This window comes from Spinacia oleracea, chromosome 2 (assembly GCF_020520425.1).
Source record: "Spinacia oleracea cultivar Varoflay chromosome 2, BTI_SOV_V1, whole genome shotgun sequence".
In the NCBI taxonomy this organism is placed as follows: domain Eukaryota; kingdom Viridiplantae; phylum Streptophyta; class Magnoliopsida; order Caryophyllales; family Amaranthaceae; genus Spinacia; species Spinacia oleracea.
Window position 1 is genome coordinate 91,601,960 of NC_079488.1, and position 53,102 is coordinate 91,655,061.

The window sequence follows — 53,102 nt, forward strand, 5'->3', positions numbered from 1 at the left end:
GCGAGAATAGAGGAAGTGATGGTGGAGAGAGCGATGGAACCAGTAGTAGAGAAACTCCACAGGACCAATGTGAAGCAACAAAGTATGAATAAGACCATCTGTTCTCCAGAATGGCATCTCTTTAACAGCATCTAATCCCCAATAGGCAGCATAAAATAAGACCCCCATTAGCAGTATCTGATCATCCCTGTATTTAATTAATTTGTTATAAGTCACAACAATTAACAATAATGAACAAAGCCTAGAGCTTATACACTCTAGCTAGTAGATGCATTACCAGTTCCTTTCCCTGTCAACTTGCTCAAAATCGATGCTCCTGTCGACGATGAGGTTGTTTCCTTTGGCTGTTCGGTAACGAGAATAACTGATCCAGAGTTGGTTGTGAAGCATCCTCCATAGCATGAAGATCATTACCAACAGATAAGTAACATTCCTCTCCTCTGCTCCAACTACAAATAAGTATATGCTGTGAACCACAAAAGGTGCCACTATAATGTACTGCATTCAAACAAAACACAAACACAAAACACAAACACAAATGAGATGCACTAGTTAGTACGTAGTTGCATCAAACACACATATTGTTATATTATGAGCAGAAATGTATTACTGTTTTAAACTATTAATATCAAAATTATTCCTTTGATTATATTAAGTGTTGACCTATTTTGTTGCCCTCTTTATGGCCCAGTAAAGTTTGATTTCGACGGACCTACACAACAGATTCAACTAAGGACACATCCTTATTCGACAATGCCATAATTAACCAACTTGTTTTGGGCTATGGATGGATCAATGGGGTTCATTTTAGGTAGATCTAATCAAAGGGTCGGGTCAGGCTGGGATTCGGTCTTTTAGCCAAAATTAGTATTAGAGACGTAGACTAGTTGTATATTGTCCATGTACAATAAGAGCCCTTTTATCTTGACCTTAACGTTAACCTTGTTTAAAAATCATGTCTAGCTAATTCCTGTTGGAATTTAAAGATGGAAAAGTGCGATGAAAATCTGCCGGGTTTTTAAAAACCGGCAGGTTTCGAGCGCAAGTGGAAAATCGGAGTTAAAAAGGCTTTTTTTTGCATCGAAAATCGGTCGATTTTAAGAACGGAGTAGTTTATGAAGGTTTTTGTTTGAACTCGCGCCTGACCGGTTTTGAGAACGCTTCTTTGATTTTGTCCGGTTTTTTATTATCTCTTTGGATTCCTCTTTTGTAACCACCTTTTAATTATGGTTTATGGATAATTATCATTCTGATTATGGTGATTAAGTTGGTTCATTATTTCACTTGATTATGGGGGTTATCAACCCTTCATTATCATGAGCTTAATTGGTTGATTAATAACATCGGATTCCTTTGAGTCTTTTGATTTTTTTTGGGTTGTTTTGTCTCCTCCACTAATCCTATATATATTCTTCATTTTATGAGTTTGTGACATACAAGATATATATTGATCTCTTCCTCTCCCCTTTTCTTTTTTTTTTTGGATGGAAGACTTTTGGTTCATATATGATTAAGTCATGATTATTCATATCTCTTAAAATCTTTTCCTTCTTATTCTTTTGGGCATAAGTTTATGTGGCTCCATCTCATCACCCAAAAGTCACAATGTGAACCGTAGGGAACGAATCGGTGAATACAATTATGCACTTCGGTTGCTCCGAATCTCGTTTTCAAGACAGTGGTTTAGTTACCACGTGGGCAACTATTTTCTAAACACGTTCTTATTCTTATTCTAATATTTTGTCTTAAAAACCCAATTATTACAACAATTCCATCTATGTCACAAAAGATCTCTAAAATATAAAAACGTAACATATTTTACATGTTTTAGGGTAGTTTGGCCAATATTATACACTTTACAAAGTGTTGTGTGCCTAACATGTTAGGTACGGAGTATATGATTTTTTTCGCTACTCCATATTTCAACAGCGGGCACATGATATGCAATTCAATGCTCAATTCGTTTGTTTTATTAAAATGGAAACTTTAGTTGTGAAAGGCATAGGATAACATGGTATTTGATCCTTTACCAAGTTAGTTGAGAAGTAGTACTCCGTAATTGTGAATGAATTAATGATACTAGTACTATGTAGTAGTACTTTCAGCCACTCAAGTTTATCTAAGCCAAGTTAATCTGTTATCTTCATCTTAATTTCACGAATTTTATTTTTTTAAAAAAATCAAGTTAAGTGCAAATGGGATAAAAATGTACTCATATTTTGTTGTATTGATTACTTTTGTTTATGAACAATGTATCAATACGTTCTCTCTCTCCCTCCTCTCCCTCCTCTCCCTCTCTCAAACCCTAGCCTCTATTAGTGAATTTTGAAGGGGCTTCCATCGATTTTATCGGTGGAAAGCCCCGATCTTTTTATTTTGTTGTTCTCTTTCTAATTTTGTTTGAGTTTTAGGGTTTTAATAATACTTCCTCCTTGTGTGAGGAATTGTTCTCCCTCGAAAGAGGGTTTTTCTTCTCCTTTTAGGGAGAATTTTCTTAGGTTAGAGGATCCTAAATTTCTGGTGTACGGGGGAGAATATTATTTAATTTCGCAGGAGAAATTGATTCAGCGATGAAGATTTGTGCGGTGTCGCAGCAGATATCAGTTCTACATCTACAATCAATTGAATCTGATTTAATTCAATATCAAAATTACAACAGATCAAAAGACCCCCTCGTTGAAGGTTGTATCAAACAACGATGTGTTAGAGGGTATACAAGATGTTCGATGCGCGAGGATCGTAATTTTGCAGAAAACGAGTTTTATTTGATTCGATTTGTTATGTATTTGATAGATTCAGATTTCTTTTGTAGATGTCGTATGACTTTTTATTAATGAATTAATTTTATTTCAAAAAAAAAAAAAATTACTTTTGTTTGATTTGAAACGTACGAGTGGGGTCTACAATTCGTAAATGCATTAATACATCCGAAATAGGACCTGCAGTCCATCATAAGAAGAAAACCTAAGATGTGGCAACCTTTCCCTTTTTAGCAATTCTCATTACTTTCCTTATTAATTAGGTTTGCAGTTCATGTTAAATTGATCATACATGCACATGCATTTTGTTTCATTTTTGTCAGCATTCAAAATTGAAGGACCAGTAATTCTAATTTAACCTCCTTTAATTTTATTCAAGAAAAACAGTTTTTCTGAAGCAATCAAAGCAGTGAGGGGCATGAATCATCATCGATAATATATAAAATCCCGTCAAAAATATATGTATATATTATCGATAATTAAACGTCCATTTCGTACAATAAAAACTAAATTAATTCCACCTAGCTAGTTCACCCAGAATATATAACATCTAAAAACCAACAAAAATTTCCCTCTCTGTGATCTCTCAAATTTTCGTGTGTTTTCGAAAATATAATTAGAGCACTAATTATTCTATAATCAAGAGAATTTTTTTGTTAATTTAAAATTAAGATAATTTTATTAAAAAAATATGAGCGCGTTGGTCATCTTATCATGTGTCGAAGTTGAAGCAGGCAAAAGAATGTACAAGTTAATGCAACTAAAACGGACCTATATATTTGTTAATTATGAATAACTTAATTATCAAGAAATAATTTCCTATCGATCAAATAATACATATGTGATATATTCTTTAAAATAATTCATCTCATTTAACAACTAGGATAACTCACTATCTAGCTATATTCTTTAAAATGTTTGGGAAAAAAATTCATCTGATTTACGTATCTGAAGTACAATGGCTAGTGTGAGTCATACCAGAACGGAACACATAGATGTAGAGATATTGTAGAGGTTTTAGTTCCATAATATTATAAATTCATTACTTTTTGGGCATGACAGAAGTTCAAACATTTGATCAAGTATTAAGCCTTCCACGTACCTCCCCCCACAATAGCTCTCACAAATCATATCATAACCCCAATTTCCAGAAGTTGCCTAAATAAAACCCATATTCCATTGATAACACAATTTCTTACAAAACCCATCATTAGTCCAAGCAATCAATAAACAAACAAAAGGTCTTGTGCGCACTAGGTGTACAATAAATTTATTGTACACCAAGATAACTTTTACCTATTTTTTTGTAACTTTAATCTAGTTTTGATTAACTTTTATATTAGTAAAAAAAACGTTGATAGATAAGCATTTTAAAAAGGTTAAATGATTAATTTTATACATTATTAGTGATTTTGAAGAAACAATTTTTATTAAAATGAAAAAATTTATCATTAAAAAATGAATAACTTTTACCTATATAAGTTTAACTTTTAAACCTTTTGAGTTAACTTTTACTTTGGTGTACAATATTTATTGTACAACCATTGTAAATAAGAATTTGTGATAAACAAAATATACCAAACAATCAAAACATAAATTAACGACTACTACTAGCTACAGAGTATCATAAAACAACAGTAATGATAAATATAATTAGGGAATTTGTTATTTTAATTTTCAAAAAGTGGGATGAAGTCTACTCCTGTAGTCCATATATAGAAAGTCTAGCCACTTTTAATTATCACCTTTACTAACCTTAATCCAACTTACAATATATGTGATCATCAATCATTCTATAATCTTTAATCTTTAATCTTTAATCTTTAATCTTTAATCTTTAATCTTGTAGTAGTATGTAATGACATACATCGCGCAAATCATCCATGCACCAAAACATTATTAATTAGTATCCATAAAAATTTGAGGTTTATATATTAACATCATGGTAAGTGTCTCAGGCTCTTAGTAGGACTCACCCTAGCTAGAAGAGGTCGGGAGCGCGTACTTGATATTAATTACCAAGTATGCTTAATAATATAGACTAGGTTACGTACCATAATAATTAAGATTTAAGAGCTCTTGTATTAAATACATAGCTAGAGATAGAGAAGGAACCTTAAAGCTTCCAAGAGGCTCCCATGGCCAATGTGTTAGAATACCGGGTGTAGACGCCATAACCCTCTTGCTACTGCAGAAACCGAATGCTGTTACTACAAGGCAAACTGCTTCTATCAATTTGTGCACTTTATATAACCAAATTACATTATTAATGTTTAAAACGTACAAAACTACTGTTAGTAATTGAACGTGTCGATACGTGGTTGGCTAGAGAGGTGAACCAGCTTCATCATCCATCCCCTTCAGCACATTCAATGGGCAACACCAAATATGTGCATGGTTTTGATGACCTAGCTAAGAAGTGAAACCTGTTGAGGTGGGGTTTTTTGCCTAAATTTCTACGTAGTATATACTAATTTAATTTCCTATTTATTTCTTCTCAACAACCCACGTACTTGTGAGTTGTCACTAGACCTGGTTATCGGGCGGGGCGGGGCGGGACGGGTCAGGGTCGGTGCGGGTCAAAAGAGGGTCGGGTATTGAATGGGTCATTTTTAGCGGGTCAATGATGGGCGGGTCAAAAGCGGGTCACGGGTCAATAGCGGGTCATTAGTGGGCGGATCAATAAACGAGCAATGAAAAAATGAAAAACAAAAGAGTCATGTGCAAGTACAAGTAAATACGAAGCTATACGTACACGTAACTTTTTGTATCATTACTATTTTAATTTTCAAAATAATTGTAGTATAAGTTTGACTCTATAATGACCCTGTTCAATCGAGGTCCTGTCCAATAAGAGCCCTGCCCAATAAAAGCCCTATTAACTTGACCCTAACCCGGCCTATATCCATTGGACTACCCTGTCCAATAACCAGGTCTAGTTGTGACTATAGACACCCTTAAATGTCCAATTCAATTTGGAATTAAGCAATCAAAGATATTTTACATACATGACTCGATTATGATCAATCTCGCCCTAACGCGGCCCAATATTATTAATAATCGGCCTAACCCGGCCCGATATTATAACAATTAAAGTAACTGATCAATTAACTAATAATTAATGACCATAAATCTTAAAAGTAAAGTACGTGTGTACGTAAAGTTGTTCCAATTAAAACATCAATCAAAACGAAAGAATGAAATTGACCGACCTAATCACTAAATATATATAGTAGTTAAACTTACACAAATCAACAACTCTACCAAATAAAATTTACCAATTAAGCTAAGGCTAAACTTAAGAATCAAATCCCCTATTTGAATTTGTTTTCAAATTAAAAACTTAAACATTAATTTTGAATCCAAAATTTTATATTGGGCATATGGGTGCATAATTAAGCATAATCTAACTCAGTTTAAGACTTTAAGGAACACTTCAATTGATTCAAAGGTACGTAGTGTATAGTACGTTCTTCCTCCGTCCCATAATAATGTTCCACTTTCTATTTTTCATTGTTGTCACTGCTCATTTTATATTATTCTTATATCTAGTAACAAAATATTAATAATTATGGAGTACTCCATATAAAATTTTGACATATTCTGATCTTAAAGTATGAATCTAAATAGAATCAACATGAATACGTTTCTTCTTATATAGTAGGGAGAATTTAGAAGATTCTCTCTACAATTATGAATAATGTTAAAAATCTGAATTGGAATATCATTATGAAACGGATGGAGTATGTAGTTACACCACGCAAAATACACAATATATAGTTAGGGACTTTCTTAACTCGAAATAGTACAATTGAATGGTCTACAAGTCCCCAATATATCACGTACATCTATAGTAGTTATCAATTTAGGCATCACAGTGGAAGTAAAGTATTGCTAACACCATCTTTGTGTGTTATTGTATAATGAGACGAACATCAGCAGCAGAAAAAGGAAGCTCATCCATTAAATAAATGTTTATATATACTGTGCATTTTATTAGGGTTTTAATGTCTTACATGAAAATTGGGGAATGAACTGCATTTCTGTTTTAATTTATTTTTTTTATGAATAATACAAAAAATTGCATATGGTGTACGGTCTTATGTATAACACCAAGATTAGTTCCTAAGAGTTTATTATTGTGTAAATAGAAATTGTTAAGCTGACAAGATTCTGAATACAGTGTATGATTTTTCATTTCTTCTCCAACATCAATTATTTGTGTTTGAGAGACAATTGCTTAATGCATTTAGGTAAAACACGATTAGAAAATCCGTGGCATTACTCAATGAGAAAACAAAGTTCTACTCCCTCCGTTCCTTTAAGTTGTTCCCGTGTGAATTTTGGGTGGTTTTTAAGAAAACTGGAATTTTAGTTTGTATGGGTGTAAGTGTATTGATTTTTTTTTTGATGGAAAGTATAAGTGTATTGATTGGGTGTAAGAGAAATGATTGTGTGTAAGAGATTAGAATAAAAGAAGGAGAGAGAAAATAATAAATAAATAGTGGAAAGGGGAGATATTTTATTTATTTATTCATGAATCAGAAAATCTGATACAAGTGGGGACCAAGTCACATGCAAGTGGGGATTAACTTTGCATTTTTACACGATTTTGTTCCAAAAAACAGAATTCTCTCCAAACTTTCTAAAAACATAAAGTTTGGGGTGGAATTTTTCCCTCCAACTTTTTCCTCCAAGCTTTTACCCTAAAAAGGGAAGTTGAAACCCTTTATAAATAGGGTCATTTTCCCACAATTTTCCCTCATAAATGCTTCCCACCAAGAGTATAAAAAAATTTGCTCTACTTTAACATAAGATTTTCAGCCTCAATTCACTAGAGTTAAAAAAAAAAAAACAGGGGACATTAATGGCTTAAGATCAAGAAGAGGATGACTTACTCGATTTTTCTGATGATGAAGGAGACGGCACAAACACGAAATGTGACTCGGAGGATGATGAACCTGCTGTTGTGGTACAACACGCTGAAGATGAAGTAAATGCTCATGAATTTGGGGATTTTGAGCAGTACCAACCACTGTCAGATCTTAAAGAAGTTCCACAAGAAGTACCACATGAATTTGAAGTGGGACAACAGCAAACTCACACATCAGGTATATCAGATCAGACAGTTCCATTTATTTTTGATTTGAACATGCCACCACATGAAGTGTAACACCCCCGATTTACTAACTTTAAATAAATAAGAATATAAAAGACTTTATAATAAATTGCGGAAGCTTACACCTAAATCGGAGGTATCACCGCCACACTTGACCACATTGTCAAGTGCTAAGGCTTACAAAACTCAAACTATTACAACTCAATTACTAGGTGATCTATTTACAACCGTACAACTGTTATAAAAGACTAAACGGTAACACTTGAGCTCCTTTAACTTCTAAAGGCAGTCCTTCACGATCAATCTGCTACAATCATCTTGACTGCTCACCATAGAGGACAAATTCCAAAAGGATCGTCGCAGGGCCACCATAAGAAAAAGACATGCCGCAAACACACATAGCAAATAAACACACGTCAGCAAAAAGCTGAGTAATCACTTGTAATATAACAATATATAGTAATAGTTGCTCACTTAAATAATGTAGTACGAGACTACATCACACAAATCATCCCAAAGATATCATTAACTCAATACTCTATAGGTATTCTCTTCGACTAGACCTCAAATGTATTGATATGATCCTTTCCTCTACTAAACTTACTTAAACCAACATATACGTGCCTTGCTCTTTGTTCTACACCTAGCCTTGGACATAGGTAATTCGAATAAATAAACCAACAATTATAAAAACTTGAAACTCTCAATAGCTACTAAGAAAGACTCTATGAGTCAAAGCCACTTTTGGACCAAATCCCACTTTTGGGGATATAAAGAAAAATAATAAAGATTGTATCTTGCTCCTCTACTAATGGTTATCACCTCCTTACCAACATGCCAAGGACTAAGGTCTATAACATTGAGCCTCAAACCAAGAATATAACAATTTAATCTGCTCAATATAATCGATACCTATTTAGGGTTAACTAATATACTTCTTAATGGCACAAAAGTTCCCAAATATAATTGTGATCAGGTTGTTCACTACAATCTCTTTTAAGCAACTTCACTAATACCCAAACACAACTTTTGATCACTCACAAAATACAATACGATATAATCCTCAATATATGTACTCTATACTCATCCTTCATAGTCAAAGTATACTAATTACCTATATAAACTATAAAGCAATATAATGAAAAGCATGAGATTGCTATGTTACAGTAGCAACTTTAATAACACAATGAAAGCCATAGTCGAACAACACATTATTAATACAACTCTGATACTGTAGACAAACATCTTCAAAGAATAAGCGCGATTATGCATAATAATTAATACAGCGCGTTTTCTGTCAGGCGGCCTGACGGCCACGCGTCTGTCAGTCCGCTGACTCCCACGCGCGCGTGGGCTTCACGCGCCACATAAATACGAAACAGCGCGTTTTCTTTCTCTCTCTTCCTCCTTCCTCCTTCCTCCTTCCTCCTTCCTTCTTCACAACAGCGACATCCTTTCTCAAACCCTAATCTAATTTCGCGAAATTATTCAGCTTGCTCCGCCGCAATCGCCGCCAACAAATTTCAGATCCGACATGGGCGACGGCGGCTATGAACAATTTCAACCACCAATACCGATATTTCCGCCACAATCACCGCCGACAACTTTCAGATCAGACATGGCCGACGGCTTTCAACCACCACCACCATTATTTCCGCCACAATTTCAACAACCAACACAGATGTTTCCGCCACAATTTCAACCACCGAGTTTTCAACCTCGCCACCTTCAACATTCTCCTCGATTTGTAACACCACCGAATTTTCAACCTCGCCACCTTCAACATCCTCGATTTCTACCACCACCGATTTTTCAACCTCGCGACCGTCATCCTCCTCCTCGTTTTCAACCTCCTGCGCGATTTGATAACCCTAACCAAAGCGACCTTCATCCTCCTCCTCGATTTCAACCTCCTGCCCGTTTTGATAACCATTATCAAAGCGATCTTCATCCTCCTTCTCGATTTCAACCTTCTGCGCAATTTGATAACCCTAATCAAAGGGCTTTTACAACATTGCAGCAAGTAACTACTGAAACAAGTTCTGGAACAAAGGAAAACACATCTGAAACAAGTTCTGCAACAACAGGAGAAACAACATCAGCTTATTTTTCAGGTTTTAAAATTAATTTAATGAAGATAATTAACTAAGCGGCTAAAAAACTAAACAAATTGGTTAACTAATTGCTTTGAAAGAATCACTAACTGGTAAAAATAGTTAACTAATTGGATAATAAACTAAATAATATATAAAGGAACTTTTAATTTAAATAAATCACTGATTTCTTTAAGAACTTAACTAATTAATATCAATACTAAACTAATTTTTTTTAAAGCTACTTTTCAAATTTCATTTTTCACTAAGTTAAGCATTACCATCATTTAGGTAACCTTTTCCACCAAATAGTTAACTTTTTGAAGCAACTAGTTAACCTTTTCCACCAAATAGTTAACTTTTTGAAGCAATTAGTTAACTTTTATCATCAATTAGTTAACTTTTATCATCAATTAGTTAACTTGTACCATCAATTAGTTAAGTTGTTCCCTTAATTAGTTAACTTGTACCATCAATTAGTTAAGTTGTTCCCTTAATTAGTTAACTTTTATCATCAATTAGTTAACTTGTTCTCTCAATTAGTTCAATTGGTTAACTAATTTCCTGAATTATGTAACTAATTAGTTTCTTTTGTTAATTATTACTTTTGTTCATTTTACAGGTTCAAAAGATATTTGGAACGATTTAACAGAGGATGATATTAGAGGACCTTTGATTGGATATACTGGCACTGTAGATGAACTACATGAACTTTATGACAAACATTCAATACTTCTTGATTTTCAATAAGAAAAAACACATTAAGGAGAGATCAAAAAACGGGAGAGATAAAGGAAAGATACTTTTGTTGTTCAAAGGAAGGAAAGAGAAAGGAAAACACAAAGAACACAAAGAAAGAAGAAGCAATTGTATCAAGTGAGAGCAAACAGAAAGAGCAGTCAAAGAACGCAAGGCAGCAAAACCTTACTAGAACAGGGTGCAACGCATCTATACGATTGAAGTTACAAAAGGATGGAAAGTTTATAGTCTTTCATCATGTTATAGAACACAATCATGCCTTAACAAGAGAGTCACTGCAAAACTTTGAAAGGTACAAAACAAAATACAAGTAATTAGTTAACCATTAAATATATTTAGTTAGGCTTTGACATTAATTACTTAAGCGTTTAAATAATTTTGTTTTAATAATAAACTAGATAAAACAGTTACTTACCTTTTTCCATCAATTACTTAACTTTTTTCATAAATTAGTTAACCTTTTCCATGCATTAGTTAACTTTTTAAAACATTTAGTTAATGTTTTGCATCAATTAGTTTACTTTTTACCTCAATTACTTACTTCCTAAAACCATAAATTAACTTTTTCATCAATTAGTTAAACTTTTTCAATCAATTAGTTACGTTTTTGCATGAATTAGGTAACTTTTATTTTAATAATATATTAGTTATTTAACTTTTACAACAAATAGTTAACTTTTTGCATATATTAGTTAACTTTTTGCATATATTAGTTAACTTTTTACAACAATTAGTTAACGTTTTGCATCATTTCCAGATCACAAAGAAAAATTGATGAAGAAAAGGGAAAATTAATGAGTTGAAAAGTTTAACTAAATTGATATCCATTCATCAGTTACTTTTTCCATCAATTAGTTATCCTATTACATACATTAGTTAACTTTTTGAATCAATTAGTTAACTTTTGCAATGAATTAGATAAGTTTTTGCATGAACTAGTTAACTTTTGTTTTAATAATATATTAGTTACCTTTTTGCATGATTTAGTTAACTTTTTGCATGAATTAGTTAACTTTTTGCATCATTTTCAGATTCCTAACTAATACAGAATTCTGTTCTGACTTAACTATATAGTTTAAATTCTTAACTAATACATCATTCATCAAAAAAATTGCAGGTATTTCCTAATACAAGACATAGATTATGCTTATGGCACTTACAAAAGAATGTTGTGTCAAGATTTGGAGACTTAAAAGCTGACAATACATTCAAAGACACATTCAAGAAGTGCTTATATCGTTGTTACAATGAAGAAGAATTTGAAACCACTTGGTTTGACATGATTACTAAGTATAACCTTCAAGATCATGATTGGTTTACAAATCTCTATACAATAAAAGAAAAATGGTGTACAGCTTTGAACAAAGATTTTTTCTCAGCTGGAATATTGTCTTCAGAAAGGTAAATGCTTAAATAAAAGAAGTCCACTAATTTTTTTAATGCTAAACTAATTGCTCAGAATAATTCACTAATTGCTATGAATACTTCACTAATTACTATGAATACTTCACTAATTGCTTTGAATACTTCACAGTGTTTAACTAATTGTTTCATCTACTTAACTAATTCCTTTGCCTGCTTAACTAATTAATCAGAAAGATTAACTAATTAAACAAAATGTTTAACTAAATGTTTCACCTTCTTAACTAGTTCCTTTGTTTGCTTAACTAATTCATGTACCTGCTTAACTAATTAAATAAAATGTTTAACTAATTCAATCTTGTTACACAGGAGTGAGAGCACTAACAATGCTATTGGATTTAAAGGGAACAAATCAACTTCACTAACAGAATTCTTTCACATTTTTGGAGCAACAGTGGATCGTTGGAGATATCAAGAAGATCAAAATGAATATGATTGTGGAAATGCTTTGCCTAAATCTGATTTTCCAATGGTCGGAATGATAAAACATGCGGCAAATGTTTACACACTTACATTGTTTAGAGATTTTGAAAAAGAATTCAAGTATGCAATGGGTTGCATCTCAAATGTCAACTACATCAATGGAAATTTCTTTGGTTACAAAGTGCAACATGAATCTTGGCCTGAACATACTGCCCATTATGTAGCATTTGATCCAACAACAAATTCCATTAAATGCACTTGTAGGAACTTCGAAGAATCAGGTTAGTTAATGCTCTTAACTAATTGCATTTTTACATACACTATCAATTAGTGAACTTTTTCTATCAATTAGTGAACTTTTTCTATCAATTAGTTAGCTTTTTCCATGAATTAGTTATACTATTAAGTTACCTAGTTTTGTATTCACTTCAGTTAGTTTGTTGTACAATTAGTTAACTTTATTCATCAATTAGTTTACTTGTACCATCTATTAATTAATTTTTTCATCAATTAGTTAACTTTTTCTAACAATTAGTGAAATTTTACTATCAATTAGTTAGCCTTTTCCATGAATTAGTTATACTATTAACGTACCTAGTTTTGTATTCACTTCAGTTAGTTTGTTGTACAATTAATTAACTTTATTCATCAATTAGTTTACTTGTACCATCTACTAATTAATTTTTTCATCACTTAGTTAACTTTTTCTATCAATTAGTGAACTTTTTCTATCTATTAGTTAGCCTTTTCCATGAATTAGTTATACTATTAAGGTACCTAGTTTTGTATTCACTTCAGTTAGTTTGTTGTACAATTAGTTAACTTTATTCATCAATTAGTTAACTTTTTCTAACAATTAGTGAACTTTTACTATCAATTAGTTAACTTTTTTCATCAATTAGTTAATATTTGGATGTCACAATATGCAGGATGGCTATGTTTCCATGCAATACGAGTTCTACATATACATTCTATTGTCAACATTCCAGAGCAATACATTTCAAAAAGGTGGACAAAGTTTGCAAAAAGTGAAGTATGGAAGAGAATGGAACATAGAGAAGATAATAGAACAGAAAAGAGAAAAATTACTCCATGGCGTTATGAGATGGCAAGAAATTTGTACAACTTGGTTATTAAATGTCAAGGGAGTGATGCAGCTAAAAAGGTTTTTAATAACTATTATTTAACTAATACATAACAATAAATACTAAATACTTCAAGAGTCTAACTAGTTTGCTTTAAATCTTAACTAATAGGTGCTTAAAGAGGCTAATGCTCATGCTAACGAAAGCATAAATAAGGTTCTAGAAAAAGAAAAAGCAGCAGAAAAGGAGGCAGCACAAAAGGCACAAGACGATGTTGAAGCACAACAAACCACAATCAACATAGCACCGTCTACATCATCATCATCATCAAATGCACCACAAATAATAGTTGAAAATCCACCACTAGTGAAGACAAAAGGAAGAAGTAAAAGAAAAAAAGGATTCTTTGAGATAAGGACATCGTCAACAGCACCTACAGAATTTGGAACTTTTACACCAAAAGAACAACTTTTTTAGTGACATTGGATTGAATTTAGTGTTTATCAAATTAGTTAACTTGTACCAGCAATTAGTTAACTTGTTCCCTCAATTAGTTAACTTCTTCCCTCAATTATTTAATATTGTTAACCTTACAATACATTAGTTAACCTTTTCAATCAATTAGTTAACTTTTTTTCAGCAATTAATTAGTTTACCTTTTGCATCCATTAAGCTTTTAACAATAATTAGTTAACTTTTTCCATCTATTAGTTAATTTGTCCCATCAATTAGTTATCTTTTTCATCAATTAGTTATTGTTTTAACTTTTTATCAACTTTTTCTATCAAGTAGTTAATCAATTTAGGTAACTTTTTACTGCAATTAGTTAACTTTTTACTACAATTAGTTAACTTTTTACAGCAATTAGTTAACTTTTTATAGCAATTAGTTAACTTCTTCCCTCAATTATTTAATATTGTTAACCTTACACAATGCATTAGTTAACCTTTTCCATCAATTAGTTAACTTTTTTCAGCAATTAGTTAACTTTTTCTATCAATTAGTTAACTTTTTCCATCAATTAGTTACCTTTCTATAAAAATTATTTAACTTGTTCCCTCAATTAGTTAACTTTTTTCATCAATTAGTTATCTTGTTCCCTCAATTAGTTAACTAATTGATTTCATTTTCAAAAGTCAAGTTACTGTAATTATTGTTGACATCACAATATGCAGGATGACTATGTTTAACTAATATTGTTAACCTAAAATTAGTTAACTTTTTGCATCAATTAGTTGAATTTACCACTCTTTAGTTAACCTTTACCATCAATTAGTTAACCTTTTCCACCAAATAGTTAACTTTCAATTAGTTAACTATTTTCATTAATAAGTTTTAACTAATTGAATTTGATATTTCACTAATTGAATTTAATGCTTAACTAATATATTGAATTAGATTGACTGACTTATGAAATATACCAAGTAAATAATTCAAAATAAGCTCCCTCAATTAGTTAACGTTTTCCCTCAAATAGTTACCTTTTTGTAAAAATTAGTTAACTTTTATCATTAATTAGTTACCTTTTTCTAAAAATTAGTTAACTTTTATCATCAATAAGTTAACTTGTACCATCTATTAATTAACTTGTTCCCTCAATTAGTTAACTTTTTCATCAATTAGTTAAATTTTTCCATCAATTAGTTAACTTGTTCCCTCAATTAGTTTATAGTATTATTAGTTAACTTTTGCTATCAATTAGTTAACTTTTTCTATCAATTAGTGAACTTTTTCTATCAATTAGTTACCCTTTTCCATGAATTAGTTATTCTATTAAGGTACCTAGTTTTGTATTCACTTCAGTTAGTTTGTTGTACGATTAGTTAACTTTTTCTATCAATTAGTGAACTTTTTCTATGAATTAGTTAGCCTTTTCCATGAATTAGTTATTCTATTAAGGTACCTAGTTTTGTATTCACTTCAGTTAGTTTGTTGTACAATTAGTTAACTTTTTTCATCAATTAGTTAACTTGTACCATCAATTAGTTAACTTGTTCCCTTAATAAGTTAACAAATTGATTTTATTTTCAAAAGTTAAGTTACTATAATTATTCTTGATGTCACAATATGCAGGATGATTATGTTTAACTAATATTGTTAACCTAAAAGTAGTTAACTTTTTGCATCAATTAGTTAACCTTTACAATCTATAAGTTAACCTTTTCCATCAATTAGTTAACTAATTGAATTTGATATTTAACTAATTGAATTTAATACTTATGAAATATATCAAGTAAATAATTCAAAATAAGCTCCTACTAAATATATATATACCAAAAGAGCTACTTGCCCAAAATATTCAAAGATTAAATTTCTGTTTTAAAGCACCTATTCTCAAAATATATCAACTAAACAAAGCAGTTAATAAAAATATTCACATATAAATTGTTTACTAAATAACAACTAAAAACAACCTGATAGATAAGTTTACTGATTAATTGGAAGGTGGCTTATGATGAACAACTTTTGGTCTCTTTTGTTTCGGTGCAACATTAGCTTTGTTTTGATCCATATCAGAGAATGGCACTGCTTCTACTGTTGGCACTGCTTCAGCTGCTACCACTGGTTCGTTGTTCTTGGCAATTCGCCTTGATGACTTGTATGTTCTCAAAGGAGCATTGTCATTTCCTTCTGGCTTCTCTTGGGCTGTTGCTTTTCTTTTTGCAATTGTTTCTAACCTTTTCCTTGTAGTTTCAGCCTTTTTTAAATCAGCCTGCTGTGTCAACTTTACAGCCTCTTCTTCTTCTAGCTTCTTCTTTGCTTCTGCTTATTTTCTCTGTCTTTCTTCTTCTTCTTTCTTTTTCTTTCGGCGATCACGAACAACATGGAAAATACTAACTTTAATCATGTTGAATTATTCCATTTCCTCCAGCACATCAGCCCGAATTTCATTCATATCAGAAAGGACTAAGGTTGAACAAATCTTAGCCCGTAACATTGTCCTTGTACCGCGCAGAAATAAAAACATAATATAAGATAATGTATGTGTACTAAATACTGATTGTATGAAACAAAAAATAGGTTTGTTAATAGATTAAAAAAGTTAACTAGTTGCTGTAAAAAGTTCACTAATAAATTTAAAAGTTAACTAATTGCTGTTAAAAGTTAACTAATTGCTATAAAAAGTAAACTAATTGCAGTAAAAAGTTAACTAATTGCTGTAAAAAGTTAACTAATTGCTGTAAAAAGTTAACTAATTGCTGTAAAAAGTTAACTTATTGCAGTAAAAAGTTAACTAATTGCTGTTAAAAGTTAACTAATTGCTATAAAAAGTTAACTAATTGCAGTAAAAAGTTAACTAATTGTTGTAAAAAGTTAACTAATTGCTGTAAAAAGTTAACTAATTGCTGTAAAAAGTTAACTAATTGTAGTAAAAAGTTAACTAATTGCAGTAAAAAGTTACCTAAATTGATTAACTACTTGATAGAAAAAGTTGTTAAAAAGTTAAAACAATAACTAATTGATGAAAAAGATAACTAATTGATGGGACAAGTTACCTAATAGATGGAAAAAGTTAACTAATTATTGTTAAAAGCTTAATGGATGCAAAAGGTAAACTAATTAATGTAAAAAGTAAACTAACTGAAAAAAGGTTAACTATTTGAAATAATAAGTTAACTAATTGAAGAAAAAAGGTTACCTAATTCATGAAATACTTAATTTGAAACTATTGAAACTAGAAAAGATAAACTAATTGCTTGAAAATCTTAACTGAAGTAGACTTACATAGGAAAGGTCCATGGGAATATTTTTTCCATTAAAGTACTGCATTGCTGTCATCAAAAAAATTCCGCAATCTACATGATCAGGGTTATCTGATCTCCCAGCAAAGTCCAGAATTGACATTTCAAAATTTAAGCAATCAGCAGCAGCCGCATGGCCAATCTCTAGTAGAAACTGTGCAAATTCTTCAATAAGCAATGACACCATTGCCATATAATCATCATGAATCTTCTTACTCCAAATTATGTTGTCAACATAGACAAGACTTCTCTGATTTATGTTGACAATCAACAGAGAGAGGTTTGGTAAATAATGGGAAAGAAAAACTGCAAATGAATCAAGGGAAAAAAGTAAGAAAAATCAAACTAAAATATATAAAAACTTAACTATTTAATATCACAAATTAACTATTACATATAAAGGCATAACTACCAAAATACCAACTTACCATTCCCACATTTTTCAGATTGAATCTGTGGTCATTGATTTGCACCCAATATTTCCAACTATTGATAAGTTCATCAATAATTTGATTTAGAGATTCGGCTGACTTCGTCTTAAGAGAACCTTCAAGCTTCCTCTGGCATAAGCAAAAAACCAAATTTAATTAGAAAACAGTATAAACAAATTAACTGAACTGAATACAAAACTAGGTACTTTTATGTGTAACTAATTGATGGAAAAGGATAACTAATTCATGGAAAAAGTTAACTAGTTGATAGAAATAGTTAACTATTTGATTGCAAAAGTTAACTAATTGATAGCAAAAGTTAACTAATTGATAGAAAAAGTTAACTAATTGTACAACAAACTAACTGAAGTAAATACGAAACTAGGTACCTTAATAGTATAACTAATTCATGGAAAAGGCTAACTAATTGATTGAAAAAGTTCACTAATTGATAAAAGAAAGTTCACTAATTGATAGAAAAGGTTAACTAATTGATAGAAAAAATTCACTAATTGATAGAAAAGGTTAACTAAATGTACAACAAACTACCTGAAATGAATACAAACCTAGGCACCTTAATAGAATAACTAATTCATGGGAAACTAATTGATAGAAAAAGTTCACTAATTGATAGAAAAAGTTAACTAATTGATAGAAAAAGTTCACTAATTGATAGAAAAAGTTCACTAATTGATAGAAAAAGTTAACTAATTGATAGCAAAAATTAACTAATAATACCACAAACTAATTGAAATGAATACAAAACTAGTTACTTTACAGTGTAGGTAATTGATGGAAAAACTTAACTAATTGTTTGAAAAGGTTAACTAATTGTCAGAACAAGTTAACTAAATGATTTAAAAAGTTAAAAAGTTAACTACTTGATGGAAAATGTTAACTAATTGATGTAAAAAAAAAAAATTGTGGTAAAAAGATAAGTAACTCATTATTTAAACGATACAACATAAAAAAGTAAAGGACATTAATAAAAAAAATTACGTAAAATAGAAACTAACCGTGTACTCAACACCAAAATAGAAATTGTTTTGTTCTTTATTCAACATGAACTGATTTTTGTTCAAGAGAATAGACCAAATCTCAACAATGTTGGATAAGATATATTCCTCAGGAATCAAACATTGCATTTCCTCCCTATTTATTTTGTGGAGCATCCCAAAAATAAAAACATCAGCCCTGTTACACAAAAATTAAAACAAATAAATAAGGAAAATATTAAATTATGTAAAAATCTCAACTAAATGACATATATAGTTAACTAATTCATCTCACAAGATAACTAATTGTTAACTTACCGTTGATCAAGTGCCTCATCATCCAAGAAACAGAAGTCAATTACTTCTTTTTCCAGTCTCCTCAGACGACCGAGGGTCTTCGGAAATCTCTCCATTAACTCAGATAAGAAGAAGACTTCTTCTGTAGCAGAACCAATGGGAAGACTGCTATAGAAACTCCTAGCTTCTCGTTCAGGTTCAGCATCTTGGGGAGCAACATTTCCAGAACCTTCAACATTTTTCTCAATTGGCCCCTTATCACCAGGTCCATTATCACCAGAACCCTTGTCAGCAGCACCAACATTCTCCTGAATTGGCCCCTTGTCAGCAGCACCATCAACAGCTTGAGAAGGAGCATTATCATCAACAGCATTATTTTCGTAAGTGTTCAGCATAGGCAACAATTGAGTCAATTATCTCCAAAAACACAGGATCACTGTATCCTGGACTGTCTGATAATTCTTGTCGCCGACTCTTTAACAAATTTATACGGTCCTTATGGAAACTGGACACAACATATAAATCGCGACAATATATTCTCATTGCCAATTGCAACTCCTTCACACAAAAAAAAGAAAAATATTAAGAAAAGAAAACAACAGCTAAATAGTTAACTAATTGAATTATCTAAACAATTATATAATTCATGGAAAAAGATAACTATTTGATGGAATACATTAACTAATTGTTGTATAAAGTTAACTAATTAAAGGAAAAGGTTAACTATTCGATGAAATAACTTAACTAATTGATGGAATGATGAAACTATTGGAAAAATTCATTAAAAATAAGTTCACTTATAGAGAAAAATAGTTAACTAATTGATGAAATAAGATAACTAATTGCTGAAATAGGTTAACTAATTCATAAAACAAGTAACACTTGGTTAACTACTTAATGGAAAAAGTTGACTAATTGCTGTAAAAACTTAACTAATTTAAGCAAAAGGTTAACTATTGTGAGATAGGTTAACTAATTGAATAAAAAGGTTTACTAATTCATAAAAAAAGTTAACTAATTGATGGTACAAGTTAACTAATTGAATAAAAAGGTTTACTAATTCATAAAAAGGTTAACTAATTGATGGTACAGGTTAACTAATTGAATAAAAAGGTTTACTAATTCATAAAAAAGGTTAACTAATTGCAAAATAGGAACTCCTTCACAAAAAAAAAAAGATAACTAATTGATGAAATACATTAACTAATTGCTGTATAACGCTAACTAATTAAAGGAAAGGGTTAACTATTTGATGAAATAACTTAACTAATTGATGGAATGATGAAAGATTGGAAAAATTCATTAAAAAATAAGTTAACTAATTGATGAAATAAGATAACTAATTGCTGAAATAGGTTAACTAATTCATAAAACAAGTAACACTTGGTTAACTAATTAATGGAAAAAGTTGACTAATTGCTGTAAAAGGTTAACTAATTTAAGCAAAAGGTTAACTATTGTAATAGGTTAACTAATTGAATAAAAAGGTTTACTAATTCATAAAAAAGGTTAACTAATTGATGGTACAAGTTAACTAATTGAATAAAAAGGTTTACTAATTCATAAAAAGGTTAACTAATTGATGGTACAGGTTAACTAATTGAATAAAAAGGTTTACTAAATCATAACAAAAGTTAACTAATTGACAAAATAGGTTAACTATTAAAAAGATTCATTAAATATGAACAAAAATAAATATGAACATTATCATGACTTACATCATCGCAGGTAGCTTGAATTTCAGCATCTGTTTGAGCACTTTCCGGAATTTGAAACTCAATAATCCTGCTTCGATCAGCTTGGGAATTACCCGGTGCACCTTCCGAAGCTTTAGCAGAAGCAGCAGGAGCACCAGAAGCAGCACGAGCAGCAGAAGCAGAAGGAGCAGCAGAAGCAGAAGGAGCAGCAGAAGCTTCAGGAGCAGCGGAAGCTTCAGGAACCTCGAGTTTGATAGGGTTAAGACCCCCTAACAAATCAGCAAAAGTCTTAGACACGGGATAGCTGGTTATATCAACCAAAGCTACCCCAAAACCCATCTTCTCTTCGGAAACCAGACGTTCAGTCACTTGTTCATCATTCCAATGTTGAACAATTGGGATTTCCTTAGGGGGGACTACACCCCGAAATAACGATCTTTGGAGATAAATTATCTCCAAAAATAGAACACAGTCACCAACCTTGTCATTTTTGACACTCGCTCTCCACCTCTCGACAGTAAACCCAAGCTGATTTAACACGTATTTACACCAATTTTGTTTCACAATCTGTGAAACATCCTCAACAGCCTTCAAAACCTTGATGTCTAACAACCGGTTAGACGTAGGAGCCAAAAATACACCTATAAAAACAATAAGATAATTACAGAAATCAATAAGATAATATGTTAACTAATTCATAAAAATAGTTCACTAATTAATGTAAAAAGTTAACTAAATGATGAAGAAAGTTAACTAAATGTAAAATAGGTTAACTGATTGATGAAACCAGTAACTAATGGATAAAGAAGGTAAACTAATTATTAAAATGAACTAATTAATGAAAAAAGAAGAATAATTAATAAAAAAAGGTAAACTAATTAATGTAAATAGTGAACTATATACTTGCTGTTAAAGGTAAATAACTTGAGCATGATTAATTTAGAAATTTTTACCTAAAACATATACCACAAAGGCACGTTTAAAATCATCTCCACATTCATCTATTTTCAAAAAAGATTCCAACTCCGTCAAGGTGGGTGCCTGAACAGTTGGTTTCTTATGGAACTTCTCATTCCATTTTTGAATCATTTCATGGTTGGCATCTCCTTCAACCCGCTTTCTTGGCGTCTCTTGAACATCAAAATCCTTGTTCCATGGCAAGCCAAAGACGTCATAGACATCATAATCATATAACTGAACATTTTGTGTTTCTCCAAACTGGAGCATATGACCAACACAATTAAAATGTTGAAGCAGCCATGGAACAAGGCGTGTGTTGACTTCATGAAGTCGAACACTCAACAAACCACCAAAACCTATCTCTTTAATGGCTTTCACTTTGTTTTCATTCTTCTTTATAGAATTAAGAAGATTAATCAACGCCTCTGGTCTACAATTTAGTTTGTAACCCCTACACAAAACAAAAGAATTTAATTAATGAAAATATTTAACTAATTGCTTAAGAAGTTAACTAATTGAAGAAAAAGGTTAACTATTTAATGAAATAGGTTAACTAACTGCAAAAACTTCACTATTCATGCAATAGGTTAACTAATTGATAAAATAGGTTAACTAATTAATGGAAAAAGTTAACTAATTGCAGTCAAAAGTTAACTAATTATTGAGTTAACTAATTGCAGTCAAAAGTTAACTAATTAATGTAAAAGGTTAACTAATTAGTGAAAAAGTTAACTAATTAGTGGAAAGATTCTTTTTAAAAAAAGGTTAACTAATTACTGAAAAATATTTAACTAATTGTGTTTAAAGGTTAACTAATTATTTTAATTACATAACTACTTCATATAGGTAAAATAATTTGTTTCAAAGCAAAAGTAATTAATTTAAAAATAAATAACAAATAGTCATACCTATCCAACTAATTAAACAGTGATAAATAACAGTTACAAAGATAGGTTAACTAATTGAAGAAAAAGGTTAACTATTTAATGAAATAGGTTAACTAACTGAAAAAAACTTCACTAATCATGCAATAGGTTAACTAATTGATGAAATAGGTTAACTAATTAATGGAAAAAGTTAACTATTTGCAGTCAAAAGTAAACTAATTATTGAGTTAACTAATTGCAGTCAAAAGTTAACTAATTAATGGAAAAGGTTAACTAATTAGTGGAAAAAGTTAACTAATTAGTGGAAAGATTCTTTTTAAAAAAGGTTAACTAGTTACTGAAAAATATTTAACTAATTGCAGTCAAAAGTTAACTAAATTATGCAAAAAGTTCACTAAATGTAAAATAAGTTATGATAATTGCAAAATCCATTTTTAAATAGTCATACCTATCCAACTAATTTAACAGTGATAAATAACAGTTACAAAGATAGGAGTTATACCTATCCAACTCTACAACTTCCCCGCCATCTTCCGTATATTCTACTTTAACTTTCGACTTCTTTGGCCCCCTTCCAATTTTCCTCTCATCTGCACTCAGCTTTGGACTAGCTGGAATATCTTCAGTCGGCCTTGAACTGCCTTCAACATCTTGACTCGACTTCCCAGCATCGTGATAATCAGATGCTTTGTTTGCATTTTTTGACCTCATTATGTGAACTGAAACTATAAATGAATGTAGTTCAATATATTGCAATGCGCAAATAAAAAGAATGTGTAATGAACATAAGCAGTATAAATAGCAATAAAAACAAAACAATTTCATTGTGTAACTAATTGCTTTGAATGTTTCACTAATAGGTTAAAATAGTTAACTAATTGGATTATGCAATTAACTAATTGGTCAAAAAAGTGAACTAATTGCTCAAGAAAGTTTGAAATTAAATAAATTAACTAATTCGTTTAATACTTGATTTATGAATGTCAGAATATGACTAATTGCTTTGAAAGAATAACTAATTGGTAAAAATAATTAACTAATTGATTAAAAAACTAATTATTTATCAGCGAACTTTTAATTGAACAAATTGAACAAAAACACCAAAACAAACTTCAAATTATGAACAAATTGAACAAAAAGAAGGGAAAAGGACAAGAAGCTTCAAAAATATTATCGAAAATGAAGAACAACCAAAAGTATCACAAATCACAATTACAAAACCCTAAATCACAACCAAAAACAGTAAGAAACAAAAAAGAACTTCAAATGATAACAAAATTGAACAAAAAGAAGAAAAAATGACAACAAAACTTCAAAAATATTGTCGAAAATGAAGAACAACCGAAATTATCACAAATCACAATTACAAAACCCTAAATCAAAACCAAAAACAGTAAGAAACAAAACGAACATCAAATGATGACAAAATTGAACAAAAAGTAGATGAAAATAGAAAGAACTTACCGAAACTTGAAGTAAATCGGAAAATATCACAATCACACCTTCAAAACCCTAAATCGAACGAAAAAAAGAGGATAAATCAGTAAGAACTACACACGAACAAAGAAAAACAAGTGAAAATGCAAAAACTTACAGAAATTGAAGAAATCGAAGAGAAGATCAAAGAGTAGAAGCTTTCTCTCTCCTGAAATGGAAGAACTCGGCGGTTTCTCTCTCTAAAAGTGAACAGTGATTTGAAAATGGGCAAAAACGTGGGAAAGAAAACCTTTTATACTAAACCCGAAAAAATAACCGTTTTCGACCCGATTCGGATTTGACCCGCGTCCTGACCCGCGTCACGACCCGCGCTGCCACGTCACCCGTCTGACGCTGTCAGTCCGCCTTATTCAAGTTTTTTTGTAATTAATATACACATACAACCCAAGAAAGATACAACCCAAAAAATATTAGGTGCGCGTGATTACCTTCCAATAATAATAATAATTAGCACCAACGAACATTGTTAGTTGTTCGTGATGGGTCTTCGATCAGGTATAATAATCCGATGGGCACAAAAATAGAATATGAGATTTTGTTTTCAAAGTGAAAAGGCATGAGCTAGCTTCTTTAATTCATAGGCGGTGGAATTTTGATAAATAACTTTTGTGAAGCAATGGGTTTACATAGATACTCATGAGATGAATCAGTAAAACTAACGGCAAAACAAAATAAGAATGAGAAAATAATAGGGCTGCCGTAATTAAATATTATTAGGGTTTAAGTAGTATTTATAGATGGTTCATAATAAGAAGGAAAAATTCACGTAAACAGTCCCAACTATTAACATCCTTCTTTAAACGGTCCCAACTATCGATTAACTATGATTGGGCCGAATTACTTATCCTATTTTATAGCAATGGGCCTTAATAAAAAATGACCTGTTGTAGCAGGTTAAAACCTATACACGTGCATAGCCGTGATATTTAATGAAACAAAAAATATCTTTTCATTTTTAACTTTTCTTTTTCCCTTTCCTTTTCCACTTTTTCCTGTAATTATATCCTTTCTCCCCCTCATTAATTCATCTCGTTAGTTTTGGTCTATGTATTGGGTCTTTTTCTCTTCAAAATTATTTATATCCTCCATGGCTATGGCTTCAAAGTTTTTCTCTTCTAATACTGAGGAAAATCGGGAAATCAAGTGTCACTTATTTGTGTCGCCGGCAAGGACCGCAAGGAGTGGAAAAAATATTGGAAATAGATTTTATAGTTATTCTTTGTGGCCTGTAAGTACAAGAACAATTACAGCTACATCTTTCTCGTCAAAAAAAAAAGTACAAGAACAATTAATCTCAACTATCATAATTGTACATTTGCTCAAAAAATACAACACTGTTTTGCTCAAAATAACAGCTAACGGTAGACCTGTCAAACGGGTCGGTCGGGTTGGATTGTAAAAATTTATTTTCGGGTTCGGATTCGGATAAAATCAGGTTACGGGTCGCAAAATCTTGTTCAAGACCCAGTATTTTCGGGTCGGGTTCGGGTTGGTTTTCGGGTCGGGTTGGTTTTTGACAGGTCTAGCTAAGGGTGTGCACATTGTCTTTTCGAGATAACTGATCCTGCCTGGTATACCAAGAGAACACAGATGAAGGTGGAAAAGTGGCCAGGAAAGATTAGCCTTCTTGTTTTAGTTTTACCAAAATAAAAGCACTATTTTGCTCAAAATACAAGCATTAGTTTGCAAAAATTACAAGCATTGGTTAATCAAAATATAATCTACTGTTTGCTCAAAATACATAAAGGAGTGTGCACAAAATGCTACTGTTTTGTGAGACTACAAAGCAGCTAGCTTAAATCTCCTCTTCTTAACTCGCATTTGAGGCCTGCTAAAGCAGCTTGCGTGGAGCTTAAACCCTCCCCTCTTAATTAGCACTTGAGACATGACTTCCTAAAGGAGTTGACATTGAGCACTTAGTTACAACTGGTGTCTGGAAAAAATATTAGCAAATATTAGTACGAATAATTTGAAGAAATAGATTTGATAAACTTGAAGAAATAAACTAAATGAATACAAAAACTCACATTCGTCGTAGGGGTGCCATCAAATCCAATGAACACACCAACACCTTGAGGTACATTGGTTCCCCTTCTCTTGCCTCTAGAACCCTTGCCTCCTCTTTTACCGTTTCCTTCTCCCGGGCCCTTTCCTTTGCCTTCTCCTGAACCCCAGGCTGTGTTGTGGAGGTACTTGCCCCAATATTATTACATATTTTCTGCTTCTTTTTAGCTTGTTGGGATTGTTCCACAATTTTGTCTTTATCGGGACATCTTCTTTTGTTGTGGTTTTTTTTTACTTACATACACTACAATGCATTTCGATCCCATGCTTTGTTAACCTCCCTGGTTTTTTTGGATTCTCATGAGGGTCCTTCCTCCTATTCACCCTAGGCCTACCGGATCCTATTTTTATGGGAGGTGGATTTAGTGACAATTGGACTTTAGGCCAGTGCTTATCACCAACACAAGGAGCGATTGATTCAGAGTATGCTTTCATGTAGGTGTCTCTTTTGTACCAATGAGAAACATAATCCTCGGCATTTTTATGACAGAAAAATATACATGCTACGGCATGACAACAGGGAATCCCTGTAAGATCCCATTTTCTACATGTGCATGTATTAGCTACTAGATCAACTGTCACAACATCCATAAAATGACTAACTTGAAACCGAGTACGTGTGGATATTGTGACAGTGCATAAGGAGGCAGCATCCTTAGCTAAATTCAGTTTAGCTTGGATCCTAGGGCACACCATAACAGAAGTCTTCTCCATATCCATGTTCTTAACTGCTAGTCTTTGCATCAAAGTTGTTCTAATATCCTCAAGCATGTATATCAAATGTTTTGTTCTTGCATTAATAATGTACCCATTGAAAGTCTCAGCCAAGTTATTTACAATCACATCTACTTGTGTATCCGTGTTTAAAAAATCTCTACAAAACACCACAGGTCTATAGGATCTAAAACTTACAACAGCTTCCGGGTCAACCTTCTCCATTTCCTCAAGGGCATCATTATAATCTGCCATATTATAAGCTTTAACAGCCCTCCAAAAAAGTAATTTCATCTCATCACCTTTAAAAGATTTGTGCCAGTGTGCAAAAATGTGTCTGGCACAATGCCTGTGTTCAGCGTTTGGGAGAATATTGGCAACAGCAGCTAAAATACTCTACACATTGCAAACATAATTCATATAATTATCAACATAATTCATAACATTACAAACATTATGAACAATAAGACATAAAATAATTAGAGAAATATAAAAAGAAAATGAATAATGTATGTTACCTGATGTTCATCTGATATGACTGCAAGGCCATCTCCTTGACCTAGTTCCAAGTACGTTTGTAATTCATGCATGAACCACTCCCATGAATTATTGTTTTCTCCTTCTACCACTGCCCATGCAACCGGATACATCTGATCATTCCCGTCTCTCCCCACTGCTACTAACAATTGTCCTCCGAGGAATGTCTTAAGGAAGCAAGCATCTATGCACAACAGTTTTCTACAACCTGCCAGCCAACCCTTTTTCACCCCGTTAAAACATATAAAAAGCCTTTGAAATACTGCTGGACTATTTTTAGAATCAGTGACCAAAATTATGTGAGAGTTTGGATCACTATCCCTCAATGCCTGCAAGTACCTGCCCACCTTGTTGTAATGTTCTTGCATTGAACCATGTAACATCCTATGAGCATTGTATTTTACCTTATATGCAACACCCTTCTTGATAAGAATTTTATAAGCTCTCTTCACAGTTTCCATAATTTCTTTAGCAGGCCAATGCGGCCTTGCTTTGAAAATCTCAAGAAATTGTGATGCAAGCCAAGTTGACTTTAGTTGCTTATTTTTCTCCATATTTCTAGGGCAACAATGTCCATTATCTACTGATTTCACCACAAAACAGGCCCTTACAGAATCCCATGACCCATACAACCTAAATTCACAGCCAGGCAAGCATTTAACTTCCAGCCTTTGTTGTCTCTTCTTGTTGCTAGTGACAAAACTGAGATTTCGTCCTTGTAATATTGCAAATTTTGCCACTGCCTTCTTAAATGATTCTCTGTTAGGAAATCTGTATCCGACTTTCCATTGAAAATTAGAGAAGTCAGTGCTCTCACTAATAGTCAGCCCCCTTGCCCTTCTTTTTTTTCCCTAGAAATCTTCTTCCTCGCTTTCACCCGGAGTTAAGATCTCATCATCACTATCCTCATACTCACTAACATTCATCTCAGGTAAGTCATTTACAGATTTAGGAGTAGGAACTTGTTCATTTGAACCTACTTTACCTGCTGCAATTTCTCTTTGTAATTGTTGAGCTAGCTCAAACAACTTAGCATTGTATCCCCTGACGTTTTCTCTGGCATCCTTTAATTCATCATCACTGCTGTCACCTTCTTCTACTATTAAGTCTTCATCATCAATCTCCTCCAACTCTTCTTGTTCTATGTAAATCTCATCAACATCATCATCAGGTTCAGATTCACTACCATCATACTCTTCACTTTCTGACTCATACAGTGGATTTGTTCTGTCTTGAGATAAGTCACCCTCGTTCTCACCTATTAGATCTTTCAATGGAATCGGACTTTCTGGCCTATCATCATACCATGTGTGATAGTCATCAAGATGTGTTTGGTTAGTGGACTGTGTTTGGCTTTGTATAGGTAGTATATCATTGTGTTTGATGTTAGATGGATGGGATTTTGTGGTTACTGGTGAAGGGATTTGTGCAAGGGGAGGATTATTTTGCACTTTCTTAATTGGACTTTTCCAAAGTGGAGTGGGCTTTTTAGGTTGGGTGATATTCTTTGGTAAGGAAGCCTCTTTAGGTTGGGTAGCTTTTTTAGCCACAAAAGAAGGATTTGTTATTGTAGGTTGGGGAGTTTTTACAAGGTTTGGTACATTCACTTCATCAACAACATATAAGTCAATGGTCCTAAATTTAAGAGCTAAAGCACCCATTTCTAGTACTTCAGTATCATTGTAAACCTGTCTTAAACTACTGTCCAAATTCAAATCTGGAACTGAGTACAATATACTATCAATTGTTTTGTACCCACATTTTTGTGCTAATTCTAACAGATACCACCAACATAATTCATCTGCATCAACTGGAAAAGTTTTAACTTTACCTCCCACGTACTGGAACCCTCTTCCATCTTTCTTAAACTTTCCTCCGTGCCAAAATCGAAGCGTAACAACAGTGTTCGACATTACAATAAGCCAAGTACAATTATATCAGCATACCTGTTTTGATAGAAAAATGAAATTTATCAAATTTATTTTCATAGTGTTTACAACCCCTAATCCACATCAATTGTGACCCTTAACAACAAGAATTGCGATTACAACCCTTAACAACAATAACAAGTAAAGGGCAGCAGAGTATTACCAAATTTGTCATATTAGTTTAATTGCAATTATGTAATTGTGATAATAAATTAAACCAATTAACTAGACTAATTAAGGTTACCCACTAGATCCATGTCTAACACTTGAGTCCTGACAACCTTGTAAAGGTCAATCAAATAATCAAACATGCTTGCCCACTAAATCGTGTAATCAAACAAAACTAATCTAACTAAAACCATAAATTATCTATCTTTAACCCAAAATATTGGCTTTAAATTCTCAATCTTTAACCCAGAAAACAAGAGTACTAAGTTACCTAAATTACCGTTGTTTGCCGAAATTCTAATTAATTCCCCCGTAAATCGACCTTTGCACAGCTTCACACACACAATTCGAATTTTGAAAAAGAAAAACCTCTGTGTTAATGGGGTAATGCCGTAATGGTGTCTAACATTAGAAAGAAGAAGAGAGAGTTAACAACAGCAAAAGGGTAAGAAAGGAGGGAAAAAAGTAGAAAAGAAAAGGAAAAGAGAACAAATAAATTAAATAAATTTTTGTTTCATTAAACATCACGTGCTGTGCACATGTAGAGGTTTTTTACCTGCTATAGGAGGTCGTTTTTTTTATTAAGGCCCATTGCTATAAAATAGGATAAATAGTTCGGCCCAATCATAGTTAATCGATAGTTGGGACCGTTTAAAGAAGTATGTTAATAGTTGGGACTGTTTATGTGAATTTTGCCTAATAAGAATCCTACTAGGTTTAAAATTGTCATTTAACTTTTCGAAAATATTAAAGATACTAATTAACTATGGAAAATAATTTAATAATACTTACAACTTCATTTTCGATAATAAAATATATTTTACGAAATCATAGAATATTGGGGTATCACAATCTATCCCTCTTAAAAGAAGTGTCGTCCCGAAACTTAAAGTTAGAAAAATATAGGGTATTACATGAAGAGTCTACACCATCTAGGGCTGAGCAAAACTATTTGAAAATCCGAATACCCGAATATCTGATCCGTATTTGATCCGATTTTTTGGATATCCGATCCGAAAAATGATTTCGGATCAGATATCCGATCCGAAAATTCGGATATCGGATACCAATTCGGATATTGAATGTAACATTTTCAGATATCCGATATCCGAAATATTATCCGAAATTTTGAACAAATATCCAATATTATCACAGCCCACAATCCACAGGCCCAAATCCACGCACCTTTTTCCCAAACTTCACCCTACCCATTCACTTCAACCCTAGCTACACTACAACACTACTGTCATAGTAGTCAACTAGTCATACATACGGAGTATATTCTCTTTCTTCCAAAATCCTAAAACTTACCCACCTTCCTCCTCCATATCTATGAACTTCATATTATTAATTTCCACCGGGTTTGCAGTTTACCATTTTCATGTTGTCTATTTCTTTTTCCTTCTTATTTCTCATAATCCAAGATCTGATTGTTACTGTCAAGATCGACAAAGGAGGCCATGATTACCAAGAAACTAAAATTACAACACCAATCACAAGCAATATATGTAGATCTACTTTTCGTTTTATTTTTTTGTTCTTTTGAGTTCATTTGTTAAGTTTTTAGTTCCATATTAGATATTTTCTTAAACCTTTTGTTCTTTAATTTCCCCCTCCCTCCCTAAATCTGCAATTTGTAAATTTTGAATTTTAATCTACAAATTGTCAATTTTGTATAACAAGATAATACATAAATTGCAATTTTTTGGATTATATGAAAAAATATGCAGTAAAAAGCAGAAGACAAGCCAAATAATTGATGAACACCAAAATGATGGATATCCGATATCCGACAGTACCCGATTTGAAACTTTTCGGATACCGAATTTCGGATATCCGAAAATTTCGGATCAGGTACAAATATCAGATTTTAGATTTTTTGGATACGGATATCCGATCCGAAACGTGATTTCGGATCGGATATCCGATCCGTGCTCAGCCCTAACACCATCTCCACAGCATCAAACAGAAAGTGAACAGATTCATCATAAGCATAGGACTCCTAGAATTAAAAATGAATTGAGGCTGAAAATCTTGTTGTTCCTGCTATGTAGAAAACTTAGAAGGTCAGAAAACCTCATTTATGGGACAATTTAGGTGGATGTTAAAAAGTTTGGTTACACAAGGAAGGCAATTGGAGGGATATGAAACAAAGCAAATAGACAAAAGGCATCCATGGATTCATATCTTTAATTATGAAAGCAAATATCACAACTGTGGTAGGAAAAAAATTCAAGTGACATATGAATCTATAGCATCAATAGGCATGGGGGACAGGAAAAGCATTAGATATCTTGCAAAGATGCTGAATTTGGGGGCAACAACAGTTTGGATATTGGTGAAAAGAAAACAGATAAGACTACACTCAAGTCCCTTGCATCCAGGCATTTCAGAAGAATGCAAGATGGCAAGGATGAGGTGGGTACTTAGACTCATAATGGATTACTCTATATCAAATGATCCCACATATTACACCATGTATGATTTCATTCATATAGATGAGAAATGGTTCTATCTAACGCAGAAAAGTCAAAGAGTTTATTTAGCAAACGTTAAAGAATATTTTTGATTGAATTTTATTGGATTTTTGGCATTGATTTTTCATGTTTGGTTTTGGTTGATTGAATTAGTTCGATTTCTTTAATTAGTTTCATGATTAGGTTTTGTGCTAGTTTAATCTTAATTCTAATCATGTTCATTGAATAGTTTATAATCTAGAGATTAGGGTTGAAGCTTTGGATGTAGAATTGGGGATTTTGGATATTATTTTTTGATTAAATTGATTAAATGATGCTTGATTCTATGTCTAGTTAGTTTAGGATTAGCTAACCTAAATGCTAGAATGTTGGAGTGTTTGGTTTCGAATTGGCACGAGAGCGTGATTCGTTTCTTGCATTACTTTGGCTTGTTCGTTCATGAGTTCCTCTTTGAATCTTGATTGTAGCAAAAGCTAGATTAGGATTAGTTGAGTAGTATATTGGCCACACCACAACTTGTATTTCTTATGTGTTAAAGCCCAAAGAAGCTTAGCCACTGCAGCCTTGTTCCAAAGACACATTTCTTTAAGATTCCAACCCCCTGCAGTTTTAGGAAGGCACATGTTGGACCAGGCAACCAGAGATTTCCTTGAGGGATCAGTGTGACCAGTCAACAGATAGATTATGCAGAAGTTCTGAATCTCCCAAATAACCTTCTTGGGCAAAATGAAGATTTGACACCAGAATGACTGTAAACTCAAAAGAATATATAGTTTGCACCAGTTGAAGCCTGTCAACATATGTAAGGTTCCTAGAAGTCCAAGTTTTGGCTCTAGCAACCACTTTCTCAATCAATGGCCTACACTGGTTACAGGCCATTTTCATTGTTGATAGAGGAACACCAAGATACCTGAAAGGAAAGGATCCTTCAGGAATGTGAACATCAGACACAATTGAAGCTTTCTCAGTAGGAGAGACCCCACCAATGTAAATGTTGCTTTTTTCAAGATTAGCTTCAAGACCTGAAGTAGCAGAAAACTGATGAAAAGCAGTAAACATCATTTTAACAGATTGAATGTCAGCTCTGGAGAACATGAGTAAATCATCAGCAAACATGAGATGAGTAATAGCAAGCTTTTCACACTTGGGGTGAAAATTGAAATCAGGTTGAGCTTGGAGTTGTTGGAGATGCCTTGTAAGATATTCCATGCCAATTGCAAAAAGGAATGGAGACATAGGATCTCCTTGCCTTAGCCCTTTCTTTGCACTGATCAAGGCTTAGTGGGTTTACCATTAATGAGAATTCTATAAGACACTGTGGTGATACAAGTAAACACCCAATTCACAAAACACTTGGGAAAACCCAGTTCAATCATCACATATTTGAGAAAACTCCATTCAATAGAGTCATATGCTTTTTTTAGATCCACCTTGAGAAGACATCTGGGGTGAGACATGAGCCCTGGTATACCCTTTGATCAATTCAGTAGCAAGTAAAATGTTATCAGAGATTTGCCTCTCAGGAATGAAACCATATTGAAATTCACTGACAACATCACCAATAACATTCTGCATTCTGGAAGTGAGAATCTTAGAAACCAACTTGTATATCACATTGCAACAGGCAATAAGTCTAAAACCTTTGACCTTAGTAAGGTTAGCCACTTTTGGAACAAGAGTAATAGAAGCTAGTACAGTTATACTGATTTAGCAAAGTATTAGTTCTAAATACCTCCAGAACTGCTATGTAGACATCCACCTTGATTATGTGCCAAGTATTTTTAAAGAACACAACATTAAGACCATCCAAACCTGGTGCCTTATCATCACCAATACTCTTAAGAGATTGATCAATTTCAGCTGTAGTACCCTCCCTAGTTAGCCAATTTCTAGCTGAAATATTGAGTTTCTTACCATTTATAATAGTAGGAATGTGAATAGCGGGAAGAGAACTAGCAGTAGACCCCAACAATTTCTTATAAAACCCCACAATATAATCTCCCCTTGAATTGCATCTGGCTCCACCAGCTTATTGTTGTGCTCATAAAAAAGTACCGAAATCCTGTTCTGTCTATTTCTCTCTTTCATAGAGGAGAAAAAGAACCGGTGGTTGGAATCACCCACCTGTAGCCACTGGATTCTAGACTTTTGTCTCAAAGCAATCTCATCCACTCTAAGCCACTTTCTAAGATTTTCAATACACACTAAAGGGGAATTTTTTTTTTTTAATATAGATAATGGGATGTGTGTCAAGCTTTTAAAGGGGTAGGGGGTGCGGTAGTGAAATTTTTAATGTTTTTTTTTTAAGGAAGTAGAGATCTAGGTGAGTCATTGGGTAAATAAGAAATTAATATAATATTAATAAAAGTTTCCATTTTTAGAAACGTTGCAAATAATCCGGAATGACCTTATAAAGAAAGCGTTTCAAGTATTTCGGGACGGAGGAAGTAAGCTTACGAAGTGGGGCAAAAAGAAGGTACTTTTTGATATTTTACCTAAAAAAAAAACCTTTTTAGCCTAAATAATTTGGCGGGAAAAATAAAATAAAAAGTCAAAATATTAAAATGCGACTCTTCTTCCCGCTCTATCCTATTATCTCTCTCCTCAGTAGCTAAACCGGTACATTCTGTGAGTCCCACAGACCGCCATAGCCAACCATAGAGAGAGAAACCGAGAGTTAAGACTTAAGAGAGTGAAGCATAGAAATATGCCCCCAAGGAAAAAGTCAAAGGCTTCATCATCTTCAACATCCAAGAAAACCACTCAAAACACCAACTCTCAGCCTTCTAAGTATGGTATCCAGCGCTTTTTTGGGCGTCTTACTCAAAACCCTACAAAGGATGATTCTACTAATTCCCCCCAAAACCCTACAAAGGATGATTCTGCTAATTCCCCTCAAAACCCTAAACCTTGTTCCAATTCTCTGATTTCGGAACCACCCAATGGATCGAAATTAGCCGAAAGCAGGTCGTATTCGAGGCCAAGCGAGGGAGTGAAAAATGGGGTTGAAAATGGAGTTTCCCAGCGAATTAAGGTTCGAAAAGATACCGAGGAAGTGGGTTTAGCTGCTTCTGATAAAAACCCTAAAAATGGGTCGGAATTGAAAAGGGGTGGAATTGCAGCATCTGAGAAAATTAGGGTTTCTAAGAATTTGGGTTCCTCTTCCGCTGATGGTCAAAGCTCTAAAAATGGGTCGAAATTAGGATCTGATTATACCCCGCCTGAAAATTTGTTGGTGGAATTGACTAATTCGGATGATGTTTTTGAGGTTTCGCCAGAAATTTCAAAGTGCAACCCTAGAAAACGTTTCAAGTTTTCTCCTGGAATGGTAATTATTTTATTTGATCATAATAGGAGCATGATAGTGCGAGTTAACTGTGTAAATTGAACCTAGAGGGATGATTATTATAAATTTTTTGAACATTATGTTGCATTTGATTGTCAAATGCCTGTGGTAATGTTGGTTTATCTCCACCACTTAGTTAGCTTCAATGCTTTGCAACTGTAAGCGAAGTTTCGCGGTTAATTTGTCGCAAACTTTGCAAGGTAATGTTCTAAACAATATGCATTCCGGTGCTTGTCTGCTTCTTGATTGTAGTGCTTTAAAGTATTGCTGCTGTTCTAAAATATATGTCTACTCAACAAATTTTGTCTAATTCGATAGTTCGATGATATGTGTCGCTTGAATTCTCAATGAACTATTACTAGTTAAGAGTATCAATGTAATAATAGTTGCCAGTTTTGGATACCAATGCAATAACTCAACTCTTTAACCTTCAAACTGTTAAGAGACACACATAGGAAGTCATGAGATAAAGCTGTGGGTTTTTCAAACTTCATTTATATGTGATGGTAATGGTGATATAGTTGATAAAGCAAAGCCAAGATGACGGAGGAGAAGAGGTGACATGGAGGATATCCCCTGTGAATGAGCGCGTTCGAGCCATCTCTAAGCTTGCTCCTGATGTGGTGAAAGCTTTAGCTGATGCTTCAAGGCTCAATTCTTCCAGCTTCCAGAAATTGTCTGACAATTGTGTAAGAATATTGATTTGAATATTTGACTCCCTCTCATCCATCTTTTAAACATTATTCAATGCTTTAAAGTTTGAAATTTCAGAAGTGGCACTCTAGGGAGGGAATGGTTTATGAAGAACAGGCCATGCCAACAGTAACACCTGAGGCACTTGAAAAGTCAACCTCTATATCAAATGGTACTGTCTTTAAAAGGGTGAGTAATGGTCATGCTACAAACACGGGTGGCCAATATGGCAATGTGCCAGATTTAGATAATTCAGATGCTATTAGTTCTCAGAGCCCTTTTAGAACTCCACCTTCATTATCATATCGACATGACAAGGTAACAAGCTTTCCCTGGCGTCTAGTTTTAAGCTGAATATTTTTCACGAGACTGTCTTTGTGATGGTTCATATATCTAGTGCAGCCTGCTGAGAGTGCTGTTCATAAAGACGGTCTAAGAGAATGGACAGGACTTAGGCAGCACAAAAAGGTGATTTTCCTTAACTTTTTCTACGGTGCCTAAGATTGTAATGCGTTTTACGGTTTTATGTGGTTACCTTTCAAGTCTTTATGTCTAAAATGTCACATGTGCTTAGAGAAAATTAACAGCAACTATTGAAATGGTTAATTTGTTAAACACATGGTTATCTTATCTATACACGGATCTTTTCAGGACCTGTTTGAACTTCTAGATCAAGTACAGAATGCAATTTCAGTTGAAGACCAGATACATTCATCTGGTATTTGCAGTAAAACCAGTGATAAGAGACCTGTAAAGGTTAAGTCAACTAGTAATAAAGTGGCAATGAAGGCACAAGAGGAGGCTAGTTTGCGATTTTCTGATCCTTATTTTCTTGTTTTAGAGGTATGTGTCGAACACCAGATGCTCTTCTAAGGGTACTGCATTTCTTACACCCATGTCCACCACCCCTTCTTATCTTTTTTGCATCTGTTGGAGCTGTTGTCTGTGGATTTAGATGGTCTTGTGCATTGTTTGTTTTTGGTAGGTCACTGAGAAACGTGCCACTACTTCAGATGGAGCTCAGTGTTCGTTGAAGGTAATTTCAAGATTTGATATGATAATGTTTTCTACCAATGGTCAAACAGAAATGCAGCTTAATCAATTAACTTCCGTGTAGGTTCTCCGTGTGTTAAATGAGCTAAGTGGGGAGGAACAGTGTGTACATCTGTGGGATGACTGGTAAGCAATTAGTTTTTGCTTTGGGTTACAAGTCTTACAACTAGTAGTCACGTGGGCAACCTTCTCAAATTTATTATGTTTATATCTATGTGATGAGTAGATTTATGCCATAAACTTATATACAACTGAATTTTGATGCCACCTTTTCTTTTTGGCTTATGATTGTTAGTGCAGGCTGAGATTCTTCTGCTCCTCTGACTTTTTCCCCCATCAATTTCCGTATATTCACTGTATAGTGGACATTTATTGCTAACAAAAATTGACCAAAGCATCTGCATATGGAGATACTAAGCTGCATATTTACATTCTGACTGATACAGTGTGATTGTCTGTGACTTTTTCTTCTAAATACTTAAGTTATGACATGCTAACATTCAACTCGGTATTTGATTATCCTTTAAATTCTCCAACGTACCAATCACATTAGTAAGATATCCTTTGCACTTTGCCATTTCACCACATAGCTACAATATGTGGCCATTGACTACTTTATTTCGAACTGTAGTTAAACTAGTAGAATTCTTGATCTTATGAGATGGGGAAAAAAAGGTGAGTTTTGTGTGTAAAATAGTTAGATGTTAATCATGTTCTTTCTGATGCAGGTTCTACAGTGTGATTGAGCCTGGAGACTCCGTACGAGTTATTGGAGAATTTGATAACCAGGGAACTTGTGATGTAAATCATGACAATAATCTTCTTGTTATACACCCAAACCTACTACTTTCGGGGACTCGGGTAATCTTTTCTTCTTTTTGTCAAATCTATGCATTATTTGGGTGAATAGCTCAATTGTGTGGAATTTGGTTAGTAGGCTCAAGCTTTAATGTGATTCAATTTTCTCCGAGAAGGATTTTCAAAAGAAACTGACACCCCTTTAGATCGCGGGTAGTTTCAGTTGTCCTAGACGAGCAGTGTTGGATGAGAGGTTGAGAGGTGGTGAAACCTCTACTGCAGCATTAACTGGCACCTTGCTGCACCAAATCTTTCAGGTCCTGCTCCTTATTTGGCTTCTGTGTTTAGACTTTCAATACTAAGATCAAATTAGGATTAGGTTGCTAAAGCCTGTGTAGTTGTGATGTTGGAAACTCTATTTTTTAGGCCGGGCTTTTAATGGAGAATCCCACAATAGAGCCGCTTCAGGAATTTGCAAAGATTGTTCTTCAGAAAAATATTGAAGGCTTGTATGCATGTGGAGGTGAGATCTTTAAAATTTGATTTCAGTTTTCTATTCCCTTTGAAGGCTGTATTCTTGATTTGTAGCTGTTTAATGTTTTCTCTTATCCTAAGTGTTATCTTCATTTTTCATCATGCTGAACTTCTAGGAGAGAATCTCATAGCTTTTGCTCACAACAATCTAATGTGTTGATTTGCAGTACAGGAGAAAGATATGCGTGAAACCTTGAATGATGCAATTCCAAGGATGTGCAATTGGATAAAACATTTTCGGGACTCTCAGGTTGAGCAGTCTTTTTATCTCTGAAAATGTCAAATTATAAATATAAAATCTAGGGGAAGGACTTGATCTATAGTAAGAGCTTCCCTTTGCTAGTGCTTTCCAAAATGCCTAGCTGTTACTTGCGGAAAATATCAGGTTTGCCGGAGTAGAGGTGTTATGTGGAATGAGCTTATGCTGCAGCAAAATTCTGGAGTTGTTGTCAATCTTATCATCTTGTTGCTGTGCACTGAACTTGTTTGGTCTATGTTTCTTTGGATTTCTGTTCTTTGGTTTTAGGCAAAAAATCCCTGATCAAGTTTCGAATTTGTTGCAGATTTCCAATGCACCTACAGTTGATTTTGGACCTAATGATGGACCGATGAAACTGAGCATATGTGATGTAAGACATCTATGTTGAACACTTGAACTTGACTGTTGGAATATCAATTTTCCACTTTATCTTCATCGCTGCACCCTTATATAAGTGTGAAACCTGAATGGCAGTTAAAAGCTGCTGACAACAAAATTATGTTTTTGCAATTGCTGACTCAATATAAGTGTGAAACCTGGCATTTAAAAGCTGCTGACAACAAAATTATGTTTTTGCAATTGCTGACTCATTTTATGTCAGTCATTTATTTTTCTTTACAACTGTGAATTCAACCATAGGAAATGCATCATTGCAGCTACTTAATTTATTTCTTTATATAATGTCGATGATGCTTGAATTATGCTACTGTATAGTGCATTAGTGCAATTGCATTTTCTACTTTTTGTTGTGTTTTGCTCCTACTTCGAAAATAACCAGATTTTTGTCAGCAGGTAGTTGATATAGAGGAAATGGCATGGGCACCAAAGTATGGCTTGAAAGGAATGATTGATGCTTCCCTTCGAGTACAAGTTCTCTCAAGTTCCGGAGTAACTAATGAAAAGATCATGCCCCTAGAGTTCAAAACTGGTAAAGCAACCAGTGGACAGGCAAGTTCCCTTCTTGTTAAGCTTTTTTTTTTGGACGGGCCCTTGTCAAGTTTAATGCTTGTAAATATCAAAATTGTTTTTAATCAGAATACATTTGTTTTGGCTGAATGCTGTCTTAAACAGGCCTTGACAGAACACTCAGCACAATTGATTCTATACACTCTTCTCTTGTCTGAAAGGTATATACTTTGCTTTTCTTTATTCTCTGCAAGAATCTTGGTATCTGAAAATATTCTTGCTGATATATCCTCTGCTGGTCAGATACATGCAGAAGATTGATTCTGCTCTTCTATATTACCTGTCGACAGATCAGACGTTGGTAAGTGTTGAAAATTCCTGTCATGTCATATAAACCCCATATGTGCATTTTACTGAAGAAATGCTACAAATTTTGCTAAGGGATCAAATGTGCGGAGATCAGATTTGATTGGACTGATCATACGTCGCAATGAACTAGCACATAGCATCATTAAGGCTTCAAAGGTGCAGCAATTGCCACCGATGCTCAAGGTATTACCGTGGATAGAATTTACTAAGTTCGTATGGCTTACTGAATTTAGTAATTCACTGATTTGAATTCCAATATTGTAGAGTATAAATATGTGTAGAAGCTGTCGCCATCTCAATGCTTGTGCCATTTATCACAAGGTAAATTCTAACTTCTTCAGCCCATGAAACTGGTACATAGATTTCTTAATCAATTGTTTTTGTGAACTCATCACTTCTTTACTTCAACAATATAGGTGGAAATGATTCTTTTGTGCTAAATATTCACGCTGGGTTGGAGTGTTCTCATACATCAGTTACGGACAATTTATTTATGGTTAATATTCTTAGATCACGTGGGTGTTTTTAGATGGTTGTTTGTGACCTCTTAGTACCAAGTTGTTATTTTGCTCAATGTAGAGCTGCTTTTTGCATTTTTCCCCCTTCTTACAATTCATGATTATAAACTGTTATACAGCGATCATAGTTTTGAAATACTTTTGGTCATTTCAGGCCATTGACTAAAGATAAAGATTTAATTTCTGAAATCAAGTTATTCTCTGAATCTGAAAAATTGTGTCTAAATATGCTGTATTAGCTCCTTTTTACTTGTTAGACAATAAGATCACATTTTGTGCACACATCTTAGGCTCTCGCTGTTGTTGAACGTTCAACATAAAAAAACGAAGAGAAACCAATCTACAATGATCACATTCTTTTAATGGTTAATTGGTTAGTGATACTAGTAGAGTCGTAAGGGGAACTGAGTATAGAGAATGATCCCAAGCAAAGAATCCTGGGCTAGTAGGATTGGATTTGTTTAATGGGAGCCAATATTAGGTTTGGAGCTTTGTCTCATGCGATATGGATGTTAGTCTGATGGTTAAGAAAAAATTTACTTGGTTGGAAGGTTTACGCATGGTTAATTTTGCTTTACTTACAAAGTTGATAATCTTTTTTAATATCTCACCAAAGTTGATATTCTTTTTTAATATCTCACCGAAACTTGTCAGCAACATCTATGTTAACTCTGATGCTGGTTGCCAATAGGTGCATGGTGGAAGTGCTGAGAGCAGTGGGTTGGGAGACCTTTTTGAGTCATTGACAGATCATTTAACAACCACTCATAAAGTTTTCTTTAAACAATGGGATAAGTTAATTGACCTAGAAGCTAAAGAGTTGCAGGTATATGTTATTTATAACTTTATACACTAGTATGTATTATTATCAGTAAGCAAGTAACTATTTATAATGCCGGAATTAAGAACTGAACTTTTGTGATTGTTATACGGTTTTCAGCTTCCCAAATTTGGGCATGGGAGATCATATGTTTCAAAGAATGAAAATTTCTCCAGCTGCCTCTCTGCGGTGGTTCTTGACGCCTCAGATGAGCTTCACTTGCAAACATGTTCCAAAGATGAACGCTTTGTATATCGCTTTGTGCACAAGGACAATCCCGTTTCTAATCAGAGAGTGCTTAATCAAGATTCTAATTCTGCGGAGAATGACTTGCATTCCAGTCTCCGCAGTGGTGATCGTGTGGTATATCTCACCATGTCGTGTACTCTGTCATAAAAAAGATTATGAAAATTTCAATATTTGACTGTCTGAAAACATAGTTAATTTTATCATAAGCATGGTTGAACTTGCAATAGACTTATCCATATCAAAATAACTTGCAGTAATTGACGCTTCCTACAAGTATATTTTATTAACTTCTACTGAACATTTTGGGACTGATGTAGTAGTACTGAGCACACTATAAATTACATACACATTCACTCTTTGAATAGCAAATAAGTCTGAACTACTGTATAATTGCATATCTGTTGAATGTAATAACGTGTTAAAGCCTTCAGATAGATAGCTAGAAGTCTCATTTATGATCATTTTGTGAATATTTAATTTGTTTTTTCCTTCGTATATTCGGTTTAGTTTTTCTTCCTGATTGCCAAACAACTGAATTTTATTGTGTGTTTTAAATTGGGTCTTCTGTGGATTGCATATTCCAATCTCAAGTGTTTCTCTGATACTAGTGGACATGCCTTTCAATATGCTCCCATTGTTTTACTTGACTGTCCTAAAAGAAAAGGGAATTTTTTTTGTTGCGAACCACCGATAACACTGTCCTGTGTTTACTCTTACCTTTTTCTGCTGAGCCTGCATATCGTCCACCTTTAAAAAAAAATATAAAACACATCTTGATAACTTACACTTGTTAGGTACTATGTCTTGCTTCTGATGTGTCATGTTTCTATACAGTTTCTCACATATTGTAATTCTCCATGTTTCCTAAACAGATATTGAGCACCGAGTCCAACAATCTTGCAGTTGCAAGTGGTATTATCACAGATATCAGTCGCTCTCATGTTTCAGTAAGGACAGACTTCTCAGATTTAATGTCCTTTTTTATGTTTTACGTTGGTGTTTTGTTGTGAGGCATGATCTAATTGTTTCGAATTGTGCCCAATGTCAATGTCCTCATTGCACATTTTTCTCCTGTTAAAATTAGATTTCATGTTCGAAGCGCTTGCGGCTTCCAAGGAGTACTATAGCTTCAATGTCACAGGATTTATATCAGGAAGTCTGGCGGATAGAGAAGGATGAATTTGCTACATCCTTCGCTACCATGAGGTAATTCTCTGGAAGTGCTGCCACTATCGTAATTTGTGTCAATAAAATGGCTAAATTGTCCAATTACACTCAATGCCTGCTACTTTTCCCCCAAGGTTCAACATGGTACAGCTCTTTCTGCTAAGTGCACAAAGTGATCGTTTGAGGAAGCTAATTGTGGATCTCGAGGTGGGTCTTAGTTATTTCTGTAGCTGTCCTTAATTTGATGTAGTTGATCTTAGTGTTTTGATTCAACAATGCTGTCTCTAGGCTCCTAGATTCGACAGTGGGTCTATACTTAGCCAAGATCCTGCTATATCCTACATTTGGTCTGAGAAAAATTTAAATGCTGATCAGCGCAGGGCAATTATCAAGGTGAAATTTGTGTTTGGATGGGTTCTTATCCCCCCACCCCCCCTCTGTTTTCCGACGTGCCTATTTCATGTGCTGGTATTTCCTGTTAAATGAAGTAAACTTAAATCCATATGCAGATTCTCACAGCTAAAGATTACGCTCTTATTCTGGGAATGCCTGGGACTGGAAAAACGTCCACTATGGTATACGCTGTCAAGGCTTTGTTGATGAGAGGAGCATCTGTCCTGCTTACATCATACACTAACTCGGCTGTAGATAATCTGCTTATCAAACTAAAAACTCAGGTTATTTCTGTTTTTACTACATCCTGTAAAGAAGAAGAATGTAATTGGTCTCCCAGTTTAGCAGTTCCATGATTAATGTGTGCGTTGTGACCGTTGTCTAGCACATTTACTAAATCATACTGAATTTTGTTCCTGTTTTTTGGGAACTGGACTTTGTTCAGTTTTGAGAACTGCTTTCCATTTCTGCTTTATCATAAAGAGGTAGTTACACTTGAGTTATTTATAATTTCACCCTTTCATTTAGAACAGAATCAACAGACTACATTTGCTGTAGAGTTTTTTTTAGTATATTAAATATATTATTATGATATTCAGTATTGACAGAGTTTGGGATCAAGTATCTTACCTGGACCTGGAAGTTTGGCCTTGAGCCCAGTTTAAGGCACATAATTTAAGCTTGAGCTTATGTTGGATATGAACTGGTTCAGTTTTATGAATTTAGAGTCTTCTAGATTTTTCTCCAATACACGGGATCTTTATAATACTCATATTTATACCTTTATATTGGTTTAATCCCACAGCTTTTATACACTGTTGTTTATTATGAGCTGAGGCAAGCCCAACTGTTTTGGAAAAGCCTGGCTCTTGGTCATCCTTGTTATCAACTTTTGTGGTTGGTTTTTGATTTTATCAAGAGTCTGAACAGATTTACTGGGGTGTATTTGATGGATTTCATGAGTCCCAGTGTTTGAACTCCCATCTATTCTGCATCAGTTTATGGCTCGTTTTTGGAGATCTTGTTTGCTATTTTGCATATTCATGATTTTCCCCCTAGTTATGGTTCTATAAGCAAATACTCTTTTACTTTATACAACCAAAATAAGGTACTAGTTCAAATACTGTTTCATCCGTTGCTATGGTTATAGTTATTCTCTCATCCTTACTGAAGGCTGGATTTCTCAGGAGATAGACTTTGTACGTATTGGACGATGCGAAGTTGTGCATAAGGAAGTTCAAGGGCATTGTCTGTCAGGTTTTTGCTCATAGTAGTTACTATAATCTTTTACAAAGACTACTTCAGTCTGAGGAGGATAATCTCTGAAACTATTCTTTGACAGATATGGACCTTCATAGTGTGGATGAAATCAAATTGAAGCTCGATCAAGTCAAAGTTGTTGCGGTTACTTGTCTCGGAATAACTAGTCCTTTGCTCACAAATAAGAAATTTGATGTTTGCATAATTGACGAAGCTGGACAGACTAGCCTTCCGGTATGAGTTGTTGGGTTATACCCTTATAGCTTGCTCTTCCAGATGACTGCATGTTTGCTTCTGATACCTTGTGTATTTGTCTGAGGCTTTGCGTAGAGTACCATAGTTCTATGTATGAACTGCCCCGTAGGAGTTTAAGTTGCCTTAATTTCCATATGTTCATTGACTATAGGCTTATAGCTTCAGTGCAATTCTGTACTTTTCTCAGCATGTTGCGTGTATCAAATGAGAAAACTTGTTGGATTATTTTAGTCATGGAAAGAAAAGGATCTCTTACCTTTGGTTGCGGGTTGAGCCTTGTAAAATTGGTTATGCAGAATAAAGGATGCGATGTTCACTAACATTTTGATGTTATTAGGTATCTCTTGGGCCTTTGATGTTTTCTTCAAAGTTTGTCCTTGTTGGAGACCATTATCAGCTGCCACCACTTGTGAAGGTATATACCATATGATTCTCAATCCATCTGCATCACATTTCCCTCTCAGGATGCTTAATTATTTAGAATCTCAATAGAGTGCAGAGGCTCGAGAAAATGGAATGTCTGTAAGTTTGTTTCGCAGGCTATCAGAAGGACATCCTCAAGCAATATCAGCACTGCAAAGTCAGGTCAGTCTCTGAATTCCTAGCGAAGTCTGCTCATGTGTCCTGTATATTTCTGATGTACCAACAAAACTGAATATGCATATGTTCTTGCATGCAGTATCGTATGTCTGCAGGTGTCATGAAATTGTCAAATGCCCTTATATATGGTGAAAAACTGCGTTGTGGTTCTCCAGATGTGGAAAATGCAAAGCTTAAGTTATCAAACAGAGGGGCCATGTCATCATGGTTAAAGGAGGTAATGACTGGTATTTTGGATTAACTACACATTTTTGTTCAATCATTAACTTTCTCGCTGCAATAATTATTTTTATTTATAATGACAGGTTTTAGATGTAGCCAAACCAGTAATATTTATCAACACAGGTCTGCTAAATCTTAATTCTTGTTCCAGTTAAATACTGATGATGTGTCCTGTCTCTTACGAAATGGTCATTCATTGCATAGATATCTTACCTGCCTTTGAGACAAAGGAGAAGAAGACTGTGAATAACCCAATTGAAGCTCATATTGTAGCAGAGGTTAGAATTAGGGTTATCCTCGGCTATACTTTGCTAAAATACAGGATTTGTTAACTGCCTTGTCAGTGGCAGAATGCATTGTTTTTTTGCCCCTAATTTTCACTATTCATTGTAGGTCACAGGGGCATTAGCTAATCATGGAGTTGAAAAGGGGACAATCGGAATCATTACCCCTTACAACTCTCAGGCAACTCTAATCAAACATGTTCTGAATATGGAAGCTGTGGAGGTCCACACAATTGATAAATATCAGGTTTATACATATGCTTTGCAATATCTATAATTTGGAATATTGAGTTTTGAAACTTTGACTTAAGTTGCTACAGAATTTGGATTTGAGAAGGATAATTGAATCTGTATTACCAAGTTGCAGAAGATCATGTGTCATATGACAACATTAGAACTTTAGCTAGGCTACAGTAGTAGATATTTTGTGACACAAATGCAGGGTCTACCAATCTTTGGCTGCATGTTACACTGGTTTTGCATTGAAAAGTATCTGGGTCACTTTGACACCCCGGCATGTTAATGAACACTTTTTACTTCAATTTGGACCAAAATCACGGAAATAATTTGTTAAATAGTAAACTCCAACACATGGACATGTTTCCGTGTCCAAAATGAGTACCCGGGTCTGAGTAAAATTTTATTTGCCCACTTCCTTAGAACATTCAATCATATTTCTGTGGAAAGGATTTCATCTTGTTCCTGGATCGCTGCCCTGTATTTACTTTAAAATTCCTTGAACTAATTTGCTTCTGCCTGCAAATTCTAATGTTAAGTACATGAACAATCCTTCATGCAGTCGAGCAGTCTTGGAAATTGAGAGGCTATAAACCCTTTATTATAATTTTTCTTCTTTTGATTCGTAGCCCCTTTTATTTGATTATGGTCTGTCAATTCATCAAGGAACTCAATGATTACCTATTCGTAAGACATACTACGTACAAAGTGTCAACTTTGTTTTCTTATACATTTTGTTTTGTCTATCAGGGACGGGACAAGGACTGCATAATTTTGTCCTTTGTTAGGTCATCTCGAAATCCAAGGAACTGCTCATCTTCACTACTTGGTGATTGGCATAGAATCAACGTGGCTTTGACACGTGCTAAGGTAGAATTCTTTGGTCTAATCCTTGAAATCCTGTTGTATGCCCGTTGAATCCATTTGGGGTTGTGGAGGATATTGTTGCTTGGTTAGCTAGCAATACATCTAAAACAAATGTTGGTCGAGAGATCACCAGCAAGCAGAGAGGGTTTATAAAACCTATCTTACCTGGACTATAAATCTCAATTCTCAAGTACGTGGTGGAATATTTAATTCCAATTTCTTTTTGACAATATCAGGTTTCCAGAAAGTTATATATCTACACTCTGAATATTAGTTTAGGCACTTTCCCTTATTATTGGAAGTAGTACAGAAAAGTGTGCTCACTGTTGGAGTGCCAAATCAATTTTCGGTGTAGGAAATCAACTCAGAGACTACAAAACCTAGGCCTATGTAATGCATTAAGCTTTAGCAGCGTCTGTTCATTAGCTGCCTGTCTTAAAACCTTCATCTTTGTTTTTGCAGAAGAAGCTGATAATGGTGGGTTCATGCAAAACTCTTTCTAAAGTTCCACTTCTAAAGCTTCTCATTGAAAAAGTTGAAGAGCAGTCTGGAATTTTTTGTATCACCAGGAAGGATTTTGATCCCAGGATAGTTGAAACAATGCTCATATGTTAGATGAGTGTACATATTTAGGCATGTATCCTTAATTTTTGACAGGTCAATAATTTTCCAATTTTTTGTATCATTCTTGAAATCTGTATATAGAACATTTTGTACCATATAAGGAATTGGGAAACGGAGTAGTGTTGTAACAAATAAAATGTACTCCATACTTCAGACAAGAATTAACTACCCTAACTTTGCAGTACAATTGTCATCTTTTTTTGTAGGGAAATATAAGGAAATGCCTTCTGTTCACAAAACTTAGAAAGCATAAATACTCCATAACAGATAGTAGCACTCTGTAGAACTTACACAATACAACAGCAATAACCGCTGTTTGGGCTCCCAATTGATTCTCAATTGGGCCACTAAGTCCAAAGCCCAATGGCTCTAAACAAATAACATCAAAACCTACCAATGGCTAGTCAGCTATCCATCAAGGCCCAAGGCCCAATAGCAATAAATGACCTATGGGCATTTATTATGCAAACACTATAAATAGGCCGCCAAGGCTCACACCTCAAGGTACGTCCAATTTATCGCCTTAAGACTACTCTTCTAGAGAACTTCTCTCTAGAATCCGAGCATCATTCTTACTTAGGCATCGGAGGGGCTTTCCTCGGAAACACCCCCGAGGCTAGTGACTTTGCTCTTGTGCAGGTGAATTCGGCCTCTACTCATTCAAGCAAGCAAGATCTTCAACACATACAAAAGGGCCTTCATTCGAAGCCCATTGTTTCCATCTTTACAACACCGGAATAATTTGGCGCCGTCTGTGGGGAAGAACACTTCAAAGCCTTTTGAAAGACATTAACCACCTCTTTCTGCAAAATGGTTAATGATGTTATCAACAACGATGATGACGATATGATAGTGCGATCAGATTCGGAATCTGACGAAGAGGAGCACCCTCAATCGATGGCGAGGTCACAGCCAAGCAGAGCTACGACCGCCACAAACGCAGGACCTCCGATTCCAACTAGGGAAGAGCTCACTGCGGCCATGACCATCATGCAAAACTTCCTCTTCAATGAGAAGCAGCAAGGATTGGCAAAAGACCGCAGAGAGGAGAGGAGGACCAGGCGAAGGCTGAACGAGCAGCCCAGTGTAGAAGTGTCCAGACCCGAAAGAGAGCTCCTCCCCTTGACAGGAACACACCTGACGTCAAGATGGATGGAAAGCACGTGGGACACCCAAAAAAGGGCACAACAACAACCAGATTGGTTTGCAAAACCATCGCCTACTCCAACAGCTCTCCAAAGCGAATCGACTACTCGTAACACCCGGATCCGAAGCTCGGTGCTCAGCAGGTTGAGGCCATCGGTCCACTCAAGGTTAAGACCCTCGATCCATACGAGACTCAGGGTAGGCGAATCAAGCAGATCTGGCGAACGACCCGAGGTCAGTAGCCGAGAAAGAAGAAGAGACAGGAGGCATGATCGAACCCCTAGCCCCCATCGTACGCCCGAACGTTCTAACCACAGAACCTCGGCGAACGAGGGCATCAGGGCTAGACTCGGGAAAAGAATCATGACTCCCACGTCATCCCCTTTCTCGGACGAGCTGATCAGGGAAGAGATACCAAAGGTAAGACTGCCAGCACACCTGACGTATAGCGGAATCACGGATCCAAGGGATCATGTCATCTCCTACGAGCAGCAAATGTTCTTGAGTCCCTACTCCGAAGCATGTTGGTGTAAATATTTCCCAACCACGCTAACCGGAGTGGCGGGAGAATGGTTTTGATCGCTGCCGAAAGGATCGATCAAAAGCTGGAAGAAGCTGAAAAAGAGATTCTGCACACAGTTCGTGAGCAACAATCGCCCCGAGCGAACCACGGCAGAACTGACCTCGATCCAACAAGAAAAAGACGAAAGTCTAAGAGAGTTCATGGCCAGATTCATGAAGGAATCAACAAACGTACCAAACTTACAACCAGATGTGGCCATCTTCGCCTTGAAACACGCGCTCCAGGAAGGGAAATTCCGTGATAAGCTCTCGATGAAAACCCCTCCAAAATAGCCGACGTGCTCCAAATGGCTGATGCGTTCATCAGAACCGAAGAGTTCAACAAAGCCGCTGCAAGATTGAAAGGATCGTCGGATCCGAGAGAAATAAAGAATACCCAGAGCAAGCCCGAGGGCGGCTCAAGGAAAGGGAAGGAGAAAGTAGGAGCTAGAGAGATGAGCCCGAAGAAAGACGGGAGAAGGGGTGAACTTCAACCCAGATACACTAACTACACTCCACTGACTCTGCCCCGAAAAGAAATCTTTAGCCTCAACAGAAATGATGAAAAGTGGAAACTACCTGGGAAGCTCAAGTCCAACCCAGCTCGGAGAAACAAGAACAAATGGTGCGAGTTTCATGATGACTTCGGTCACCACACCGAAGAATGCAACTCGCTGAAAGACAACATTGAGGACCTCGTTCGCCGAGGCTACCTGAAATAGTACTTGTTAGACCGAAGGGAGGAAAAAGAAAAGGCCGCAAGTGGCAAACAACACGAGCAACCCCAGAAAAGGGTCTACGAAGCAACAGGGCACAAGAAGAATGACATCCTAGTGGTGTTCGGGGGACAGAAGTCTGGCCAAGCCAGCAAGAAACACCTGAGAGCTCTCACCCATAGAGTCAACTTCAGCACAGTGGGAGACAACCAACCACACCCCCCGAACATGACCTTCACTGCCGATGATTGCTTCGGAGTCCAATACAAACATGACGATCCTCTAGTCATTTCCATGGACCTCAATAACCACAACGTACACCGAGTGTTGGTCGACGGAGGAAGTGCCGTCAATATCATCTTCAGAAACTGCTTCGAGCAACTGATCCTCGAAGAGTCAGAGGAAGCATTGACGAAAGTCAGTTACCCCCTGATCGGATTCAACGGATCCGCAGCTATCCCTCGAGGAAAGATCACCTTGCCAGTCACAGTGGGCGAAGGCCAAGCAGCGAAAACCCTTCGGGACCAATTTTTGGTGATGGACTGCGATTCCGTATACAACGTAATCATGGGAAGAACCATGATCCACAAGATGCAAGCAGTCCCCTCCACATACCATCAGCTGATGATATACGTCTCGGATGCAGGATTCGCCGAACGAATTAGAGGTGATCAAGAGGTCGCGAGAAGAACCTGCCACACCGCCGTCCGAAAGCCCAAATTAGGAGACAGTTCGGAGGCGGAGAAAGATGCTCCAGGAGAGGAGAGTGAGGCAAAAAGGAGGAAAGCAGGCATGAGCAGCTTATCTCCCGCAGAGGTCGATGCCCGCCCCGAAACCCTGTCTCCTGAACCAGATCAGGAAATAGAGGATATCTTCCTCGAAGAAGGTTCAGACAGGAGCGTCCGAATAGGCAAGGGCCTAAGCTCGGGGCTCCGAATCGATTTGATCCAACTACTCAGGGATCACAAAGACATTTTTGCATGGTCGGCAGCAGATATGCCAGGGATAAATCCGAAGCTGATTTGTCACAAGCTGGACGTCAACGCCGAAGCTCGGCCAATCAAACAAAAGAAGAGGAATTTCTCCTCGGAGAAAAACAGAGCCATCGCCGAAGAGGTAAAAAAGTTGCAAGAGGCCGGATTCATCGAGCCATGCATGTACCCAAAATGGTTGGCCAACGTGGTGATGGTCAAGAAAGCGAACGGCTCCTGGCGAATGTGCGTGGATTTCACAGATCTGAACCGAGCCTGCCCCAAAGACTGCTATCCCCTGCCAAGGATAGATCAATTGGTTGACTCCACCAGCGGCCATGCACTGCTCAGCTTCATGGATGCCTTTTCAGGCTACCACCAAGTGTTCATGCACCCCGACGACAGGGCAAAGACAACATTCATCACAAGCGCAGGAGTGTTCAACTACAAAATGATGCCTTTCGACTTGAAAAATGCCGGAGCCACCTACCAGAGGCTAGTTGATCACGTCTTCGCCGACCAGAAAGGGAGGAATGTCGAGGTCTATGTGGATGACTCCATCGTAAAAAGCATCAAGGAGGAAGACCATGTCAAAGACTTGGCAGAGACCTTCGGAAATCTGAGGAAATACAGCATGAAGCTGAACCCAAAAAAATGTGTCTTCGGGGTGAAGTCAGGGAAGTTCCTCGGATTCATGGTGAGCGAAAGAGGAATCGATGCGAACCCAGACAAAGTCCAAGCGGCATTGGATTTACCCGAGCCGAAGACCAAGAGAGATGTGCAGAGGCTAACCGGCAGGTTAGCCGCACTAACAAGGTTCATATCAAAAGCCTCGGACAAGGGAGCCCCCTTCTTCAAAGCACTGAAACCAAAGAACCTCCCCGGGGGAGAAGCAGAACCAGTCAAGAAAAAGGGGGTCCCGAGGAAGGTGGATCCCGAACTGATATGGGAACAGGAGCAAAAAGAAGCTTTTCAGCAACTCAGAGCCCACCTAGCTCAACTGCCGACACTGGCCAGACCAAAGGAGGGGGAAACCCTGTACCTATATGTCGCAGTCAGCCCTGGAACCGTCAGCGCAGTACTTCTTCGGGAAGAAGAGAAGAAGCAACAGCCAATCTACTTCACCAGCCGAACACTCACAGGGGCCGAAACTCGGTACCCGCTCATCGAGAAAGTCGCATATGCAGTAGTGGTAGCTGCACGAAAACTGAGGCCATACTTCGACTCCCACCAGATCACAGTACTAACTGACCAACCGCTCGAGAAAGTACTCGACAAAATAGAGAGGTCAGGAAGATTGGCTGCCTGGGCCTTCGAACTATCAGAGTTCGGCATCAAATATCAGCCGAGGACCGCAATCAAAGCACAGGCGTTGGCAGACTTCTTGGCCGAGTGCTCATACCAGGAAATGCTGGATGATACGAAAAGCACTTGGGAGGTCTTCACTGACGGATCTTCCACAATAAACGGCTCAGGAGCAGGAGTTGTACTAATCCCCCCGACGGGGAAAAGCATAGAGTGTGCATTGAAGTTCGGCTTCAAAGCAACTAACAACGAGGCCGAATATGAGGCCGCAATCGCAGGGATAGAGCTTTGCTTATCCCTGGAGGCCGAGCATGTTTGCCTCAAAACTGATTCCCATCTTGTAGCCAACCAGATCCGAGGGGAGTATGAGGCCAAGTGGCCCAGCATGACAGCTTACTTAGCAAAAATTAAATCCTTAACGTCAAAGTTAAGATCCTTTGAAGTCATTCTCATCCCCTGAGGACAAAACACGCAAGCAGACGCACTGTCAAAACTCGCAAGCTCAACACTCATCGACCTAAACAGGTCGGTCCACGTGGAAGTTCACCAAGAGAGAAGCATTGACTTGCTACCCACCACAGTATGCAGTTTACGTACCGAACCCAGCTGGATGGACGCAGTAGTTGCATACAAAGAAAGGGGAGAACTTCCCGAAGATAAGCTGCAGGCGAGAAAACTGAAAAGATTCAACAAGTGGTTCATCATCAGCGCCGAAGGAGAGCTCATGAGGAAATCATTCTCCGCTCCGCTGCTAAAATGTGTGGGTCCAACGGACGCTGACTACATCCTAAGGGAAATCCACCTCGGGATATGCGGAAACCACATCGGAGGCAGGACATTGGCACATAAAGCCCTTCGGGCTGGGTACTGGTGGCCCACTATGGTTTCCGAGGC

The 53,102-nt window shown here is 35.4% G+C and overlaps 4 protein-coding genes across 9 annotated transcripts in view; 1 reads left to right on the plus strand and 3 right to left on the minus strand.

Annotated features, from left to right (window-relative positions):
- Positions 1 to 5,187, minus strand: part of LOC110792520 (very-long-chain aldehyde decarbonylase CER1-like) — a 7,455-nt gene extending 2,268 nt beyond the window's left edge. The window contains exons 1-4 of one of the 3 annotated variants that reach the window (XM_021997343.2): positions 5,044 to 5,187; positions 4,875 to 4,947; positions 278 to 498; positions 1 to 187 (exon numbers count right to left, since the gene is read on the minus strand). The exon at positions 1 to 187 is cut by the window's left edge and continues 46 nt beyond it. In XM_021997343.2, coding sequence (XP_021853035.1) covers positions 1 to 187; positions 278 to 498; positions 4,875 to 4,934 — 468 coding nt within the window. In that variant the 5' untranslated portion in view covers positions 4,935 to 4,947; positions 5,044 to 5,187. Of the gene's footprint in view, positions 188 to 277; positions 499 to 4,874; positions 4,970 to 5,043 lie in introns of all 3 variants that reach the window. The other 2 variants (XM_056837315.1, XM_056837314.1) reach the window with 2 other exon arrangements.
- Positions 5,188 to 18,761: 13,574 nt separating this feature from the next.
- On the minus strand, positions 18,762 to 21,037 carry LOC130467083 (uncharacterized). Its single transcript, XM_056835543.1, has 3 exons — positions 20,845 to 21,037; positions 19,148 to 19,684; positions 18,762 to 19,028 (listed from the first exon to the last, which is right to left on the minus strand). The coding sequence occupies exons 2-3, from the start codon at positions 19,519 to 19,521 to the stop codon at positions 18,830 to 18,832; spliced, it is 573 nt and encodes a 190-aa protein (XP_056691521.1). The 5' UTR covers positions 19,522 to 19,684; positions 20,845 to 21,037; the 3' UTR covers positions 18,762 to 18,829.
- A 4,721-nt stretch (positions 21,038 to 25,758) lies between these two features.
- LOC110792528 (uncharacterized) lies at positions 25,759 to 30,016 on the minus strand. Of its 2 annotated transcripts, none has more exons than XM_056837316.1 (4): positions 29,850 to 30,016; positions 27,464 to 29,428; positions 26,195 to 27,341; positions 25,759 to 26,100 (listed from the first exon to the last, which is right to left on the minus strand). In XM_056837316.1, the coding sequence occupies exons 2-3, from the start codon at positions 28,034 to 28,036 to the stop codon at positions 26,463 to 26,465; spliced, it is 1,452 nt and encodes a 483-aa protein (XP_056693294.1). In that variant the 5' UTR covers positions 28,037 to 29,428; positions 29,850 to 30,016; the 3' UTR covers positions 25,759 to 26,100; positions 26,195 to 26,462. The 2 variants fall into 2 exon arrangements, with proteins under 2 accessions (XP_056693294.1, XP_021853042.1); XM_021997350.2 differs by having other exon boundaries at positions 29,859 to 30,014.
- A 4,627-nt stretch (positions 30,017 to 34,643) lies between these two features.
- On the plus strand, positions 34,644 to 47,696 carry LOC110792527 (DNA replication ATP-dependent helicase/nuclease JHS1). Of its 3 annotated transcripts, XM_021997347.2 has the most exons (34): positions 34,647 to 35,383; positions 35,923 to 36,090; positions 36,173 to 36,412; positions 36,497 to 36,562; positions 36,746 to 36,937; positions 37,080 to 37,130; positions 37,212 to 37,273; positions 37,876 to 38,008; positions 38,152 to 38,262; positions 38,372 to 38,468; positions 38,647 to 38,729; positions 39,043 to 39,108; positions 39,531 to 39,686; positions 39,810 to 39,865; positions 39,948 to 40,005; positions 40,086 to 40,196; positions 40,278 to 40,334; positions 41,223 to 41,357; positions 41,472 to 41,714; positions 42,473 to 42,547; positions 42,685 to 42,806; positions 42,902 to 42,974; positions 43,056 to 43,160; positions 43,277 to 43,444; positions 44,348 to 44,417; positions 44,503 to 44,654; positions 45,013 to 45,090; positions 45,168 to 45,260; positions 45,355 to 45,492; positions 45,581 to 45,620; positions 45,702 to 45,775; positions 45,891 to 46,028; positions 46,769 to 46,888; positions 47,348 to 47,696. In XM_021997347.2, the coding sequence occupies exons 1-34, from the start codon at positions 34,763 to 34,765 to the stop codon at positions 47,498 to 47,500; spliced, it is 4,305 nt and encodes a 1,434-aa protein (XP_021853039.1). In that variant the 5' UTR covers positions 34,647 to 34,762; the 3' UTR covers positions 47,501 to 47,696. The 3 variants fall into 3 exon arrangements, 2 of the variants coding, with proteins under 2 accessions (XP_056693295.1, XP_021853039.1); XM_056837317.1 differs by lacking the exon at positions 43,056 to 43,160 and having other exon boundaries at positions 34,646 to 35,383; XR_008928264.1 differs by lacking the exons at positions 45,581 to 45,620; positions 45,702 to 45,775; positions 45,891 to 46,028; positions 46,769 to 46,888; positions 47,348 to 47,696 and having other exon boundaries at positions 34,644 to 35,383; positions 45,175 to 45,260.
- Positions 47,697 to 53,102: the final 5,406 nt, after the last annotated feature.

Coding starts and splice junctions, on each gene's coding strand:
- LOC130467083 (XM_056835543.1), bottom strand. CDS start 19,521: ATGCTGAACACTTACGAAAATAATGCTGTTGATGATAATGCTCCTTCT. Junction 19,029..19,147: donor GATGAGGCACTTGATCAACG/GTAAGTTAACAA, acceptor TTTGTGTAACAG/GGCTGATGTTTTTATTTTTG.
- LOC110792528 (XM_056837316.1), bottom strand. CDS start 28,036: ATGGAGAAAAATAAGCAACTAAAGTCAACTTGGCTTGCATCACAATTT. Junction 27,342..27,463: donor TCATATCAGATGAACATCAG/GTAACATACATT, acceptor TGCAATGTGTAG/AGTATTTTAGCTGCTGTTGC.
- LOC110792527 (XM_021997347.2), top strand. CDS start 34,763: ATGCCCCCAAGGAAAAAGTCAAAGGCTTCATCATCTTCAACATCCAAG. Junction 41,715..42,472: donor TCCGCAGTGGTGATCGTGTG/GTATATCTCACC, acceptor TTTCCTAAACAG/ATATTGAGCACCGAGTCCAA. Junction 45,261..45,354: donor TATCAGCACTGCAAAGTCAG/GTCAGTCTCTGA, acceptor TCTTGCATGCAG/TATCGTATGTCTGCAGGTGT.